General features: G+C 32.2%; 3 protein-coding genes across 5 annotated transcripts; 2 read left to right on the forward strand and 1 right to left on the reverse strand.

The window, feature by feature from the left end:
• Window positions 1-16,510: 16,510 nt before the first annotated feature.
• Window positions 16,511-22,426, reverse strand: LOC114328640 (copper chaperone for superoxide dismutase). Its single transcript, XM_028277552.2, has 2 exons — window positions 21,910-22,426; window positions 16,511-17,843 (listed from the first exon to the last, which is right to left on the reverse strand). The coding sequence occupies exons 1-2, from the start codon at window positions 22,289-22,291 to the stop codon at window positions 17,533-17,535; spliced, it is 693 nt and encodes a 230-aa protein (XP_028133353.1). The 5' UTR covers window positions 22,292-22,426; the 3' UTR covers window positions 16,511-17,532.
• A 295-nt stretch (window positions 22,427-22,721) lies between these two features.
• On the forward strand, window positions 22,722-49,706 carry LOC114328639 (phosphorylated adapter RNA export protein). Of its 3 annotated transcripts, none has more exons than XM_050643339.1 (7): window positions 22,722-22,752; window positions 28,600-28,718; window positions 39,276-39,727; window positions 40,706-40,851; window positions 41,691-41,782; window positions 41,915-42,083; window positions 44,667-49,706. In XM_050643339.1, exons 2-7 carry the CDS (start codon window positions 28,683-28,685, stop codon window positions 44,951-44,953), a joined length of 1,182 nt encoding a protein of 393 aa, XP_050499296.1. In that variant the 5' UTR covers window positions 22,722-22,752; window positions 28,600-28,682; the 3' UTR covers window positions 44,954-49,706. The 3 variants fall into 3 exon arrangements, with proteins under 3 accessions (XP_050499296.1, XP_050499295.1, XP_050499294.1); XM_050643338.1 differs by lacking the exon at window positions 22,722-22,752 and adding an exon at window positions 22,756-22,832 and having other exon boundaries at window positions 28,499-28,718; XM_050643337.1 differs by lacking the exon at window positions 22,722-22,752 and adding an exon at window positions 22,794-22,832 and having other exon boundaries at window positions 28,354-28,718.
• On the forward strand, window positions 36,670-38,155 carry LOC126879949 (uncharacterized). Its single transcript, XM_050643340.1, has 2 exons — window positions 36,670-37,396; window positions 37,590-38,155. Exon 2 carries the CDS (start codon window positions 37,596-37,598, stop codon window positions 38,091-38,093), a length of 498 nt encoding a protein of 165 aa, XP_050499297.1. The 5' UTR covers window positions 36,670-37,396; window positions 37,590-37,595; the 3' UTR covers window positions 38,094-38,155.
• Window positions 49,707-67,613: the final 17,907 nt, after the last annotated feature.

Genomic DNA, 67,613 nt, shown 5'->3' on the forward strand with positions numbered 1-67,613 from the left:
ATGGAAAACATACTACATTGTGAAACAAAAAGAAATGAAACTAGTGGAGGTGGAAATTATCGTTATAAACGTATTAAATTAACATTACATTACATAGTTTCCCACCTTTAGACGTGTGAAAGGAGTATTTTATAAAATTCTACTGTCACAGTGACAGTTGTCATACTCCTCTGATACATCTAGAAATGAAATGTTAATTAATACGTTTATAACGATAATTTCCACCTCCATTAGTTTCATCTCTTTTTGTTTCGCAATGTATTATGTTTTCCATCTTTTGAGCTATTTTGCCGGTTAATAGCACGCTCATCACTGTATATGCCAGGGTAATAAGACAAAAATATACCCTGTTCGTGACACTTCAGCAACCAGGGTACTGAAGCGTTTTTTCGACAGGTAATACCTGTCATTCAATAAGCAACAAATTATAATTATTTCCTGCGTAGGATCTGGGGGTCATTTTTATTTATAAACAATTAACTGTTAAAATATGGGTTTTCCCCTTTTTTTTCAAATCAACGGAAAACAGTGAAGCTTCTGATTTTTTTAGTACAAATATCTTCGAGATTATGGAAAAAGCTTTAAAATGACGTATTACAAAGTTTGATATACTCATTTATTGTTAATATAATTGCGAAAAAAGGTCGGAATTGCAAAAAAATATTTTCTCAATAACTTCTAAAAATCAGTGTACAGCTTTGAAATTTTTGTCAAATCAGGGTTCTTTGGTGCTAAATATGTGATAAAAATTTTAAAGCGATTCATTCAATTGTTTAAATTTTATTCAAATTTTTTATCCCAGAGAGCATTTTTTTGCAATAACATAAGTCAGAAAAAAATGACCTTAGAACCATTCCACAGATGTCAAGTGAAAGAGCATGAGCTACATTTTCAACATGGTTTAAAAAAGTGAATAAAAAATGCATTTATTAGTAATAAATAATTATGCAAAAGTATCGTCAATTTTTCTTTATAAACTGTTTGAATAACTTTTTCCAAAAAAAAAAATAACTTTTTACTATCTATATCATAATTGATAAAAAATTGTAATAAATATGTATAATTTCTTATATAAAAAAATAAAAAGTTTATAAGGAAAGTTTTACGATACTTTTGCATAATTATTTATTACTAATAAATGCATTTTTATTCACTTTTTTTAAACCAAGTTGAATATATTATATTTGAATATATTTTATATATAGCTCATGCTCTTTCATTTGACACCTGTGGAATGGTTTTAACGTCATTTTCTTTCGACTTATGTTATTGCAAAAAGATGCTCTCTGGGATAAAAAATTTGAATAAATTTTAAACAATTGAATGAATCCATTTGAAATTTTTATCACATATTAAGCACCAAAGAACCCTTATTTGACAAAAATTTCAAAGCTGTACACTAATTTTTACAACAGTTATTGCGAAAATATTTTTTTTTGGAATTCCGACCTTTTTTCGCAATTATATTAACAATAAATGAGTATATCAAACTTTGTAATACATACGTCATTTTAAAGCTTTTTCCATAATCTCGAAGATATTTGTACTAACAAAACCATAAGTTTCCCTGTTTTCCATTGATTTGAAAAAAAAGTGAAAAATGCCATTTTTTGAAACTTAATTGTTTATAAATAAAAATGGCCGCCAGATCCTACGCAGGAAATAGTTACAATTTGCTCTTATAGGTATTACCTGTCGAAAAAACGCTTCAGTACCCTGGCTGCTCGAGTGTCATGGAAAAAACCTTATTACGCTGGACTAGTACATATATATATATATATATATATATATATATATATATATATATATATATATATATATATATATATATATATATATATATATATATATATATATATATATATATATAAGTAAGTGCTTCATTTCCTAGTCTAAAAATAAAAACTTAATTTTGGCAATAAATCACAACATCACATAAATTTGAGCACAATGTTGTAATATACACAATGTGCTACACATGTAAACATGTAATGTTCTTTTTCGGTACTGTTTATTTTGGCGACCTCGATACATATGTAATAAATATATAGGTAGGTACTGTTTTTATGAACAAACTTTATTTCATCGTATAAAATCAAGAAAATTTACGATGCCGTAAAGTGTCAAGTATATTTAATATTTTTATCCATTATAATAAAATATCTTCTGGTTTATATCCAGATCGTAGACCGCACACCAAACATTAAACTCCTACACTCGGTAGTATTATTTAATATTTAAATGGATAATGCCCATATGGTCAACTTAAGATGTACAAGCTCTTTATGGCTGAGTCTTTCAAGTAGAATAACGATAGGTGATCGATGCCATATGATAATCTCGTGTCGGGCTGCTTTTGAAAGTAATTGAGATACCTTGTTAACAGTTAAAATGTAAAAGGCAGACGATTTTTTCTTCTTACCGTAAACACATGGCATTTTTTCAGACTCTTTCGATAGAGACATGAAAGTTAGGTCCCGAGTCAAATGCCATGCAAATGTGGTCCCGTCTTTAATAACTTTTGTCTTGCTTGATGGTTCATGAATAAAATCATGCTGAGCGGTCCCTTCGAGAAACAAATCAAAACAGCCAATAAATTTTTTTTAATATTAAAATGAAAATATTTTTTTAATCTTAAAGTCATATTCAATTCAATTATAATATCAAACTTAATTTTTTCTATTATATATTTCGAAGGCATTCGACCGAATGCAACATTAGACACTTTTCGATTACCTGCCGACAACAGGACTTGACCACTACAGACTGCTGAAATACTTTTATTACAATCAAATAGCCTTTATCCAAATTGGAGACAGTCATACTGAAAAACTATCCATAAAACGTGGATAAAGTGGATGGCAGTTGGAAAGATTAATATAGATCAAGGTCTGCTTTCTCTTAATGGAGAGGAAATAGAACGTAGTCCATTCTTTAACGGTAAAATATTGCAAAACCTCTAAATTTTAAAGAACCGTTTGGACTGACATGAAATTTGGCATAAACATAGCTAATAAGTCAAAGAAAAAAAGTGATATTGTGCCGATATGTGCTTTTGCCCTGGGGGTGGTTTTCACCCCCTCTTGGAGGTGGAAAAATATTCGTCCAAAAAAAGTCAGGAAATGTATAAACTGGCTAATTTTAAGTAACTTTTGTTCTCTAGAGTTTTTTCACTAAGTCAATACTTTTCGAGTTATTTGGCAGTGAATATGTTCATTTTTTCAACAAAATAACCACGCTTTCAGACGGTTTTTCGCAAATAACTCAAATAGTAAGTATTTTGTCGAAAAAACATTTTTAGCAAAAATATAGCCTGTAAAAAATTTAAAAAAATGGTGTATATATCACGTCTCTACACCTAGTAGAAGCAGAGTTATAGCTAATGAAAAATAGGTTCATATTCGTCAAATTCCAAATGGAATACTTTAACGTGAAATAACCAAAAATGAAGCACATTTCGGGGAAAACTCATTACAACTTATTTACAGCGTTTAAAAAAAAGCTTCATTTTTGTTTTATAAAAAAAATCTAGCATGAAAATCAAACAAGTTACGCTCAAAATAAAGTTAGTCCCTTTTGGTTTTGGTAAAAAAATCGAGAAAATCACCCCCTAATTAGTCTCTTAAATGAACTTAATCGTTACGACTTCACAAGTTTCTTGACTCGTGTATATATTGTTTATATGATCTGTAAGTTTCATCTGTTCAAAGTCCTTATTATTGAAAGGGCTGTAGTTAAAATGGGTTGAACGAGTCACTGATCACGAATGTATGCAAATTTAGAAACACCAAATCTTAATCAATTTTTGTCTAACAGAAAAACAAAAAAATACATGATATTCAGAAAAGCAAATCTGACTTTTTTTGTTTTCCGAGATTTTTGGTATCCCTAACAATTTTTAAGATATTTTGAAAAAAAGCATATTTTTCAAAATTTAAATTTTTAAAAATTTCATTTTGAAACCAAATTTTTTCAAAAATGAGCACTTTGAATCGATGAAACTTACAGATCATATAAACACAACATAAGTAAAATAATTTGTGGAGCAGTAACGATTAATTACATTTAAGTTGCTAATTAGGGGGTGGTCTTCCCGATTTTTTTTTTGCAAAAACAAAAGGGACCAACTTTATTTTGAGCGTAACTTACTTAAATTTAATGCTAGAAACTTTTTGTAAAAACAGAAATAAAGCTTTTTTAAACACTTTAAAAAAGTTATAATGGGTTTTCCCCAAAAAGTGCTTAATTTTTTGGATATTTCACGTCGAAATATTCTATTTGAAATTTGGTGAATATGAATCTATTTTTCATTGGCTATAACTCTGGTTCTACGAGATCCAGAGACCTTACGCTTACACATTTTTTTTACTTTTTTATAGGCTATATTTTTGCTAAGAACGTTTTTTTTCGACAAAATACTTACTTTTTGAGTTATTTGCGAAAAACCGTCTAAAAATGTGGTTATTTTGTTGAAAAATGAACATATTCACTCGCAAATAACTCGAAAAGTGTTAACTTGGCGAAAAAGCTCTATAGAACAAAAGTTACTTAAAATTAGTCCGTTTACCCATTTCCGGACTTATTTTGGACATATATTTTTTCACCCCCAAGAGGGGGTGAAAGTCACCCCCAGGGCAAAAGCACACATCGGCACAATATCACTTTTTTTCTTTGACATGTAATGACTATACGTATGCCAAATTTCATGTCAATCCAAGCGGTTCTTTAAAATTTAGAGCAAAACCCGTGAAAGAATGGACTAAACGGATAAATCATTTCAAATACCTTGGCAGCTGGTTAAATGTAAATTGTGACTCTAATGAAGAGATAATATCCAGGATCGAAATATGCAAATCCAGCAAAAATATCACTTTGCATCCAACCTGAATGATGAGGAACTATACTTTCAGGTGGTAGACTCCTTGAGAAGTTAGGATTATTTTTTACACGAGGGAATATCAGCAGAGGTGGTATATATTGACACTCTGATAAGACACCTGAAGACTACTGAAGAGACATCTGGAATCTTATCGACTTATTTATCAACGTTTTCGTGTTATTAACAGATTTGCCAAAATTAAGCAATGAAGAAATTATTAAAGAAGCTGAAAATCTGATACAAAATAAAGACGACCAAGATACATCGTTCATACATGAATGCATTCACTTAAAGGGTCATTTGGATATCACAATAAAATCACCAATTGACAAAAGAAGAGTTAGTGCAGTCACTGAATGTGGATATTAGTGATGTAACGAATGTCATATTTGAACATTCGCGAATACGAATGCGAATGCGAATATCTGCTACCGACATTCGCGAATGCGGATGCCAATGCGAATATTCAGTTTTTTTTTAAATTTGTTTCTATTTTTGTAATGTTTCCTAAATTTATAATGAAAAGTTAATTGATATTTAGTATAAATCAATCTTAATCTTAAGCTTTATTACATAATACCAAATAATAAAAAAAGTGAAGGCTGATAATGTGATTATACAAGGTTAAGTTATATCTATCTATTGCCCTTCATTTGTCCAAAGTTCTCGGTTCAGTGCTAATTCTGTCGATCTGGTCCCTGCGCATCTTTTTAGGTCATTCGACCATCTCGGCTGTGGTCTGCCTCTTCCTCTTTTGTAGTCCCAAGGTCCTCAATGAGTTATCGCTTCATTCCATCTTCCGTCTCTTTGTCTGCTGTTGTGTCCTGCATATTTCCATTTGAGGGTAGCTGCATGTTTGAGGTTAAGTTTTCTTAATAAAAAAAGATGAGAAGTGAATAGATTTTGATTTTATTATCCTAATATTATCTTAAAATTATTTTTTTTCTGGTTTTTATATCCGCAAAACATTCGCACAAATTTCGCGAATGCGGATGCGAATGCGAATATGCAAAAACATGCGAATATTCGCGAATGCGAATGCGAATACGAATATTCGTTACATCATTAGTGGATATGAGCTATTACCCCCGATTTCGTTGCACCTCCATCGATTGGCATGAAAATTGGTGAGTGGTTAGAGAATATCTCAAGGAACAAAGGTGACATGGTGTCAACTTGCGATTTTACCCTGGGGGTGGATGCCACCCCTTCTCGGGGGTGAAAATTATTTTATTAAAAATATCCCCAAAATTAGATAGTGGGACAAATTCTAAGCAAAATTTGTTACATAAAGTTATTAAAATAAATCAAAACTTTTTGAGTTATTAAAGAACAAAGATTTTAATTTTTCGTAAGAAAAATGCATGTTTTTAACCGATTTTTCATAAATAACTCAAAAACTATAAGTTTTTACAAAAAAGATATTATTACCAAAATTGAAGCTAATAAAAAATAAAATAAACTCCTTATTGGAAAAATCTTTTAATGTTAACTAAATGTGAGTTATAATAGGTAATTGAATGTATATTTTTTTCGGCCAGTATCCAAATCTAAGTACCTATTCAAGCTTAAATAACGGGAAAATGATGCATTTTATAACATAACCTTATTAAACATTTGTCAAAGTACTTAGAAATATCTATAAAATGAGCCCCCGAACAAGTTGATAGTGTTAAAATTTATGCGACAAATATTTTTCAAAATCTATGTTTTAAAAACTTTTACAAAAAAGTTATTGTTTTTTTTTTAAATAACTCCGTTAATTTTTACGATATCAGGTTTGCCTGAAAACCATTTGAAAGTTAATTTTAATGGCTATTAAACCACGTTGACTTTGATCTTTTAAACCCCTTAGTTTTTTAAAAATAAAAGGTTGAATGGCCCGGTTACATGGTTCTCGCAGCAAAATTTAAGCTTTAAACATTTCTATCTCGGTTATTTTTTACCTTACAGAAATAGTAAAAAGGTAAAGTATTTAATACAGAAAAAACTAAAATTTGGTTATACATATATCACTTTTTACGTATATTGAGTATTTTTGGAGTTATTATCAAAATAAAATGAAAATTACGATATTTTAAAAATTCTGATTTCTTTAAATATATATCTTTTTTTCAAAAATATGAATTCTAAACCGGTCAAAATTGTTGAAATCATTATATTTTACAGCTATACATATTTTATAAAATGCACTGTTTTCCCGTTATTTAAGCTTGAATACTTAAAAAAATATACATTCAATTACCCCTAACTCACTTTGAATTAACATTAGTTTAATTCTTTAATTGAGGAGTGTATTGAGATTTTTATTATCTTTAATTTTGGTAATAATAACTTTTTTGTAAAAGCTTATAGTTTTTGAGTTATACGTGAAAAACAGCTTTAAGACATGCAATTTTTTACGAAAAAATAAAATCTTTGATTATTAATAACTCAAAAAGTACTGATTTATAATTTATATTAATAACTTTATATAACAAATTTTGCTTAGAATTTGTCTCTTTATCGATTTATGGTATTATCTAAAAAATAATAATTTTCACCCCTGAGAAGGGGTGGCATCCACCACCACGGTAAAAACGCAAGTTGGCATCATGTCACCTTTGTTCCTTGAGCTATCCTCTAACTACTCACCAATTTTCATGAAAATCGATAGAGGTTCAACCAAATCGGAGGTGAAAACTTTCATTGACTGCACTAACTGGATTGAAAGATATTTTCCCTAATTTTGACATTGCTTTGCACATTTATTTGTGCATCCCAGATGTCAGCGTGTCCGCTGAGAGGTCATTTTCGAAAATGTCAAGAATTAAAAATAATTTACCATCAAGTATGACGCCAGAACGTGTTAAAAATTTGTCGATTTTGTTCAGAATTTTTTTTTTTTGAAAAGTCTTTTTTTGAAAGGAATTCTCGGATGTGATCGAACTGGAGTGATGATTTTTTCTGTTGTATATAAACATCGTAGTTTAAATCCATTTTTAGTGTATTCTTATTTAAATAAAAATTTCTGCATTTTTTTTTCGCAAAAGTAGTAGGTACATGTTTGAAGAGCGGCTACTAGAGAATTTCCTAGGGCGTCAATTGATCTAAACGCGGCCCTGGTTGTTCTGTAGTTTTTCGTATATTTTCATGGCAGTACTTAATATTTTCTGTTAATGTTATTCCTCTGTAACTGTTGCAATCCGTTATATCGCCCTTTTTTCGGTAGGTACTATCTAAGCTTTCTACCAATCAAATTGTATCTGTTCTTATCTCAATATGGCATTGATATCTTCAGTAATACCTCTGTTGCATTCTGTCCCATTTTTTCATCATTTCACTTGTCAATAGCTTCTTGTAGCTAATTTATGATTATAGGATCTACATTATCATCTTCTACTCTTTGGTTCAACCGGTTTTTTCCTTCAACCGGTTTTAGCAGTGAGTTTGTAGCATCTTTTGGAAATATTCTCTCCATTCATCATCTCATTTTCTTCTGTGTGAATTTCGCAAGTCTTTATGTTTTTTATGTCTTGAATTTTTTCTTTTGTCATTGATTTTCAAACTTCATAGAACAGTTTCTAATTCTCTTTATTGCTTGTTTCCATATTTTCTCCAAATTCTGATTTATAATGGTTTTAACTAAACAATAAAGGAATCCTTTACCTATTAATGACAGGACAAACACGTCTATAAAACACACGTTAATCAGCCTTATCGATATGAAAAGTAAATCAAAATTTTAAGTACAAATCCATCCTCCTGGGTTGGGCGCCCGACGTCTTCCCACATATGGTCACTAAGTGACAATAAAATATACACTCGTAGCTGATATTGTACAAACATTTGCCCACGTGTTTGAATAAAACAACACCTTAACCATTATTACTATATTTGTACGACTTCTCCAATGGTACCTCAATCAGAAAAACAACTATAATTTGCCATGTGTACCGCACAATGTTAACGGAGAGAACCATCGGAATTGAATAAATTTCTATTTAATAGGAGGTTGTATTGTGGTTCTTTTAATACAATTCGCCTTTACATTTCTATATATACATAATGACTGGGCCACCCGTGCGATGTAATAAACACCACATTCACTTCAGATTCAGTCTTGATAGAAATATCATTGGCGGGTTAATCCATAATAATAATCCATAATAATGGAATTAACCGAATAATAACTATATTTAGCCATTTGTATTATTTTTGTAGAAAATACCTAAAAGGCAAACCGAGTTTAAACACGAATAAATGAGAACTAATCGAACCAACACCTTTATGCCTTTTTAATTTTATCATGGATTCAATTAAGAGAAAAATTGAGAATAGAGTCGAGCGAAATATAGAAGAAATAGAGGAATAAAATGGCTTCATATCGGCAAGAAACAAGTAGTAGAGAATAAACTATGATACTAGAGAACTAGACACTAGACAATAAGCGTATGATTAAATGTTACATTTAGTCAGTCCTCTTAGAGAAAAACAAATTATATCTGTTTCGTCACTAAAAAAAAATAATAGTACCTTACCAGAAACTGTCTCAATTCAATCGCAAATGGTTACTCTAATCCAAAGTACAAAATTTCTGGGGGTACATATTGATCAAAATTTAGATTTTGGAGTGCATATAGATGAGATCTGTAACAGGTTAGCATCTATCTGCTACTCTTTCAAAATAACAGCAAATTATTTTGACGAAAAATGTAAACGAGTTGCATATTCTTCAAATTTTCATTCTGTAATGCGATTTGGAATAATTTTATGAACAGGTTTTTATATTACAAAAAAGAGCAATCAGAACTCTACTTAACTTAAAATACAGGGATTCGTGTAGAGGTAATTTCAAAAAGCTCAACATACTAACAATGGCTGGAACATACGTATATGAATGCTTACTTTTTATTTTTAAATATAGACATACATTCTTGAAACACATAATAAACCATAATACTAATACACGAAACAATCTCATAAACTATAATATATCAATACATAGACTAACAGCATCTGAGAAAACCACAGAATATGCCTGTATTAAATTCTTTAATAAACTGCCTTACAGCATCAAAATAGAAACTGACATAAATAAATATAGAAAGTCTGTTTAACAGTTGCTCATACACCTTGAACCGTACAAAGTGGAAGAATACCTTCAAGCTGACCTGCAGGGAGACTGAGGGCTCTTATCTGAATCTAAATGTCACCAGATTTAGCCATACGGCTCACACTCCCTCTAAGGGGAAAATGGACTCATCCCAGATACCTACGGTATCAAAAGGATTGAGCTCTGGTGGGACTCTTTCCATGTTATCGAGCCCTAGGTGACTTGGTATGCAGGTGTATCTCCCAAAAATTTTCGTACACTTCTGGCCGTCGCGAGTAGTACAGCTTTCTGCATGGTCTTATAAAGATGTTCATTCAGACCCAGCTTTTTGATGCTTTCGAGGAGGGTCTTCGGAATGACTCCAGTAGTAGACATAATAATCGGTAATGCCTGGGTACTTTGCATTCTCCATTGTCTCCGTATTTGAATTTCCAGATCTCTGTACTTGGCGATCTTTTCAGTAAATTTACTACGTAGATTATTGTTGTTAGGTATCGCCACATCAATTAGTGTTGTTTGTCTTATTAATTTATTAACTAGTACGAGGTCTGTGAGCACAGTGCGGTCCCAGTATAGCTTGTAGTTGCCATCCTCAAGCATACTCTCAGGAACGTATTGATAATATGGGAGATGGTCTGTTTGGAGAAGTCCCAGTTTGATAGCTATCTCTTGATGAAGGATTTTTCCAACTGAGTCATGCCGTTCCTTGTATTCAGTTGCAGCAAATGCCTGGCAGCCCCCGGTAATATGTTGGAAGGTTTCTTGGGCTTGACATCAATATCGGCATCTGTCGTTTTGAACCTAAGGGTCTTTGACGATATATTTCAGGTAATTTCTGGTTGGTATAACCTGATCCTGAATGGCTAGTATTGATCCCTCCGTTTCAGGGAACATCCTTCCTGATGTCAACCAATAGTTCGACGCTGTATTGTCGACATAGTCTTGGCTGACCTCATTGAGATGTCGCCCGTGTAGAGGTTTACCCATCGCGGTGCGCATTTTTTCGTCTTTAGTGAGGTGGTTTATGCGCATTTCTGGTTCCCTCAGTTTGATCGGTGTTGTGTCATCTACTGCGCAGATAGCGCGATGTAGAGTAGATGTCTCAGCCTGCATCTGAAAATAAGTTCTTAAGTTAGCAATTTGTTTGTCTAATTGCTCACCTATATCCATAAGTCCTCTTCCTCCTAAATTCCGTGGTAATGTCGTTCTTTCCACTGCACTTTTGGGATGGTGTTTTTGTGCCTTTGTGAGGTGCGTTCTTACTTTTCGCTGAAGATTTTCTATGTCCGTTTTTGTCCACTTAACAATGCCAAATGAGTAGCTAAGCGCGGAACATGCGTAGGTGTTTAGTGCCTTAAACAAATGTCTACTGTTAAGGTGTGAGCGAAGCAGCTGTTTTAACCTTCGTAAAAACTCTGTAGTTATCTCTGTTTTCATTTGTTTATGGTCAATTTTCCGCGCTTGCTTTACTCCAAGATATTTATACATATCGTTTTCACCCATGGCCTCGATGTTCTGGCAATTTTGCATATCGAATCCTCCGGGCTGTACTTTTCCTCTGACTATATTTAAAATATGGCACTTGTCTAGTCTGAAGTGCATACTAATATCATTAGAAAAAGTTTCTACAGTTTTTAGCATCTCATCGAATTAGTTTCGAGTGGAAGCCATTAATTTCAAATTATCAATGTACAATAAATGATTAAGCTTCGCCACCACATTGTTGTTATTTTTGATGCTAAAACCTGCGTCTGTGGAGTTCAATAGCTGAGATAGTGGGTTCATAGCTAGACAGAACCACAGAGGACTCAACGAATCTCCTTGAAACAGGCCCCGGCTGATTGCGATATTTTCAGTTTCTAAATGTCACTATTATTATTATTATATTTAATATTACTTTTATGTTAAGGTGATACAGTAGCGATCAACAGGTAGCCAAAACGCGTTCCAAGATTGCGGCTGTAATTTTGAATATTTTTTCGAGATATTTGGCACACGTATTCGTAATATAATAAAGAATGGCGGTACAGAGCCCAATTTGAAAAATATATTAATATGTGGAAATTACTCTGTAATTAAATACAATATTAAAAAAACGAGACGTTCAAAATTACAGCCGCAATCTTGGAACGCGTTTTGGCTACCTGTTGATCACTACTGTTTCCTCTTAAGTGTAGGTTGTTACAGTAACCATGATAAATTGTAATTGACACCATTCTCTCTATTGACAATTTATATTTGTATGTAACTTGTGAATCCTGAGAATAAAGCTTTTTTCTATTCTATTTTATTCTATTCTTATACGGTGTTAAAACATGGACATTAAAAATTTCCACCATTAATCGTTTGGAGGCATTTGAAATGTGGCTGCACAGACGTACATTAAAAATAGCATGGACGGCTATGCTGATAAATGTGAGCAAATGCTACTCGTGAGCTGCTTGATAATATCAAATGTAGAAAGATGGCCTATTTTGGACACGTAGTAAGGGGAGACCGATATAACATTCTTCAACTTATTATGATGGATAAAATCGAAGGATGCAGAGTAATTGGTAGAAAACAGGCTTCTTGGTTGAAGAATATCAGGGAGTGGACAGGTATATAGAAAGCAGAGCAACAATTTAATAGCTCGAGACAGAGACAGTTTCGTCATGTTAATCGCCAACGTCAACGGGACTTGATGGGGCACGTTAAGAAGAAGAGAATAAACTGAAATTCGATCTTCAGACTCACTTGGTATTTGTTGACATTACTAAGGCTTTTGATCGCATATCACTTTCTAAACTATGAACCGATGTCTCAAGTCTAAGCCAGTTTCACACACTAAGAATTTGAACGTGCGGTCGCTAGAACACACGATGACATTTCAATGGTGGCTCGAGTAGTGTTGGAAAATTCTCGAGAATGAAAAATCGGAGAATATTCTCGATATGGAGAATTTTCTGAGAATGAACCCCATGACGCACTTAAGAATATTGTTGAGATGAAAAATAGGGATTTAAAAATCATGATCTTAGATACAAAATTATGAGACGAAACAACAGTGTTATTTGTATATAAAAAAATACAAAAACAACAGAAAACACAAAATTTCTTTCATGAAAAAATGAAATTTTCTTCTTAAGAGCAAATAATCGATGTGGTATGACTTAGTCTGACCAACTCCAATTTAGTCGAATTCGGGACAAGACTGAAGAAACTACCTAAAATCCGGGACTTTTCAATGAAAATCGGGCCATCTTTTTAAACTATAAAACTTTAATATCATCATTTTATTGATTATTTAACATTTTTATGTTGACAAACATGTTTTTGATGGAATGGGTTGTACCTAATGATACTAATATTTTTGTTAGTTTTTGACGTTTCGACTTCCAATCCTATAATCGTTCTCAAAAAAAAAAAAACGAAAAATTAGAAAATCTACCAATGTTGGATTTCCATGTAAATTTAACCTTGGGATAAAATATAATTATCATTTTTTTATATTCATGTTTTTAAATCGTCTTTTCGTAATTCGGGCCATATCCCGGATTTTTCGGGCTAGTTAGTCACACCAGGTATGATAAAAGATGAAAGCTCAGATTCAGAATCTATTTCTATCATTAGCTCATCCTAGTCATCTACAATTTGCATTTCAATGTACTGATGAGTTGTGGGATTTTGTTTTTCACGAGTGGCCAGCTCAGTCATGGATTGGTCTACGTCTAACAATTTTAAATTGTGAGCAATAAAAGTTACCTTACCAGCCCGTTCAGCAGTGAGCCGGTTTCTTTTAGAGGAGTGGAGTACTCCACTCCAAGTACTGAAACTTCTTTCAGTCACTGCACTGGATGAAGGCATGCTTAATATATATCATATATCAACTACTATTTTAGTTAATTTTGTTCCGAAACATGTACCTTTTCACCATATGATTAAGTCTAGTTTTACTATTGATTTTACAACGTATAGTTTTCCAAAAAATCCTTCCTTAGACCGATAAAGTGCCAAATCTGCCATTACTTCAGCCGACTCACCATATTTTAAAGCTGCTAAATTATCTACAAACTCAGTTTCCTCAACTTGTTCTTTTCTGCTTAAATGAACACCATTCTAAATATTTGCATGTTAATATTGCACCAAAACAATAAATATTGACACTGTAAACACCCTTGCTAGTGGTGCATGGGATTGGCAAAAACAATATACCTAGATATTTTTTAAATTATTATAATAATTTGACCCGTATCTAGTTTTTATTTTTGTTTCGGTTTTTGAAAATATAGAAAATTTTTGCCGAGAATATTCTCGAGAGAATTTTCTGGCCGAGAATATTCTCTTGAGAATATTCTTTTCTAACATCACTAGGCTCGAGAAATCCCATGGAAACTTTCACATTACACGGCGACTTCACCGAACGTTGTAAGGAGAAAGGTACGATAGATCCGTGTAATGAGAAAGGTACCATACATAGGATTACCCAAGCCACCATTGGAAGGTCATCGTGAGTTCTATGTGGCCGCACGCTCAAATTAATGTGAAACTGGGATTTAGGTCTAAAGCGACGCTGCTGCATATCTACTTTTAAAATTTATCTCAATTTAATGAAGCTTTAGCTACTTGGTCAAAAAATATTCTCTAATACTGGCTATAGTATGGGTATTCTCATTGAAAATCTGTGGCTATTTAAACTGCACCTTGCGAACGACCAATTAATTCTCGTAGATAATGAAGTAGACATGAATATAAGCTTTGAAAATTCAATGACCTGGGAGTAAAATGTACATCTGGTGGGGAAAGCAATAATAAAATAATATTCTACTTCGATAGACTATAATGGACTATACTAAAATCACAATAAGGTGCACTAGAAATAAACAAAGCAAGACACGTTGAATGTTCGGGGAGCACTCCCGAATCATGATTTAATGTATAAATTTTGTAAATCATGATTTGAGATTTACAATGCATATACATTGTAAATCATGATTCGGGAGTGCTGATAACATTCACCGTGTCTTGGTTTGTTTATTTCTAGTGTACCTTTATTGTGATTTTAGTATAGTCCAAGCAGAACTAGCAACTAGACAACTAAACAGCACACTAACACTAAAGCAAGAAAATAACTAAAGTAACAAAATAAAAATGTTTGAAAGCATTGGACTGCATGAAGCAAAATTATATGGAATATAAATGAAAAAAAAAATTAAAAAATTAAAGCTATGGAGATGAATTACTGGAGACGTTACTAGAAATCCTTACTAGAAGGGATAGAAGGAATGCGGATATCTTAGCAGGGTTGAAGATTGGTACCGATATTATTATTATGACAATAATTATTAAAGCTAAGCTACTAAATTGAGGAGAGAGGGAGATGATCAAAAAATGTTTTAAAACGAACGCCATCTAAATAGAGAAAAAGAGGAAGGTCGAAACACTCCTCAAGAAGAGATGTTGAAGCAATCGCAAGCAGAGATCTAACATAACAAGATTGATATATACCTACAGGCAATGTATTTAAACCTAAAGCTAAGATTAACATTATTACAAAAGTTAATATTCAACTCACCAGGTTTCCGGGCTGAGCCGCGTCGATTGTCACTGCGCCGAACTTTCGACACCCTCTCTGATGTCTTCCTTAGGGTTTCAGTCTCCCGAGTTCCCAGACACTACACTATTCACTACGCTGCTGGGGTCGGCGGATGGTTCATATATACCGTCGATGGCGGAGTTCACTGAAGTGGCGCTTTGGTACGGGTTGGCGCGAAGAGTTCTGACGGCAGGATTTTGAGTGGTAGATGGAGCACGCGATAATTTTTTTAGGAGAGGTCTCCATGTCGACGGTAACTGGGTGCCGTCATCTCTTTATTAAGACAATTCGGTCGTTCTCAAATCTCTATTGCTTCTCTAATAAATCTTGGTTTATAGAAGTGAACGTGGGCTATGTTTTTGAAATAAATTTTGTGACTTTTATGAAGATGGTGTTGGCTTAGAGCTTAAATTGAATCAGAATTGCGAACAGATATGGAATGTTCATAAATCCTATTTTTGATTCTAGGTACGATTCGTTTGCAAGACTGCCTATGTAAGATCTGGGACAGTCTGCACAGGGAATTTTATAAACTCCATTTTGTTAATTTGGAATGTTGTGTTTGATTGATTGGACCAGGGATAAGTTTTTGTTGGTGGATAAATATTGTCTTTATTTCAATTTATTTTAGGATTTTGTCAGTGACACTTTTTGTGAAAGAATAGCTTTCGTGATGAGGGTCTGGGTCTTTAGGTCAAGATTTAAACCTGTAGATGCTCCTTTTGATATGATTTTTGTGATAACCATCATTGAAAAGGTGTATTGATCTGGAGATAAGGGTATTAATGACTGAATTAATTTGTGAAGGTGGGTGATGAGAGTTGGCATGAGCTGTTGGCATGGGTGGGTTTTCGGTAAACAGTGATGAAAAATTTGGGATTGGTTTTTCTTTATGAGAACTTCGGAAAATGGTTCAGTTTCATACAATATGACTTCTTATATAGGTTACTAAGAAAAACAGTTTGTAAAAGCACTAACTTTATATTTACTTAAAAAATATATATTAGTTACAGTGTTTGTTCAGTATTAGCTTCAAAACCCTTATTATACTTAATTAATATCACAATTCTGTACCATGTTTAGATAACCTTAATGCCCCCTTAATTAATCAATATATTCTAAGTTATATTGTATTCTTACAGAAATCGGTGAGCATCTAAAGATTAATGATTATAAAATAAAATATAAGGGATATAGTTTCAAAGTGTACAATCTCCATATTTCACAAAAATTGAGGTAGATGTCGCATTACGTCGAGTTTCTAGCCCTGAATCGAAAAAATAGAAAATGTGTTTTCAAAATAATCATTATCAAATGAATTTTGAAGGGAGAAAATTAGACTTAAATTCAAAACGTACAATCTCCAATGACATTCAAATGTTCATATGAAAGAGGTTATTCATTTTTCTTGATTACTGAAAATTTAGGAAACATGGAGATTGTATACTTTGAAACTATATCCCTCATATAGTTATAAGACATTCTTCTGCTATATTTCCCAATGCAATATATCACATCCACTGAAGTAACTACTATAGTCCACTGGCTCAGCTCAGGAACATTTTGACAGATTCATGGTTAGAAACATACAACACAAAAATTCCTATCTCTCACTATTAATAGCTGACATGAACTTACTGTAGCAGACTTATTTTATTTAAAATAAACTGACTGTTAGTAAACTAACTCTTAATAAAATGAATGTAAAGATTTTCTGTTTAAATATGGCTATGAATATGTATGCTTGGTCATACTTATAGTAATTCAGTAATGTCAGTTAAAATTTAACAAATGTAGCAAGAAATAATTACTAATTTTACTAGTCAGTTGGCGCCAGGACCAGCGAACTGAGTCTAGTATGCACCATTTTTTATTAACAGATTGTTTAGAAGCTAATTAACCAAAAAAAACCTTTATATTGTAGACATGATATATCCTTTGGACCCTTTAACTCTTTACTTTCCATTTATTAAGTAACTCCATTCATAGAGCAGACTTTTTTCCAGCCTCATCCCATATTGTTGTTCCATCACAGGCACAAATAGTTTTTGGATTTTGAAATAACCCAGCTGACCTTGCAATAACACCACAAGCTACCCTTTTAGCCTCTTCACCGTCAGAACCTTTGGCCACAACGAAGGCTCTGCCAATTAAATCAGACACTTTGATAACTTTGTCCTCAAATCTAAACACTGCCCTACTACTGTCATCACTGTTGATAGTACCAATGTCACCATATAATCGACCATTGTGGGTTGCTGAAGGGTTGAAGACATTACCTACATTTTCACATCCTAAAATAAAAAAAAATCATTAATATAATTACAACTACTTAAATAGTCTTTATTAAATAGTCTTAAATAGCTTTGAATGTTGTGCTGTGACTATTTTAATCAGTAACTGTAAATTTCTAGTCATTAATGTGTACAGAACGCCTAACAGCAATCTAGATTCTTTTATAAATAATTGTTTTAATATTTTAGGTCATTTTCACAACCGTGTTGATAAAATTTATCTCTGTGGAGACTTTAATATCAACTACTTAATTCAGAGCAATGAAAAACTTCGATTAGATGATCTTTTTCAATCGTTTGGTTTGTCTCTTAATATCCCAAATATACCAACACGTATTTTCATGAATAACAATAAAGTAACAAAAACAAAAATTGACTACATTGCTACTAATAATATCACTATGAATCATACTTGTCAAGTCAATCAACCCAATATGGGTGACCATCTTGCCATTATTTTTGACATTGTTGTAGGTCGTAATCAGGATAGGATGGAATCTAATATAAAACAGCAGTGTTTTAGGTGTTTAAATGATAATAATTTAGACATCCTAAAACAAGACTTAATGAGGATTGGTTTTTGCGAGGTATACAATGAAAGTAATACTAATAACGCTTTTATCGAATTTATGGATACTTTAAACTTTGCTATTACTTCAAACTGTCCCCTTAAAAGTAAAATAGGTAAGGACGTGCATAAAAGTAAAGGTTGGGTTGATCATGACATATATGCTAGGAGTAAACAATTAAAAAACCTATTTAATGAAGCTAAAAACTCTAAAAATAGTAACATCTGGAATGAGTATAAAGCTACCAAGAAGGAATACAATAATCTTATTGCTGAAAAGAAAAGGGAATTCAATTATCTTCAAATTGTAAGTAGTAATAATAAACAAAAAACTATGTGGAGTATAGTAAATAAAACTATAGGGAGAAAGCAAAGTACTAATAAAATTAAACTCAAAATTGAAGACAAACTAATATCTGATGATAAAAATTTAGCTCAATATTTTGCATGCCATTTCAATGACAGAAATAATGCACTAAAAAATAGGCTTGACAATAACCCTCAAAACTGTACTTTATCACATAGGTGGACTATAGACAGTTTTGTTTATTTTCCAGTAACATCTGATGAGGTTCTTGATATTATTTGTGGTCTTAAAAATAAACATTCTTTTGGAAATGATGAATTAAACACAAGAATGATCAAACACATCAAGGATGTTATATCAGAACCGCTGGCATATTTAATTAACCTAGTATACAACACAGGTGAATTTCCTGAAAACCTAAAATTAAGTAAAATTGTTCCAGTATATAAAAAATCCGATCACACTTGTATTGATAATTATAGACCTATTTCTTTGTTAAATGTAATTTCAAAAATTTTTGAACGAGCTTACTACACTAGGATCATACAGTTTTTGGACAAAAATAATGCACTGTGTTCAGAACAGCATGGCTTTCGATCCGGAAGATCAACAGAGGGGGCTACTGAAGTATTTATGGAATCTGTCTATAGGCACCTTGATGATGGTCTTCTTGTAGTGGGTATCTTCTTTGATCTTTCCAGAGCATTCGACAGTCTTAAATTTGAATTTGTCCTTAACAAATTGTATGTCCACGGAATAAGAGGTAACATGTTAAATTTATTGAACTCATATCTTCTGGAGAGGAAATTCTATGTTGAATTAAACAAGGAAAGGTCAGACATCTTCAGTGTAGATGTAGGAGTGCCGCAGGGATCTGTGTTGGGACCACTGCTATTTCTTATTTTTGTCAATGACCTACCCGATCATATTACTCATGACCACATTGTAATGTACGCAGATGACTCATCTGTGATTGTATCAGCACATACATACGTAGAGCTTCAAAATAGAGTGTCAAGGGTTATCAGATTATTCCAAACATGGTGTACACAAAACTTGCTACAACTGAATATTGATAAAACATCGTATATACATTTTAGATGCAAACGAAATATGCCAGTTGTGTCTATTCCTGAAATTGTAAATATTCCAAACATAAAATTTTTAGGTGTATTCTTGGACCAGTTTATGAGTTGGGATGTTCACGTTGAATATGTTAATAAGAAACTAAATTGTTCATTCTATGCTTTAGTACAGTTGAAGAGAACACTCAGTATTAAAACTCTCATTAATGTATATTATTCTTTGGTTTATTGTCACCTTACTTATAATGTTACGTTATGGGGTAATTCCACAAAATCAGACACAGTGTTTATTAAACAGAAGAGAATTATTAGACTTATCTTCAATATTCCTTTTGGGCATACTTGTAAGCAAGTTTTCATTAATAACAATATCTTACCGTTGCCTTCCATATATATCTTGAAATCCATATTGTATATTAAGCATAATTTACATTCATTCAAGAGAAATTCTGATTTACATGCATACTCAACTAGGAATGCCAATCAGTTTGTTACTGTTGGTCACAAACTATCCAAATTTGAGAAGTCCACAGATTATGTGGGGGTCAGGCTATATAATCATCTTCCAAATGAAGTTAGATCTTTGCATCCGGTGAAATTCAAAAGAATTGTGAAAAGTATACTATGTAAACATGCATTCTACAGTGTAGAAGAATACTTAGCAACTAGATTGCTGTTATGAGTTCTGTCTAATATTAATAATTTTCATATTTATCAATGTACATTATGTTAAATCTAAAATTTAAGTGTATGTATAGGTATTTGATTATGTGTCTGTGACTATATTGTGTTGTATATCTGACGTGTATATCCATCTTTATGATGGCAGCTGTAAAGCTATACCAATAAAGTATTCTATTCTATTCTATTCTAGTCATTTAAAAATGTTAATTGCATGAATTTGTAAAACCTAAAGAAGAAGAAAACAAAGGACAATGCACAATTTTTGTATTAATTCAAAGAACAAGTAGTGGGAGGATATCAGTGCGGCCTCTGACTTAACAAATCAAAAACGGACAAAATCTTTACAGTGAGGTCTTTTCTAGAAAAACCTTCAAGTTCAGCATCAAAAACCAACACATATTTGTGGGTTTCAAAGCCGCATACTGCTGAGTTAAGACCTTAGCTGCGTTTAGACATATTATGAGACATATCGCTGTTGCCTACGAAAAGTATAACTTCGTAAAATGCTGTTAAGAGTAGAACTTTCAATGAATGCCGTGAAAAATATTATTTTCGATTACCTATATGATTGTGAAAATTATAATACCTAATAAAGTGTTAGAGAAAAAATTTATTTTTTGAGGAGTATCAGCAAAAACATCATTTATGTTAGTGGGTCGACGAAAATTATAATTAGTAAAAAGTTCTCAAAAATAATTGTTTTCGTCGGCAGAAACAGAAACAGAAAGGGAAATAATTGTGGCATCTATTATGAACTAAATCTTTTCACTATAAATATTTTGGGGGTTATAATCTTCGAGGACACGCATATAAAAAAAAAAAAAAATTGTAATCGCCAATACTTATCAAAGAGTTATTATTTTCACTGGAAATGTATTAGGAATCACATTAATCATAGGTACCAGCTATATATTATGTCTTGTAGTGAATCTTTGCCACAGTGCATTACGATACAGTCGACACAGCCAACTGTTAGTATAATACGAGGTCTATTTGTCTCGTAATGCAGCCAAGGTATTAATAAATATAAACTTCTCCTGACTATGGTAGAAACTGAACTTTCACATGTAGCATAAGTTAGATGGACAGGGCATGTAACCAGAAGAGAAGAAGGTGCAACAGTCAGAAGAGTTTTTGACTGAAGAAGGCCAATGAGGCAACCAGAGGTAGAGGAGACTTGAGTATTGAGACAACCTAGACAATGATTTGAAATCTATTGGAGTTAGAGAATGGAGAAGAGTTTCCAGAGTTGATTGGAGAATGGAAGGATCTCCATTAATTCCTTCGATATGGAGGGACAAATGGAGAATTTTGCTGAAGAAGGCTTTGGCTCAGAATGAGCTGTGATACCATTGCTGATTATGAGATTTTTTTGTAATACAATGTTATAATAAAATTAAAAAGAAAATATGCCTGTCTCACCTTGAGATATATCTCCACACTCATGTATAAACGCTCTGTATGAACCCTTTTCCAACCCATCAATAGTTCCATCGACTATACAAACGTCTGGTGTTGGCTGTATCAGCCTGACTACTCCCTGCAAGCCTACTTTACCAGCTTCCAAAATTGACACTGCAGCTTGTCCCCCAGCATAGCCCTTAACCGCTACTTTTTTCCCGGTTGATTCTAAAACTTTCAGCACTTGAAGCGTTGGTAAATTGCTTTGAACTACTACCCGCTGCTCATCCAAATAAACTTGTACATTCTGAACCCCATCAATGTTTGCTAAGCTTTTCTTTACTGCGTTAACACAAGACTCGCATGTCATTTGAACAGCGAATTCTACCGTGGTTGAAGCCATTTTGGTGAGTTTCACTATGCTAATAGAAACATTCCACACTTATCTTTGACCTTATAATACAAATTTCAAGTTTACCTATTATTTTTTTCAAAAATTAAATTTTGACACTTCACATAACCTCAATTCTCAATTAATTCTAATTCTTCTTTTTTAAAATTTGTTGGGCAATATTCAAATTGCACATCCTTCATTATATTTTTAATTTTTCTTGACATTATTTTACATTACGTCCTATCAGGAATATTTATAACGATTCTTCTAAGTTATTGAATTTTCTTTAGTAAGAGAATATGATATGATATCAATCTTATGATATTTTTTAGTTTATTTCACAAATAAATTTTGAGTGCTGCGAAATAATTCGCGATTATTAATTACGAAAAAGAAGATTTTGATTTTTGACATTCGGTATCATGACAAGGAGGGAAGAGGTAACAAAAATTGACAGTTCAAATTAAATTTGTTTTTTTGTTGGATTCTTTCGGTGGCAGTGAAAGGTGACGGATGTGATTCGCATCAGGAGGCAAATTTGAAACCTGTGGTGAGATCTACTAACCTTTCCTCTGTTAATAAACCTTTTCTTTTTTAATATTATTGGTATATTACATTTATATTCTTAAATTTCATTTGTATTTAACACGCTTAGATAAGAGTATAAAATATTTAAGGTAATTAATAATGACCGAGGATTCCGGGGGGAAAGTCCCTCCTGACCTTGAAGGTTTTGCTGGTTTTAATAGTCAAGATGTTGATATGAACCTAATGGATACGAATAAAAAAACCGAACAAAAAGATACAAATAATAAAACGGAGACTTTTTTAACTAATTTAAGTTATAATAATTCTGCTATAGGGCCATTTATTGTAATTATTGAAGGAATTGAAAAAGGGCATGCTGTAGGTCGCTATAATCATCTAAAAATTGCTAAAGATATTTTTCAATTAAAACTTAAAGATGTTTTAGAGGTTAAAGAAAAAGGTAAAAACAAATTAGGAATAATATTTCAATCTGCATCAGCAGCAAATAACTTTGTTAAAAATAATAAACTAAATGACAAATACAAAATATATATACCAAGAAACTCGGTAACTTGTAAAGCAATAGCTAGGAATATAAACCCAATATTTACAGAAGAAAACATCAAAAATATGGGCGAAAGCCCTTTTAAGATATTAGATGTAAAAAGATTTACCACGAAAAAAGCCAATGAAGACGGAACAATCGAGTACTCTCCAACGGGGACCATCTTAATAACATTTGAAGGGGTAATAATCCCTAGAAATATAAAATTATGTTACTTATCAATTCCGCTAATTCCCTACATACCACGAGTCACCCAATGTTTCAATTGCCTGGCTTTTGGACACACAAAAATGCAGTGTAAAAGCATAAAAAAATGTCACAACTGTGGCAACCCACATGAAACCGAAGAAAATGCACAACAGACATGTAGAATATCTTGTTACTTCTGCAAATCGACAGAACACCAGGCTACCAGCAGAAAATGTCCCGAGTATGAAAGGCAATGCAACATTAAAAAGACCATGGTATACGAAAATATAACACATTATGAGGCCAATTTTTTGCACCCTAAGTCATATGTACCTAATACATCCAATACAGCACAAACATTTAGATTCTTGCAAACAGAATTCCCCAGTCCACAAAACAAGGGGCAACAATCGGACAATCATATACAGATAAATCAAAGAAGATCTTATATCAATAGCAGTAACATTGTCAAGTCAAAAAGAACATACGCAAATGCATCAACGACAAACGCCTCTCCTCCAACAAAGAGAGTCAGTTTTGACAAAACAGCACATAACAGAGTATTATCATACCCCAATGGAAGACAGGAAAGGGCAGAACACAGGCCACAATTTCAAAATTTTCAATCTAGTCCATATAGAAACATAGATAGAGAAGAAGATCCTGCTGGGTCAGGTACACAGTCAATAGAGTCAAATAATCTGAACAGAGTTGAAGAATATTATAAAAAATTTTTAATTACACCAATAGAACATAAATGTCAAATTAGGGATCTAATTAATACATACTTTGAGTTGTCCAAATCTTCGGAAGATTCGGATAGGCCAGAAAAGTAATCAAAATAACAAGTTATATAATCAGATCAACAAAAAATGCAGTTCTCATCTGCAAGTAACTAACACATTAGTATAAAAATGGATAACACAAACCTTAACATTATTCAATGGAACATACGTAGTGTAAACTCTAATTTTAGTAATTTAATATCACTAATCAGAGATGAGGAACCAGATGTCATTTTACTCAATGAAACCTTTCTAAAACCGGTACATAAATTTAACATTAAAACCTATAATATAGTCAGAAATGATATGAATGAAGGTACTAGTATAGCAACACTAATTAAAAAAAATCTAAAGTACGAAATTTTAAAATGTGGAAATAACCTAGAAACCAACAAATTTAGAATAATAATAATTAAAATTCAAAATTATAATATAGTAAATATATACTCTCATCCCACCAATAAAATAACAAAAAACAAACTATCTAACCTAATTAAGGTGCTACAAGGACCGATCATCATTTTGGGAGATTTCAATGCCCATCATGTTGCTTGGGGATGTGAAATATCTGACACAAATGGTAACAATATAGAAGAATTTGTTGATGAATACAATTTTTTTATACATAACGATGGGACTCCAACAAGACTCACCAGACCAGGACAAAGGAGAAGTGCAGTAGACCTGACGATGACCTCCAGTAATCAAGCCCACAAATGTGATTGGACAGTAATAAACGACCTGGGCTTCAGTGACCACTACCCCACAAAACTAGTTATACAAAATTCCATAAACATTAATCCGGAAAACATCAATCGGGGAATGAAAAATTATAAAAGAGCCAACTGGGAAGAGTACCAGGACATATTAAACCGAACAGCAAATATAGAACAGCTGGAATATAGAGAGTTAATTCAAACAATGGAGAGAGCAGCCAATATGACTATTCCAATGAAAAATCGAACAAAGAGAAGAATAGGATGCATCTGGTGGGATCAGGAATGCTCACAAAAAATAAGAGACAGAAAAGAAGCAATTTTAAGGCTCAAGACACAATTCACAGTTGAAAACTATGTCCACGCCAAAAAAATGATAGCAGCAACAAAAAAGTTTCTAAGGGAGAAAAAAAGAGACAGTTTTAGAAAGTTCTGTGCAACGCTAAATAGAAACTCTGATATGAGCTACGTATGGAGTACAGTTAAAAAATTCTATAATTCACAACAGGGGTATAAAAAAAAACTACCCAACACACAAATCAGTGAAAGTATCTTAACAAATCTATCAGTATGCAACATAGATCCAGAATTTACGATAGTGGCAAACAACAGCATCCAGAATCCTTTCTCCATGAGTGAACTGAAACAAGGTATAAACAATAAAAAGGACACAGCAACGGGCATTGATGCAATCACTTATTCAATGATCAAATATTTACCAGAGGCAGCCTTAAAAAGCTTACTTCATATGTACAATAAGGCACTAGAGGGAAAAGAGATTCCTGAGAGCTGGAAAACACAAATAATACTCCCGTTTCTCAAACCTACCAGAAATCCGCAACTCGTAGATAGTTATAGAGCCATAGCCCTCTCATCATGTGTAGGCAAAATAATGGAACACTTTATTAAAAACAGACTGGAATGGATATTGGAAAATAACCATACATTCAACAGCTTCCAATCAGGGTTTAGAAAAGGTATGGGAATTCAGACTAATATTGCTTTTCTTACATCTTATATTCAGGCAGCATTTTCAGAGAATAAAAGTGTGTTGGGAATTTTCCTAGATATAAAAGCCGCCTATGATCATGTAAACATTTATATACTTTATAAAAAAATGTTAGATTTAAATCTCCCAATAGAACTAACTAACCTTACATTCAAGCTTCTTCATAACAGGAAAATATATGTCAAAGATGAGGAAGAAAATCTCATAGGTCCGACCTTTACAACACAAGGTTTAGCACAAGGATCACCACTCAGTCCGTTACTATTTAACATCTATATACATTCGATTTATGAAATAATACCAGAGGAATGCATTTTATTGTCATATGCAGATGATCTAGTACTGCTAAACAAACATCAAAACCCAATCCAAGCAGTAATAGGATCAAATTTAATTCTTGCAGACATAAGTGAATGGCTAGCGAAACACAGCTTCTCTATTTCAGTAAACAAGAGTGAAGTAGTATGGTTTGCAAAAACTAGTAATAGCTACATATATCCAGAAATCGTTATGGATCAGCAGATCATCCCTCGTAAAAAAGAAATTAAATATTTAGGAGTCACCCTCACAGAAAACCTTAACTGGAACCCCCACATAGAAAACATAAGAAGTAAGGCTATTAAAGGTATTAACGTAATGAGGGCAATAGGGAAAGTTTGGTGGGGTGGGGACCCTGCCACTTTACTACTGGTATATTATGGTCTGGTGAGATCCCATTTGGACTTCGGCAGCATATTCATAAAACCATCAAACAAAAACACCTTGCGTAAGCTAGATACAGTACAATTTCAAGCCCTAAGGGTTATCCTCGGATGCATGAAGTCAACTCCTACAACAGCATTGCTGGCAGAAACTGCAGAGATGGCACTAGAATTTCGAAGAAAATGGTTGGCAACGAAATTTATGACAAAAATGTACAGCATTCAAGATAATCCGATATTAAAGGTAATCAAAGATATTAAACAAGCGTGTACTTATAAGATAGGATATTGGAAACAAAGAGAGAGACCATACCTAGTGGAGGCACTTGACCAACTAGAACCATACAAAAGTATAATTCACACAGCAAATGTGATACCCTGCTTCTCGTTCAACATGGACATACAATACACACGACTTCCCACAGTGCAATTAAAAATCAGCAAGTCAGATCATCATCAAAATATGATATTCAAAGCAGCAACAGAGAAATTAAGTGAAAACTACCTATTTATCTATACTGATGCATCAAAAAGTGGGAATGCTAAGGAAGCAGAGACAGGCTACGGTGTATACATTCCCAATATCAACTATTCATACTCATCTAGATTACCATCAGCATTGAATATATGCACAGCAGAAATAGTGGCTATTGGCAAGGGGGTAAAGGAATGTCTGAATCGAGGTATTACTGATTGTATTGTCTTTACTGACTCCAGAAGTGCTATACAGAAACTAACAAAAGTTGGCATAAATGCAAATAATGATCATACCACATTAGAAACGAAACAGCTATTAGTAGAGGCAAACTCAGATAACAAAAAATATAAATTGTGCTGGATCCCCGGTCACTCAGGAATAGAGGGAAACGAATATGCTGATAAGTTGGCAAATATTGGGAGAGTACTTAATGTCCCACAAAGTATGAAAATAAACTACACAGATGTTTGGCCAATATTGAAAAGTAAAATAAGGAGGGAACATGACATATGCTGGAAATCACAGACACAGACTAAAGGGAGATGGTATTCTGGAATTCAACCCTCATTTCCAGATAAACCCTGGTTTAAAAAATTTCCCTATATAGACCGAAGACACCTGACTAATATAATAAGGATGAGGACAGGGCACTGTTGCACAGGATCACATCTATATCGACTAAAAATAAAAGATCATCCATTCTGTGAATGTGGAAGAGAGGAGAATATAGACCATATTCTTTTGCAATGTCCCATAAGAAAAGGTACACAGTTTGATCTTAGAGATGAACTAAAAAAACTAGGGGTCCCAGTTAGTTTTAATATACAAGATATTCTTTGCAATCTAACTTTTGATCAACTAAAATTAATTGTTACTCATTTAAATATTAACAAGGTCAATTTGTGAAATACAAACTCAATTGTCCCATATTTCTTTATCCTATCCTTTCCTGGGTTCTAGTCTAACCGAGGTAACATTTCGGGTTGTGAAAGCTCTGCCGTTACCCCGGAGCGAGAAGAGTTTTATCCCTATGTTGTTCTATTTGTCTAAACTAACATCTCTCATCACAGGGTATATTTCTATACGTATAAATTTGTTAGATATTATGAACGTCTAAAGAAATGATTTTAATATTTAAGAATAAAGAAACAGGAAATAAAATACTAAAATCCGTTAGCCGAAACATAACCTATCATATTAAGTAATTGTCAAAAAAAAGCGTAGAATCTTCTTGTTTGTCTTTAGAGTGCTGCAGTATTGCTAAGAGCAAGACAACTGCAACACGAAAGAAATGTGCTGGCAGATGCACTTGTATGCAAGCCAAAAAAAAGAAGTGGAAGTGGAAGTGTTTTTTTGTTTTTATGAGGTTATTTCGTTAAGAAAACGAAAATAATTTCTACTGTGATAAGCTGTTAACTTACTAACAATAATGGAACAGGATGAAATTGATCTTGAAGATGGAGAAGTAAGTAAAATACTACATCTTAGAAACTATCCTGATACTAAATATTATCCATATAAAGGGTTGTCCACAGCTACAAGTATAGTGCAGTTTCCCTTCTGTCAGCCAGGTATTTCATTTTTTACGGTCTTCCCAGTTTCGGCCTTTCAATCCTTTCTTTGACATAGCTTCATCGACTTCATTTTTCCATGACCTTCCTGGTCATCCTCTCCTTCTTGTTCCTCTTGGGCTCCATTGTACAACTTTGTTTATCCATGTATTTTCTGCTCTACATACGTGACTGTACCATTTTAGTCTTATCTCATCTCATCTATATCTCAAGTTTTTTACTTTAATTCTTCTCTTTGATATTCTCTCTTCTGGTCAGACCATAGCGTCTTCTCCAGTATTCCATATCCGTCGTTAGAATGGTCCTTTGTTTTTTTTTGTTTATGATCCAAACTTCTACTACATATGACATGAACAAAAACCTCCGTTAACCGAAATAATTGGGGGGAAGACTGTTTCGGATAACAAGAATTTTGGTTAAAAATAACATTGTTTTTGGATTTTTCTTGTATCAAATTACATAGTATTCTTGGTCAAAGCTGAGCTTAGGCAATTGTTAAATGAAAAAATAAAAGCTCATAAAATTTATAAAACCTTAAAGACTCCTGCAAGCTATGCTGCATTTTGTCATCTGAGAACAAATTGTAAAAATCTATCTAAATGTTGTTATTCTTTTTCTCATGATCATCTTTCAGTGCGTCACAGTTTTTCGATTTCTCTCTAACGCATTAAATTGTATGTGACAGAAAAAAAGGCACGTCTGGGAATACTTCGGTAATTATTCTAGTTCGGTGATTATTCTAGTTGTCGATAGATGGCGCCATAATCAAAAAAGAATTATTTATTAAATAAAATAATAATATTATCAATATAATCTGTACAATTTATAAGACTATACAAATGAAAGAAAATACCATTTTATAAATGCAATAGACACAATTGATTTGGTTTTATTCCAAATTGAAAATAAAATTTGACAACTGTCAGATTTAACTAAAATGTCACGTTAGAATAAATGTCATAAATATGTATTATCACGGACTTACCTTTTTTTCTATAATTTGTGACGCACTGAAAAATGTTCATGAAAAGGAGAATATCACAATTACATGTACGTTTCACCAAATTTTCTATACAAAATAACGCAAGGCATTTTTGGAAATTTGTAGGTAGCAAGCGTGAAAACAATTGTATACCTGACTCAATGATCCTGAATGACTCTGTAGCTTCATGTGGCAATGATATTGCCAACTTATTTGCAGATCACTTTTCATCAATTTATAGTGATATTACTTTAAATTGCAATGTTGACCATATTCAGTCTAAGCTCAATATCTCATCATACCGTATCTAGATTTCCAAAATTTACGAAAAGCTTTCATCATTAAGTGTCAACAAGTGTCCTGGCCTGATGGTATACCATCTAATTATCTTAGGGAATTCAGTTTTATACTATCGCGACCTTTGTTTCATATATTTAATAAATCCTTGGATGAAGGTCAGTTTCCAGATTTTTGGAAACTTTCTTATGTCACACCAATATACAGGGTGTTTCATTAATAATTGTCCATATAGTAACTGGAGAAACATTAGCACAAAATACGAAGATTTAACCTAAAACACTTAAATAAAATGTGGTTCCTTACTGAGTTACAGGGTGTCTTATCTTAAAATTTAAAAACTATTTTTGCTCAGCATTTTAAAACTATTCGACGTATCCTTTTCATACTTGGCAGAAAGTATAGGTACTGTACAAACTACTAAATTATGTCAAACAAACGTTTATGGCTATTACCAGAGGCGTACGATGGGGGAAAGTGAATGGTTGACCCTTTCCAAATTCTACGCCACTGGCGAAATTGCTATTTTAGTTCAATTTTTGGATTCTCCAATACTTTTTATGAAAATAACATACTCTTCATTCGTAACGATAAAGTCATTAGTTTTCGAAATATTTGAAGTTAAAAATGAAACAACATAGTTATTTTGATTAATGTATTAATCATTTTATCGTTACAAATGAAGAGTATATTATTTACATAAAAAGTATTGCAAAATCAAAAAATTACACTAAAATAGAAATTTCGTCAGTGGCGTAGAATTTGGGAAGGGTCAACCAGACACTATCCCCTGTCGTACGCCTCTGGTAGTAGCTAGAAACGTTTATTTATCTTAATTTAGTAGGGTGTACAGTACCTACACTTTCTGCCAAGTATGAAAGGATACGCCAAATAGTTTTAAAGTACTGGGTACAAATAATTTTTAAATTTTAATCATATGAATAATATCATAAATTAATCAAAATAACTGTGCCGTTTCATATTTAACTTCAAATATCTCGAAAACTAATGACTTTATCGTTACCAATGAAGAGTATATTATTTACGTAGAAAGTATTGGAGAATCTAAAAGTGGCACTATAATAGTAATTCATCTAGTGGTGTAGAATTTGAGAAGGGTCAACCATCCACCATCTCCTGTCGTACGCCTGTGGTAGTAGCTAGAAACTTTCTTTTATCATAATTTCGCAGGGTGTCTAGTAGTCACACTTTCTGCCAAGTATGAAAAGGATACGTCGAATAGTTTTAAAATGCTGAGCCAAAATAATTTTTAAAATTTTAGATAAAACACCCTGTAACTCAGTAAGGAACCACATTTTATTTAAGTGTTTTAGGTTAAATCTTCGTATTTTGTGCTAAGGTTTCTTCAGTTACTATATGGACAATTATTAATGAAACACCCTGTATAAATCTGGTAATAAATCTAATATTAGCAATTACTGCCCTATATGTATTATTAGTGCTATACTAAAGGTTTTTGAGAGTATTATTACTGATTTCCTCACCTTCGATAGCTTTGGGATCCTAAACTCTCAGCAATTTGGTTTTACTACAGGTAAGTCTGCTGAACTGAGTTTGTTGACCTATGTTGATTTTCTGGCTGAAGCCTTGGAAGAGGGAGTTCAAGTTGATTCAGTTTATACTGACTTTTCCAGGGCCTTTGACAGAGTTAACCATGAACTCCTGATTCGAAAGTTTAGCTCCTATGGCATAAGTGGACCTTTGTTGCAGTGGTTACAGAGTTATTTAACTGAAAGATTTCAACAGGTCCGAGTGAACCACTTTTACTCGCAAACTTTTTCAGTTAAGTCAGGTGTACCACAGGGGTCCCATTTGGGTCCATTACTCTAATATATTTATTAATGATATTACCAACTGTTTTCACGATTGTAATGCCTTGCTGTTTGCTGATGACTTGAAGTGCTTTAAAGTTATAAAAATGATCATCATTATGATGCTGCCATATTGCAATTAGAACTGACTAACCTCTCTGTATGGTGTTCACTTAACGGTATGAACCTTAATTCCAGCAAATGTCATGTAATTAACTTTAACCGTACTCACCCGCCAATATTATCAAACTATTACATTGATGGCCAATTGCTCAACACCATAAATAAAATCAAGGACTTGGGGATTACACTGGAAAATTATCTTTGTTTCAATACTGACATCATTAATGTCATTCAAACATCTATGAAAATGCTGGGTTTTGTAAAAAGAACAACTTGTGATTTTACAAACGTATCCAGTATTAGAGTTCTTTACTTCTCCTTGGTCAGGTCTCACCTCGAGTATTGTTCTTCAGTGTGGTCCCCACACTACTTGGTCTACATTAGCAAACTTGAACAAGTCCAAAATAGTTTCTTCCGTTACATTGCTTTTAAGCTTCATACCTATCAAGATTACACTGTATGGCAGCATCAACTGCAGGTCCCCTCTCTTGCAAGCTGGAGAAAACAAAGGGACCTTTTGCTATTATTCAAGATCTTGTTGTTCTCACCTACTTAATAAGATTGCACTGTTTGTACCTCCTCGCACAACTAGACAAGTGCAAACATTTTATGTACCATTCCATAGGTTTAATTATTCACTTTTTTCGTTCGTACCCAGAGTCTTGAATTTAGCAAACTCCCTTTACAATTTACAACTGTTTGACAACTCCATCAATCGTTTTAAAAGAAATTTACATGGGATCAATATTTGAGTGAAACGTCTGTAATTTGTTAACTTGTTTTTATGTTATTACTTGCTATTACATATTTACTTCTATATTATATTTATATTTATGTATGTCTGTTTTTTATATCATATTATGTTATTGTTTTTATGTGTACACTATGTATTTATGAACACTTTATGTTCAATTAAAAAATGTAATGTATTTTTATAGAATTGGGGTTGCCCGTAAAATAAATAAATAAAATAGTGAAACTTGGTACTAAAAGATACTATGAGGTGATTTCGTAATGTGTTGTATATTTAATTGCGTTCTTTAGTTATATGAAAGCAATGTTGACGATGTTGACAAATTAACATCGAATTGTTTCTGTTTTGCGATAAAAATATACTTTTTATTGACGAAATCAGCCGTTTCGGTTAAACGATGTTTCAGTCAGAAAAGTTTCGGTTAGCAGAGGTTTTACTGTACCTACCTATAATTTTTTTCTTTGAAATTTTATTGTACAGTTACGATCATTGAATAGTTTACAGGCTTACGTATCTAGGAGCCGATTTTTTTAAAGTTTACCTTGTTTAAACGCCTTTTACGTCAAAGTGACGTTACCAGTGGTGTATCTAGAATAGGTTGATTAAAATTAAAAAATCAAAACAATATAAATATATTTTACAAAATTTAACAAAAATGCCAAGGACCATTAGTTGCCGAGGCATTAAGCTAAATAAAAAAATGAACAAAATGGGAAGTATACGCTGTGAGCTTCGCTGGTGGCGCTCCTAGCGGATTACTGGAATTATCTTTCACCGGTAATTTTTAAATTTATTATTTAATTGTTATCGCTTAACATTTACAACGCAAAAAATAAATTAAATTGTAATCGATTTTTTTAAGATTTTGCTAATCATTTTGACGTTCTATTGATATAAATATGAATTTCTTACTTCGGATACTTTCACAATTATCGTGTAGATGGCGCTAAGATTTTTAGATTAAATTATAATTACATATTACGGAACATTAAAAAAACTTAAATTCAGTATTTAAAACGTAAGTATATTTAAGGTAAAAATATATACCACAGCTTTGACCAACTAATATTTTTTATAATTAATGTTTTTAATTTTAATTTTACATTAATCACTTTGACATTTATGTCAAATTTCCGGTAAACGTTTACAGACTTGCCACTACTGGCGCTCGAGAATTTGTAAATATCCCCTCTACGTACGAGCTCACAGCGGATACAAAGAAGTTTTTTTGGAGGAGTTTGATATCGTTTTATTTTATTTTTCAACTCGCGAAATTTTTGACAAGTATTGACTTTTTGAAATTTTTTGATCTTGATATTTATCAGATCTGTACTGCAATTTCCATTTCCGTTACTACAGATACTGCAATTTTACAGTATTACAATATAAAAATTGAGGTGTAAACTATTCAGTGATCGTAACTGTACATTACACTATGGAGTTGTCTTATTCAAGATCTTGTTTGTCCCAATCTATTTTTTATCTCATCTTCTGTTGTTGCATTTTTCGACATTTAAAACCCAAATAAGTATGTAAAATTTTTTATTCCTTGTATATCTCCATGTTCTTTTATTTCCAAATTCTTCTTCTGATATTGCTAAGTATTCCGTTTTCTTCATATTTATTTCCAGGCAAACCTTTCTGTATTCCTCTTTTAGTTTTCATACTATGTAAGATATCTTCCTCATTTTGAGCCATCACCATCTCGTCATCTGCTAAACACAATTTGTAGAGATAATTATCCTTAATCAGTACTCTCATACCCGTACGTTTTGACTTCCAAGCTGTTAGTGTATGTTCTAAAAGTATTTTAAATGGAGTTGGTGACGTTCGGCATCCCTGCAGTAGTTAGTCCTTTTGTTGTTTTTAAGTTGGTAATTATGTTGTTGCCGATTTATATATATATATATATATATATATATATATATATATATATATATATATATATATATATATATATATATATATAGTAAAACCTCAGTTAACCGAAACCTTTTTAACCGAAACATTATTTAATTGAAATTGCTGACAATTTCGATAATTTCGTCAATAAATAGTGGATTAAAAAAACGCAATACAATTAAGGAAAACGAAGTAATTTAGAGTGTTTTTTAAAGAAATCTTCTATTCTCTTTTGTGTTTTCTTTTGAATACAATGTTTTGCAACTATATCTCTCCAATAATGTAATTTGATACAAAAAGAATACAAAAAACAATGTTATTTTTAACTGAGATTCTTGTTATCCGAAACTGCCTCGTATGCCTTCCTAAGGTCTACAAAGGCCATGTCTACATCCCTGTTCTTAGCTCTTTTCTTCTCTATTTTCTGTTGTATTGTATAGATATGATCTAGACATGATTTCCTTGCTGTGAATCCTGCTTGCCCTTCACCAGTTTTACCTTATACTTTTCTCTGTTTTGTTGCTCAGGATCCTGCCATACAGTCTTCCCATTGTAGCGATGATGCTTATTCCCCTGTAGTTTTCACATATTGCTTAATTTCTCTGTTCCGTATTTGATTAGCTCTGCCACAATTCCTCCTGGTCCTCCAGCTTTATTGTTCTTCATGGAATTTATTACTTGTTTCACCTCTTTGTCTGTTGTGACCAATTTTTCTTCCTCTATGGTCATTGTTTTTTGGTCGTTTCCATCAATGCTGCATTCTGGTCTTTGTATTATTAGTAGATTGTTATTGTGGTTCTCTCACTTGTAGGGGAGTGCATATAGATTTTCACTTCGAAAAAAATCAAACAAGATAGAACTTTTTGTAATTTCATTAAGAAATGTTTAATAAACAACATATCAAAAAGTTCTACTCGAGAAGTGGGTGCTTCATTTTTTATTGAACAAATGAACTACGAAATTAGATGTTTTTTTTAAATAACTCCGAAAATATAAATTTTAGAAAGAAACTGACTTGACCATTGAAAAATTCAGAAAATTTTACAAAAAAAAACCTTATATAAATAATTTTCTAAAATGAAATCTATATCTTCTATAATTTTTTATTTATAACGCTAAAGTCACCCTTCTCACAAACATTGGCGCGCTGTAAACTAACGTACGGCGAAGTGCACGGTTGAGTTATTTTAATGTAATTCTTTAAGTAATTGATCAAATAAAATTTTGCAAATTGAACATGAAAGAAGAATAATTAAGCTATCTTATGGTTATAATAGAAAGAAATAAAATGTATGGGCATAAGTACGGTGTGGGCGGAAAGTGAGCCTTACATGAATTTTGTTTAAAAACGATTTAAAAATGTGTAACTAATACAATTTTTCTTATAAAACTCTCAATTTTGCACAACTTACCTTTCAAGCATCTTACTAAATGATGTTTCATTCAAAAAAAATCTCAAAAATTTAATTCAAATGATATGACGTCTCAAAAATTGTAATTTTTGAAATCTTCGTAGTTTTATAGAATTACCACCACTTTAAGACGGTATTACTCAAGTTTGAACAGATTTATTACAGTTTTATAAGTGCTTTTTTAAAGCTTAGGATGTAATCTTTAAAATGCACTAAATTAATTTACTTTATAAATGAAATAGACTATTTCTTTTTAAGAAAATTAAAAAAGATAACAAAAATGTAATACAAAAACCGAAAATTACCTGCTAAAAAAATGTTTATACAAAGCGATCAAAACTATTTTCTGTAAAACTTACCTAAAATATATTTAATAATAAGCTTCAACAATAATAAATGATCAGCAAAAAAAATTTTTTTAGCTCTTATACAGTATGTCTGCGTAACTTGGAACCTATTGATAACTTTTTTATTATCAGTTTTACGAAAAAAAGTTATAAAAAATTTGTTTTAGTGTTCAATTACATCCTTCTAATTAAAATATCATTATATATAATAAAACTAAGTTGATAAAATGTGTGTGCCGATAAAACTTAAAAAGGATTCCCGATACGATAAAGGGACTTATATAGTGCAATAGCCCTTTATCCCCGCTCGAACAAGTAAGTTCCCGTTTTAACTTAAAGGGCGTATTTTTAAAGATATAAGGGCTTTTCCTAGCAAGCTTGGCTAGCACTAGACCTGGCTCCTCCACCAAATTTTTAAATATTCCCAATTTTGCCCCTTCGCCAAACTTTTAAATATTCCGGTATTAACATCATTATCATCATTATATATAATAAATATATATATTTTGGAGTTGAAGCGAGATAAGTTTAGTTATTCAAATTATTAATTATTAATTCTGAAAATATTTAAAAATTTAAGTTTTCAAATTTCGCGCCTTTACTACTTATGCTATAGCTGCAGAACTTATTGTTACGGCGGACGATAATGTCGAGTACATTCTAGAATGTGTAAAAGAAAATACTCTCGAACTTTTCCGAATATGCTAGAGCCTAGCTCTCTGAATATATAAGGGCCCGGTATCACCCGCCAGAGTTAGTTCGATTTGAAAAGCGATTGCGAAAGGAACTGAAAGAAGTTATCTGTGAGCATTTATTTTGAAGTATCACGTGTCACTATTTTTAATAGTGTGTTTAATTAATTCTCGATTTTGAAGGCGAGAAGAAAAAAGTCGTCTGTGAGCCTTTATTGTGAAATATCAAATGTAAGTATTTTTAACCGACTTCAGAAAAAGGAAGTTCTCAGTTTGATTATTAATTATTTATATTAATTATTTTTGAAAAAATAATTATTTTTGAAAAGATAATTAATAGTGTCTTTAATTAATTCTAATGGTTGTTTTTCTTTTTCTTTTAATTGTTTGTCTATAAAATGTTTATTTAATTTATATTTTACAGAATACAATGCCTAGACGTAAAAAAGGAGGAGATCTTGCCAGTTCTGCAGCGAAACGGCGGAAACAAAAAGAACATAGAAGAAATGAAACGGAAGAAGAGCGCGAAGCACGTTTACAAAATCAACGAACTAGGATGAGAACTCTGAGAAGCACAAAAAATGAAGAAAGAAAAGAGAACGAAAGTATAGAAGAATCGAGAATTTTAAAAGATAATTTAACAAAGGAAGCATTCCACTACGAACTGACGAAAAAATATTACAATCATAAACATGTTGTGATCGGAAAAATGGATAACATTTGCCAATTTTGCCACGCGAAAAAATTCAGTAAAGAAACAGCAGGTCTCTGTTGCATGAATGGAAAAATTCGACTACCACCACTGGAAGCACCTCCACAGGAATTTCTACATTACATGACCGGGGAAACACAAGAATCAAAACACTTTCTTCAAAATATAAGATTAACCTCAAAGAACCCTGCTTCTCTCACGGTCAGCTATATGTAGCTTGCTCAAGGGTAGGAAATCCGAAAAATCTATATATATATATATATATATATATATATATATATATATATATATATATATAGATATATATATATATATATATATATATATATATATATATATATATATATATATATATATATATATATATATATATATACTCCAGACAATAAAATGAAAAACGTTGTTTATAAGCAAATAGTGTGAGCGAATGTTTTCAATAAATTTTTTTACTATTACGTCATAGTTTATTTTTTTATTGCAACTACCGCGTAATCTCATATCAACTCCCGGGCGAAGCCGGGTATTATAGCTAGTTGTGAATAATAAAGGCACTTAACTCTTAAGGAAAATTCATATGTTTTACATACCTCTTATAAAATTAAAAAAGTTTGATATATGATGATTGTATCTTAGATTTTAGACCAGGGAGAGCATTTTATGAAGAATAACTTTTTTTCGTAAAAGTGATAATAAAATAGTTATCATAATTGTAACAAAATGATGATGAGTATCGGTAATTTGAGAAAAAATTGACATTTTTTTTCGATTAGAATGATGTAATTGTATATTTAGGCATAGTTTCTAATTTCAAACAACTTTTCATAATAGCATTTTTTGATATTCTGGAATATAAAGCTACTTTACTCTTTTATCGAAATTCATATTTTTGACATAACTCGTATAAAATTGGTAAAATTTGATATCTGGTTGAGTTTTAGATTTTTGACTATCCAGAGCATTTTATTAAGAATACATTTTTTTCGTAAAATTGATAATAAAATAGTTTTCCATGTGGTTCCTAGCGACGCAGACACACTGTATAAGAGCTTCTGTATAAGAATTTTCAAATTGCAATGCCATATTCGGATTCAGCATAATCAAAAACAAAATAGAAACATATTTGATCAAAGTAAAATAATGAACTTATCGATATTTTTAAAATTATTTATACAAAACAATTATTATTGTTTAAACAATTAGCGGCCAAATCTGAGAGTAGAACTTTTTACTTTAACATGTATATAAACTAACAAAAAAAGTTTTAGAAAAATATAAGCATGTTTGAATTTTTCCGAAACAATGCATGTTTTCGTTCTAATTGCACTCCTCTATTGTAGTCCTGTATGTATTGTAAAATTTTATATAGTATTACTAATAATTGAATTCATATAATCTTAGATTTCCAATGACTCAGATTCGTATACTCCCCTGGAACGACCCAGTGACTATTCAAAAACTCAACCTTTACCAAGACTTCCACCACATCTAGGCGTAGAATCAGAAAGTGAAGAGGAAATTATTATATCCAATGATAGTGATAGTGACTCTGACCCGAATATGAAAACCAAGAAAAAGCCTAAAGTATCTCTAAGACCAATACAACAGTTACGAACTAGAAAACCTAAGAAGTATGATATATGGAGCAGCAGGCTACAAGAAGAAACTTTAGCAGCTACTCTAGTTAACTGTGATGTCGACAAAAGAGATAGATCGAGAGATGTAGAATCATATGATTATACTATAGCTCAAAGATACTACGATGATGAAGAAGATGTAAATAGGTTTAGTCAAATCAAAGAAAGAACAAATAATAAAAGGACCAGAAGTGATAGAGATAACATTAATTTAAGGTAGGTATTTAAATTATTTCTTTTGTTTTGGTGTATTATTTTCCAATATTTGATATTAACGAACTTATCTATACAAGGTGATTCGTTGAGAATATCCAATCTCTGAGTTGTAGATTCTTAGGCTCAAAATATTAAGATTTAACCCAAATCACTTAAATAAAATGTGGCTCCTTACTGAGTTATAGGGTGTTTTATTTAAAAATTTAAAAACTATTTGTACCCAGTACTTTAAAACTATTTGACATATCCTTATCATATTTGACAGAGAGTGCAGGTACTGTACACCCTTCTACGTTAAATAAACGTTTTTGGCCTCTACCAGAGGAGTACTACGAAAAATCAAATTCCCAAAGACCCTTTTCAAATTCTGCTCCACTGACGGAATTGCTATTTTAGCGCAATTTTTAGATTCTCCAATACTTTCTATGTCAATAATATACTCTTCATTCATAACAGTAATTATTAGTTTTCGAGAAATTGAAAGTTAAACATGAAGCGAACAATACATTAATCAAAATAACTGTGCTGTTCAACAAATCCTAATATTTTGAGGTCTAGAATCTACAACTCAGAGATTGTACATTCTTAATGAGTCACCCTGTATATGGATTCATCCTTTTGATACTAGTAGATATGATCAACTTTCTTGTACCAGTACCATGATACTGTTATACTATTTCTTTTGAGGCTTAATTTATACGCTATATGATTACAATATACGATTTTGAGTTTCTGTTGTAGTGGTTATTTAAAATTTATTGTAATAATCATAATCATCACAGAAAATACAAGTAAATTCTTGTTTTTTAAATATTTTCACATGTCTAATTTCAGTATTTTGTTTATATGGGATTGAGCCACAATTATTGGTGTAATGAAAATTACTTTAATGTTTGATGTTTCGATTTCCATTCCAGATATCATTCTCACAGGAGTGCTACATCCTGTTTTTAAATTTTTTTAAATCTTAAATTTCAGACATATACAGAGATCACCTAGTGATGATACAAGTAGAGGGGAGGCCAGAATTATACCTGACTTAACAGTTACATTAAATAATGCAGCAGAAGAGATTGCCAGTGAAATTGCCTCTAAATTGAATGAAGAAAAACAGGAGTTAATTTGTAAGTAATTAAACTGTATTTAATTTTACAGTTCATCACAAGAATTTTTTTATTGCAAGTAGTATATCGTCTCTGAATTGCAAAAAGAAGCCAAGTGACATTTTATTCAAAAGAGATGTTATGTGCAAAAATTATAATTACGAAGGTTCTACCTATTCTGTAAAAAGGGGTCAAGTGTAATACTTACTGTTGTTGTGATGGTTTCATAATTTTTTGGTGCCAAGAACATTTTTTTAAACTGGTTGTGTAAAAAGGAACTTAGTTCCACTTAGTAAAAATATAAAAATGTTACTTGGCTCCTTTTTGCAAATCAGCAACGATATGAAAGCCATCTTGTTGGTGTGTACAGGTACAGTTTAGAAGTTTGTTAAAGGACTCTTTAACTCCACTGCTTGAGAAAATCATGTTTAAAGTTTTGACAACTTTTATTTTCAATTTCTTTTTTGTTTGTCAAATCTTGTCAAATTTTGTCTGTGTAAAGTGATGCACGCCAGAATGTGTTTTTGAATTGAGCAGTAATTTACAAAAAAAAAAAGGGGAACAGCTGTTGAATGTTTCTCACGACGCTTAAGCGCGCTGGCGTGAAGCTGCTGTAAGGCGAGTCGAAGGTAGGGATATTCACCATGCTGTATTTCCAATAATTATGTTCCGATCAATGTGAAATTTTCAGAGAGCATTCTTGAAGTTATGTACTTTTAACATAACTTTTATATGAATTTAAAAAAAATCGAAAATTTCAATATTATTTCGGCTCTTGTTGCTCTTAGCTCTTATAAACGTAGGCTCATAAACTTATAAAATTATCTGTAAAGCAACTAAATTATTTATTTGCTTTTCAGTAAGTGTCATAAATGTTATGGGAAAACAAAAAGCCATAGAATTTTACGAGGAAACCCAAAAAGTTGAGGAAGAAGGTGGAATGTTAATTATGGTAAGTCAAATATTGTTCGAAAGTATTTACAAGGAGTTTTTTTTAAGTTTTGATACTAAAAAACACGAGTACAATTTTTAGTAACAATTTTAGTTTAATATAAGACTGTTATATCTCTTTTATTTATTGCAGAATAAAACCCGTCGAAGAACACCAGGTGGTGTTTTCTTGTTCTTGGTAAGACATGATTACCATATTACGTTAGATCAAAAAAATAGAATATTTGGAGAAGAGCGACAACGGTTTAAGCAGTACACGAAGAAAAAACAAAAACAGAAAAATTTGGATCGGAAAAAAGCAAGTAAGTGTTTTACCTATTTTTATCATTATTTGTTTTCTGACAATTAATATTTTTGCCATTCATAAATATGTATATGTGGAAACAAATGTCAGAGAGTCAAGTAACCCCTGGTCGTCTCCAGTGGTATTGGTAGTGAAGAAATTGGCTCCACATGATTCTGTGTGGACTACAGAAGATTGAATAGCATAACCAAGATAGTCAGCTTACAAGACAGCTACAGAATTGATGATACCCTTAGAGTCTTGACTGTCTGGAAATGGTTTACCATAGTGAATCTTAAAAGTGGCAAGTTGCAGTTCACACTGAAGACAGCATTTTCTGCTGGAAATTGGCTCTCCAATTCAAAGTGATGCTAAGTCTAGGAGGGAGTGTCTCCATGTCATAGGATACATACTACTGGGAAAAGCAGAGGAAAGCAACTGTGTCACCAGAAAGAAGTTATTGGCGATCGCCAAAGCAGTAGAATACTACCATACCTTCCTCTTTGGCAGAAGAGTCCTGATAACAACTGACCATTTTGCCTTGCAAGTGCTCCTCAATATCTAGAGATGTAAAAGACAGATAGCTCGATAGCTGAAGAAGCTACTGACCTATGATTTTAACATTCGCCACCGAGCAGAAAGAAGACATGAAAATGCGGACAGTCTCTCAAAGAGCAAGACCATACAAAGAGAGGAACTGCCGATTCTACAGTTGAAAACCATATAGGACAGAAGTGAGAAAGAAGCCCTAATAAAAAACCTCCAGGCTGAGAAGAAGAAAGATCCAGATCTAAAGTCACTCCTTGTGTTGGCGAGATGATGATATCATTCGTAAATGGGAGGATCCAGATCGAACAAGAACACTGTCCCAAGTTGTTCTCCCAAGGACATATGTAAAGGATATCCTTGTAGAACTCCATGATAGCCGCTGCGGGCATTTTGAGATCAATAGGGCCCTGGTGCGAGGCCGTGAGAGGTATCGCTGGGTTCATTGTTGGCAAGATGTGGAAGAATGGTGGGTAAGAAGGGCCCTAACACAAGACTTTGGAAAACTCAACAATACATCATCGCACTCCAAGGGAATGAGTTGTTATTGACATTCTGGGACAATTTTCAGTAACACCATCTGGAAATAAGTATTTGGTGTCTGTTATGTACTTTATTTCCAAATGACCCGAAGTACAGTTGAGTCCGGGAATCTTTACCCGTGCGTCATCATTTAAAGCATAAGAAATAAGTCGATGATAAGTCGGAAATTGAAATTTACTAAACGCAACAGCAAGTCACTTACTGTCACTTGCTGTTGCGTTTAGTAAATTTCAATTTCCGACTTATCATCGACTTATTTCTTATGCTTTAAATGATGACGCACGGGTAAAGATTCCCGCACTCAACTGTAGTAGCACCCCAACCAAGAAGCATTCACAGTTGATGAGGACCTGTTTGAGAATGTTGTTTTATGACATGGGGCTCCACTTCTACTCCATTCCGACCAGGGGCGTAACTTTGAATCGGAAGTTTGAAAGACCATGATGGTTTTACTGGGTATTAAGAAGACGATCCTCAGTTCGATGGCATGATAGAAAGATATAACCGTACCATCAACAACTACCTGTTCATTGATTTTGCAGTTGTCGACAGCATCTTGGTATACGAAGGAGTTGCACTTGAGAGTATTTGGGACACTTACTTTCGATATTTAAGATGATTCTTCCTCAATTCCACTCTTAGATCTGTATTGATGAGACAGTCCCTATGACATTCCAAACTGGTTTTTTGCTTTTTTCACCAATCTCTCTGACCTGTGCAGTACATGCACATGGTCTTTCACTTTTTGGGATATTCAGACAAAGGCAACTGGATATTATATTTTGTTTTTGTTAAAATTAAAGCCAATGAGTTGTGCCAAAATTTTTAAGGGCTGAGCCTTGTACTAAAAATATTCACTGAAAGACTCACCCTTAACAAAGTTGACTTATCTTTCCGATTTTTTATATTATTGAAGTTTTACTTCTTTAGGCGCGACTGGGAAAAATGTTCAGAGTGAAATTTTATAAAAGCGACAGGCGACAGTATGAAGTACGCTCATACCGACAGTATGAAGTTAGTTGCTAAATCTTTCAAGTTACATATGTATCAGTGCAAATAAAGTTTGAAAAAAATATGTTGGTGTTTTTAGTAAATATATTTTTTATAATTTTTGTGTCTTTGGATTTGTCTTCGTTGGGAATAGGATAATTAGTATTAATATTTTATATGATGACAAGAAAATTGAAAATATGAGTAGAAAATCTAACGTTTGTAGATATTCGACGATTCATCAAGGGAAAAGTAATTGCGGGGAGGCTACAGTTCATATAAAATGACGTATTGACGTTATTTTTAACTTTAGGAATTATTTGAAGTATTAAAATTAGTTTAATATTTAAATAAAAATACAATTGTACTGTTTAAAAAATATATATTTCGTTGAAATCATAATAATAGAAGTATAACTTCTTACGTGCATACAAAGTACACACACATTCTTGTTTGTATTGTATTTCAATTTGTATGTAAAGTGTATCTTTACAAAATATCTACAAATCTTATTGTTTTTTAGTTCAAGCTCAAAATCCAAGAATATTACCGGAGCTTTTGACACGAGCAGAAGCGTTCTCGACTGCGAATTCAACAAAGAAGAATAAAGAAAGCTGTGATCAAGACTTCGTCAATCCCCCTCCTACTCCAGAGACTGATCACTGCGACAACAGTAGAGACGGAATGGAAGGCTCTACATCACCCGTTATTAACTCCAACGATGCACTGGACACCGAAAGAGGAGGACTCAATAGTTATGACGATGATTTTCTAGATCTTGGCTGTGCTGCAGATATGGAACTGTTTTAAAAAAACTGTGACGTGGGTATTCGTATTTAGCGTTTCGAATTGAGGGTTGTTGCTTTATTCTGATCTATGAATCACTAATTAAAATACTAATTTTTTCTAAATGATACTTCGTTTGGAATGTATTGAATATACCCGTTTAATAATACTATTCGCTGTGTGCAAGTACTTGGAGGGGATACAAGAAACTATCGTGCGCGAGTAGCGGAGAAATCTTGTAACTTTCTTAGCATATTTCTTAAACAATTGATATTGTCAATTGAAATTGTCATTTTGTCATATTTCATACCTACTGTCATCGAAGAAAGTGGGATTTCGCAAATGCTGTGTTATAAATTGTAAGAATTCAACAAAAATTGTCAATTTAAGTTCTATTCGTTTCCAACTTCTAAGCACAAATTAATACAAAGAGAAAAGTAGATTTCCATCATAATAAAGCAGAAGTAAGTAACTTTTTGTACTTTAGTCTTAAATGAATCCTAGTTAAAATGTACTTTAATTTGTCATTATGAAATCAAGCATTATTGAGTTGATATGCAATTATTAAAGTGAATTTAATTAATTGTAATCTCTTTGTCATAGGCACTTTTCAGTGCGTCACAGTTTTTGATTTCTTTCTAACGCATTAAGTTGGAAGTGGCAGAAAAAAACGTACTTCCGTGATTACAGTCATTTCTCATATTTATTCTAGCTGTTGATAGATGGCGCTATAATCGAACAAAAAATGATTTATGAATTATATATACGACTATAATCTGTACAATTTATAAGACTATACAAATCAAAGAAAATACCATTTTATAAATGCAATAAACACAATTGATTTGTTTTTATACCAAATTGCAAACAAAAGGGTTATACTGCAGTACCCTTTTCATATTTGGCTGATTGCGATTCTGAGAGCTGTCACTGTCAGATTTAACTAAAATGTCATGTTATAAATGTGTATTATCACAGTTACCTTTTTTCTCTCACTTGTGACGCACTGAAAAATGCCTGTGAAAGGGACCATATTTTACTTGTAATACTGCATTTAAAATTTTTTTATTTACTACATACAATGTTCATAGAGTTATATGTTAGCATAGAGAGAGTATCATTCAGAGCGAAGTGACGACACCATCTCTTTTATTTGGATTAGTGCTCTTTCACTCTTACGCATAGTAAAGCTGCGACAGTTGTCCTCCCCTTCCATACCTATACTCACACTTAATGTCATCTTAGTTTCTCGATACAATGTGTTAGAAAGAGATGCCGCAAACCAATCCATGAGATCTTGTAGGCAGGAAGCGCGGAAGGTAGGCTCACTCTATGTTAATATATACCTCTGACAATGTTTACCCATTGTTTACCTTTTAATAACATAACCTTAATCTTACTTTTTCTTCTTATTCTTTTTTGGGCTATGGTCTTGACAATTATGCAGTAACCAGGACTCATATAATTGGCCAATATAATTAAAAGTACTAAACATATTGCTGATTTATGACACTAGGTGTCGCTCTTCCGAACTTGCACGGTCCCAATAGGCGAACGGTTATAGTTATAGTTATAACGGAATAGGTCCCTTATAACCAGAGCATCAACCGAATATTTTTTTGTATTTCTAATGCACCAAATAAACTTCAAATACAACTGTTCTATAAATGGTTCTATAAACTGTCAACTCTCTTCTTCTTCTTCTTGTAGTTTCATGGCCTCCACCTCTTAGGTACTTGGCCAGTCCTCGTATTTAGACTAACTGGAAGGGAATCCTCTTTTCAAAGGGTCTGGATTTTTCCATATTCCCTTCTTTAAATTCATTGTGATATGATTTTCAAATAACTATTTTTATTTTATATTTTAATTTGAAATATTGTTAAAAATTGATTGATCTTCCTTAAGGTTTGGTCATTAATATTATGTAGGAGATTTTGTATTGAAATGGGGGTTGGACTTCCTATATTAACAAGTTCCTGATAGAGGTCAAATTGATTTGTTTTGTTAATTGGGCATTCAAGTAACATATGAGTTATACTTCCTATTTGTCCACATTCACAAAAAGGAGTATCACTACAATTAATTTTAAACAAATGGTCTGGTGTGTGACAATGGCCCGTTCGCATTCTAATAATTGATGTCAAGTGCCTTCGATCCACAAATGTGAATTTGTGGAACCAAGGGTTTATAGAAAAATCACTTTGGCATTGTTGATACCATTTCCCTTTAGTTTTAAACTGCTTTGTCCATTCAACTTTAAACTCATTTACAATTTTTTGTTTAATAAAAGGCAAAAAGTCAAATTTATCTATTTTAATGTCTGCAGGAACATTTAAAGTCTTCCCTATATTTGCCAATTTATCAGCCTCTGTATTCCACTTTACTCCAGTATGGCCTGGAATCCAAGCTAAGATTATATTAAATCCTGCTTCCATTGACTCAATAATGAGTCTTTTAGTTAGGTTTTCAATATGGTTGTTTGTCCCCCAGGTGGTGTTATGTAATTTTTGAATAGCACTTTTAGCATCTGAAAAAATTATTGCTTCTTTAATATTTTTTTCAATACAAACAGATACTGCCTTGTTAATTGCAATAATTTCTGCAGTGCATATTTGAGTGTGCTCATGTAATCTGGATGCATAGTTATAATTTATTGAAGGTATGTATACCCCAAAACCTACTGTCCTCGACTCGGGATCTAAAGAACCATCTGTAAATACCCATGTATATTTTCCATATGAAGCTGAAAATTCATTAAGAAATTCCTGATGAGTATAGGTTTCCATTTTTTTGTGGGTTGAGAAAATTGTCTGAAATGTTCCCGTAAGATAATTCAGTTAGATCTGAAAGCAGGATTTAATGTTCTCTTTATATAGATTAATGAGGTATTTGTCAAAATTATTTTTGATTTCAATCAGATATGGTGGCTCTTGTGATTTCCAAAATCCTATTTTATAATTTACTTTGGTTTCCAACTCTGACATGTTTATATTTATATTCCCAACTCTGTCAACTCTCTATGTTTATATACATTTTCTGACCTTTTAAACGTCATTAGAAATTTATAGGTTATTCAATGACATCTGAAATATTCTCCAATTTAATACTTCTTCTTTTACGTCAAGGGACTTTTTCTTTGTAGGTTCAATCTGTTTACTTCTCGGCATAAAAGTAAACAGTGCAAAAAGTGAAGGGTCCGGAACTACTACTGCTACCGGTACTACTACTACTCAATGTGGCCGTGTGTTTAGTAACATGGCGGTTACTGTATATTCATTACTGTGCTTAGAACATAATGGTTCCTACACGGGTAAAAATTTTCTGACGCCTAGTACATCTAATCTTGATTTATAAATCGGAAATAAAAATCATGAACACTCATTCTGAAAACCTAAGTTGATGCCTACATTGCGATGTTTATATTTATTATAACAATGTTAAATGTATTTTTACTGACGTTCAGTAGATGGAAAAATTAATTTATATTGAGTGCAAATCACTTTTTTATATCTAACAAAGTTATTAATATTTGGAAATATTTAAAAAAAAATGTGACAATTAAACATTCTTGTCCCAGAAGATACAGACTTCGGTCTTAACGACTACAGGGGATTTTACTTTCTAAATTGAAAAAAATACAATTTTTACATATTTTTAAAGAAAAAACTCTTATATTTATACAGTAGACTCTCTCTATAACGAACACGGTTATTACGAGATTTCGCTTATAACGAGGTACACTAGATGTCCCATGAAATTCCTATTGAACTGTAACACCTCTAAAACGAGGTATATTGGTTATAACGAGGAAAAATGCAATCATATAATATGTATCTTTACCTGTTTTTAGCGCTGTAATGGCTATAAATAAATACCCCAACTGACTGTGTCGACACATCTGTGTTATCGAGGATAGTGCTGTAATAAAATCCACCACCGAATAAACCTCTTCCTGTTCTGTTTATCTATGGACCGAATTGAATATTTTAAGAAAATTTACAATTTATTATGGCGAATTAACAATTTTTTATCTTATATTGCTCCGAATGGCTTCACTATAGGAAGTTAATGTTTTAGAAAACTATATATTCATATGTATGCACAATATTATTGTTGCCTGATATAACGAGATCCGCTTATAACGAGGTAATTAGTCCGCCATTTCAGTTCTCGTTATTGAGGGAGTCTACTGTAATAATTTTTTATACGGTGATAAGATAGTTTCGAGGTATCCAAAAAAATGTCATGATTTATCAATACCCATAAAAAACAGGTTACTACGATGTTATGCCTTTCCTATACTGTTGTACGGAATTGAGTCGTGGACTCTCACAGACGCCACCTGTGGCTCTCTCATTTTAAATAATATAGAACAAGTGATCCCTTTATAATTTTTATAACCAACTGCAACTACAAACGCTTTTTTTTAATTGAGAAAGTAAAAGTCTCCTTAAGTTTATTATGTATTTATAACATTATTTTAGATCATTGTGTTCCTTATTTTCTATTTTTCATATTTTATGAAAACTATACGTTTCATATTATATTACTTTTTGTTAATATTTTTGCACAAATATGATAAAATTTGATTCGATATTTGTAAAATATATAGACTCCAATTAATCTGGAGTTTTAGTTATCTGTTTTTTTTTTATTATGTTTGGGGCAAAGCTTTGTCATTTTTTTAAAAGAATATCGACATTACTTTTGGACTTTGTTTCGGGTTAACTCAGTTTTGTTACCATCTATAAATTGAAATAAAACATTTGTCAAATCAGCTTTAACTTTTCCTGATTTATTCCTGAATACTGAGTTTATATATGAAACGGACGGGTTTCTTAATTTTAAGACGAGAGCTAAATTGTAATACACTGAAATTAATCTGTAGTTCGTGGCATTACCAATAGATGGTGCCACTTACGTGTATTATGGGAGCCGTAATTTTGACGGGAATAAGGAAATAAAACAAAGAATAAACACAACATTGTATTTTTTATTAAATTCCACATTGTTACAATAAAAAGGTATATATTTACATTAAAACTGACAGTTCTTGTAACAAGTACGATAAATTTTGCACTATCAGACAGACAAAAGGTTTGTGTGTGATTTAGTATCGCATTCAAATTTTTACAAACAAAACCAGAGCTTACGTGCATTGAGGAAAGTAATCAAATGGTATTCTATAATTCATATCTTATTAAAGGATAATCATTTTCGCTTTAGTTACTTTTTCTCTTTAAATATACTGCGCGTCAAAGAAAACGGACCATCAACAAAATGCTTTTATTTTAATGTCTCAAATTTCTTAAACCTGTTGTCAGATTTAAGTGATTTTTTAATATACAGGGTGATCAACTTCTGTGACAAAGTCCAATATATCTATTATTATAGAATATACGAAAAAAAGTTGTTAATAAAAGTTATAGACACCTTTAATGTACACATTTTTAAATTAGTGAGAAATATACAGGGTCCTCCATAACACGGTGCCAAACCAAAGTTATGTTTTTTTAAATGGAACACCCTGTATTTTATTTAAAATCTGGTTTCTCTACATTATTTTGATTAAAAAGATATAACACTTGTCTAGGGTTATACTGAGTGTTTCAAAGTTATGAGCACTTTTATCAAAAAATCATACTGATTTGATCGCCCTGTATGATTCTAACAGTATAATATAAACTTATTTTTTTAATGCTTTTGACTGTCAATATTAAAGTAGTTTTGTAACAATGTATAATTTTTTTATAACTACACAAATTGTATACAGGGTAAGTCAAAATGTAAATACAAGATTTTCTTCATAATTTTAAATGGAACACCCTGTATTTTATATTATTATTGAAAAGGTCTATCACTATACTTACATATCTTTGAAATATTCCCTATACCTAAAGTTATTAGTTTTCGAGATATTTTAGTTTTATTGTTGATAACAACATGTATTGCTTAGTTATTAATAACAATACTTTAATTTAATAAAATTTATTAAAAAAAACTAAATTAAATAAAAACAAAATGTTCAACGTACTTCTTTTGTTATAAAAGGTGTTCTAAATGACCTTCCATAACGTCTACACAAGCCTGGAAACGAGTTTCGAAAGACCTAATGATGTTTGTAAGGATTTGTTGTGTGACACTTTGAAAGGCGTTTTGAATCCTTAATTTCATATCGTCAACTATTGTTAGAGGTGTCCTATACACTACGTCTTTAATATAACCCCAGAAAAAGAAGTCAACTTCGTTTAATTCTGGTGATCTGGGTGGCCAGTGAACTGGCCCATCTCTTCCTATCCATCTTTCAAGAAATAGTTCATCGAGTTCACCGTTGACAACTGCGTTGTGGAGAGCAGGGGCTCCGTCGTGAAGGTACCACATATTTTAACTATTTAGAATGGGAAATAAGCCACAATATTATTAAAAAATGATTTTTATTAACGTTTCGACGATTTTTGACAACGGCACCCAATTTGGGCGTCGAAACGTTAATAAAAATCATTTTTTAATAATATTGTGGCTTATTTCCCATTCTAAATAGTTAAAATTGTAAAAATGCCACAAGAAAATAGCTTCAGAACAACATTAAGGTACCACATATGTTGGCGGATGTTTACTGGTACATTTTCAAGTAGAATAGGTAATTGATTCACTAGAAAATTTAAATAAGCCTCACCATTTACCGATTCCTCAAAGAAAAAAGGACCTATAACGTAATTGCCTATGATTCCACCCCAAACATTAAGGGACCATCTCGTTTGACTATGTGTCTGAGCACAGTACGGATTGGTTGTGGAATAATAATGAAAATTGTGTCTGTTTACACTACCATTTTTGTGGAATGTTGTCTCGTCTCCAAAAAAAAAGAACAAACTCCAAAAAATCTCTCTGTATAACTATTTGTTGTTGTGAGTATTGACAAAATGGTACTCTTCGTTCGAAATCAATTCCAACAAGTTCCTGATGTAATTGTATATGATATGGGTGCATGTTGTTTTTCTTGAGTATGTTTTGGATAGATACAAACTAATATCTTGCTCTCTTGTAATATTTTGAATACTTGTATGAGGATTTTCTGTAACAGGCAGTAAAACATTTAATTCATTTTCATCCGCAATAATGATTTTTGTTTTTCCTTTGCTTCATAAACAGAATCAGTACGATTCAACCTGTCTAATAAGTTGTCAAATGCTTTCTTATTTGGTTGTTGACGCTATGGACACCGTTTCTTATAAATTATTGTGGCAATTAATGAGTTTTTGAAACACTCTCCTAAAATCCATATCATGTCTGTCATTTCTTCACGACTAAAATTCATTGTTAGGTAACATATAACAATATGACAAACAATTATAATCAATAACAAAAATAAAAACGTACAGATAATTAAAATCTTACATCTGACAGTTCTTGTGACAATTATTTCAAAGCCACCTTGAACAAGAACTTGCAGCAATTTATAGTTCCCATTTCTTCGCGGAAAATTAATTGATATCATTTTGTTAGTAAATATAAAATTGTCGTTATTGTATAGAATTTTCCATAAACTTGGAGAAAAAATTAAATGCAGTATAATTTTAATTATCATTAACAAACTCATTGGAGGTTTCTAATATTAATTTACTGTAATAAACGTATCTATAAGTTATCAACAATAAAACTAAAATATCTCGAAAACTAATAACTTTAGGTATAGGGAATATTTAAAAGATATGCAAGTATAATGAAAGAACTTTTCGATGGTATACAGGGTGTTCCATTTAAAAATATGAAGAGAATCTTTTATTTGCATTTTGACTTACCCTGTATACAATTTGTGTAGTGATAAAAAAGTGTAGGTAGTTTCAAAACTACTTTAATATTGACAGTCAACAGCAGTAAAAAAATTAGTTTATATTATAAACAAAGTGCTCATAACTTTGAAACACTTTGTATAACCCTAGACAAGTGTTATATCGTTTTAATCAAAAAAATGTAGAGAAACCAGATTTTAAATAAAATACAGGGTGTTCCGTTTAAAAAAACATAACTTTGGTTTGGCACCGTGTTATGGAGGACCCTGTATATTTCTCACTAATTTAAAAATGTGCACATTAAAGGTGTCTATAACTTTTATTAACAACTTTTTTCATATATTTTATAATAACAGATATATTGGACTTTGTCACAGAAGTTGATCACCCTGTATTATAGCCTTATTAGTCCTGTCGCCAGGGGGGGTACAACGGCCTTCTTAATTCAGATGGACTTACCCAAGTTTTTTTTATGTATTTTGGCCCGTAGAACACGAATTTTTTGGGTAACAGTTGATCCGGATGTCGATAAGATTGTTATAAACAAAGAAGTTGAGGAATTACATAACAGCGATTTCTCGCAAAAAAAAACATTTTTTTGTATTTTTTGGGTCATTCTAACCAAAAAATGTTCCTACAAGTTTTTTCGTAGGATGCATAGTTTTCGAGATCAACGCGGTTGAACTTTCAAAAAATCGAAAAATTGCAATTTTTGAACCCGAATAACCTTTGAATAAAAAATAAAATAGCAATTCTGCTTACCGGCTTTAAAAGTTTGAGTCAAATTTTATCTGTTTTGAATATTTGTATTGCTAAAAATTTATTTTTGATTGTTAAAAAAAGGTATAAACACATAGTGTTTCTCGTGCCTAATACATGCGTTTTAATGCATGCTACATAGAAATAGACCCGCTTGCACTTTTACCTATTCTACCTACTCGTTCGATTTTAAATGAGAAATCATTGAAAACATCACTCAAACACTAGGTGTTTGTAGCTTTTTTTACCAATAAAATAATAAATTTTTAGCAATACAAATAATTAAAACCGATATAATTTGACTTGAACTTTCAAATGCGGTAAGCAGAATTGCTATTTTATTTTTTAATCAAAAGTTATTCGGGTTCAAAAATTGCAATTTTTCGATTTTTTGAAAGTTCAACCGCGATTATCTCGAAAACTATGCATCCTACGAAAAAATTTGTAGGAACATTTTTTGGTTAGAATGGCCCAAAAAATACAAAAAAATGTTTTGTCTTGCGAGAAATCGCTGTTATGTGATTCCTCAACTTCTTGGTTTATAACAATCTTATCGACATCCGGATCAACTGTTACCCAAAAAATTCGTGTTCTACAGGTCAAAATACATAAAAAAAACTTGGGTAAGTCCATCTGAATACAGGAGGCCGTTGTACCCCCCCTGGCGACAGGACTATATTCTTTAACAATATCACTGGAATAATATTGTTACTTGACAGGTAAATAGTCATTTTATACCGAGTGTATCAATCAGACTGTGTTTTTTGTTTTTTTGTCAAAGTTCACCACACCCTGTGGAATATTCTAGCATTTATAAAATACTGAAATTAAAACCCAACTATAGCCACAGGTTTTCTTAATATTCTTTGTTTTTCATTTGCATATGTTGGACAATAAAAAAGTTAGGCACTTTAACAACTAGCCATGTTCTTAGTCAATACAGGGTGGTTCTAAATAAATGCGACAAACTTCAAGAGGTAATTCTGCATGAAAAAATAATGACCGTTTTCTTTATAAACATAAATATGTCTGCCAATGCTTCGTTTCCGAGGTAGGGAATGCTGAACTTTTTCTTACAAATTGACGATTTATTTATTGGTCTAAAACCGGTTAAGATATGCAAATGAAATTTGGTAGGAATTAAGAGGTAGTTATTGCGCATTTTTTGACATATAATTAAGAATTTTATATTCTCCATTGGCGCGTGTTCAATCTCAAATTAATCACTTAATTTGTAATCTCACATTTTTTCTTAACTTCCTAAACTTTTATAGTTTCACCGTGTATAATTGAAACATTGGGAAACATCGAGTAATATTTTAATAATAATTAGAGTCCATTCAACCTGCAAACTTAATAAATTGCCAAATAATATATTTTCCAATTGAACTTTATAAGTTTTGCAATAGCTTCCTTTAAACTGTAGTTGCAATCTTTCAACATGCAAAGTCCGTAGTTCGGTTGTCATGCAACGTATTGATGAATTGTATATTTTGACGAGATTATAAATTAACCAAAGGGACTATTTTGGGTTGCAGTCTAATTGAAATAGTTACCTCGATAACAAGTGCGTGAGTCGTTGTTAGAAGTTACGCCGAGTGTAATTATTATCAGTAGCTGTCATTAAAGGCAGTCTATCATAGAAAGTTACCTGAACATCATCTATAGTGTAATTATGTAGCTGTCAATAAAACCATATTTTTACTCCACACTCAAACATTTATTTACCATCGTCGATCGAGAAGAAGCGGACAAAGGGGCATTACAAAACAATTCGATCCTGAGATCTACGTCGAATTGTCCAGCGCGTATACTGGTTATATTACCCGTATGCATTCTAATGGTGAATATAAAATTCTTAATTACCTACCAAAACCTACCAAATTTCATTTGCATATCTCAACCGGTTTTAGAGCAATAAATAAATCGTCAGTTTTTAAGAAAATATTCAACATCCCGTATCTCGGAAACGAAGCATTTGCGGACATATGTTTATAAAGCAAACTGTCATTATTTTTTCATGCACCCCTTAAAGTTTGTCGCAGTTATTTAGAACCACCTTGTATTGATGAAAAATATGGCCCGTTGTTAAAGTGCCTAACTTTTTTATTGTCCAACATATGTAAATGAAAAAAAAAAGAATATTAAGAAAACCTGTGGCTATAGTTGGATTTTAATTTCACTATTTTATAAATGCTAGAATATTCCACAGGGTCACACGAAATTTGAGCCAAAATCACAGCTTGATTGATACACCTGGTATACAGTGACAATTTACCTGTCTAGCAAGAACATTATTACAGCGATATTGTTAAAGAATAAGGCTATAACATACTAAAAAATCACTTAAATCGGACAACAGGTTTAGGAAATTCGAGACATAAAAAATTACACATTTTGTGGGTTGCTCATATTCTCTGACACGCATTTAAAATATAATTTTTTCTTTTATCTCTTACAAAAAAATTAATAGGGATAGGTATATAATGACTGTAGGTTGTCCCAACAAATGTTATTTACTCTGCGATTTAAGAAATGATTTATATTATACAGAGTGTAACAAAAAGGCAGGTCATTTAAATGAACTAAATATATATTCTGGGACCAAAAATAGTTGGATTCAACCTAACTTACCTTAGTACAAAATTGCACATAAAAAAAGTTAGAGCCCTTTGAAGTTTCAAAATAAAAATCGATTTTCCAATAAATCGAAAACTGTTTTTATATTGAAAATGACTGAGAATAGCGTTTTTATATTGCACCAACATTTTATAAAATAACAGTGAATTTTGTACTCTCCATAAAAATTTTATGGAGGTTTGGTTCCCTTAACACATCCCAAATGTTTGTGTACGTGAACCTCTTTATTTGTGACGAAAAAACTCCAGTTTTTTCATTGATGCCGCATTCAAGCTCCCAGCTTCCATTCTATAAAACAAAGTCGAGAAAACTTAACCCTCTCCAATGGCACCTCGCCAACTTAACTTTTAGCTCCAGCAGTGGCGACGCGTGACTTTTTCTAAAGTGTTACCAAAACCAGATGTAAAAAAATCCTCTTTAAAAAAAATATTTTGAACCTCCCAAATATCAAGTTTTTGTTTTCAATCCTGTGGGTTAAAATTAAACAAATCACTATTCCCAAATTAAATGTATGTAATTATGTATATGTAACTGGTATAACAATAAATAATAAACAAACTAAACATATTATTCTACCATAAAATTAACATAAAAAATAAACAAGTAGGAAAAAGAACAGATTTTGAAAACTATTGTTTATATTTTAATTCTTCCATTTTCAATATCATTTTTTTTTCTTTAAAATAATATATAAAAAAAAATATACAAGTAGAATGACTTTTCAAGTAGTTGATCAATTACGCAATACGTAGCGACACTCTTCCATGTTTAAATGCACGCACACTGTAATCTGTAATAGATACTAAACCAGCTAAACCAACGTTACCAATCTTCAAAATGGTTACAATACTGATATGCACAGCGTGCCCGCGCGCGGTCTCTAGACCCGTCGCTCCTTAAAAATTTTCAGAGCTAGTCCCGAGCGATAGCGAAGTTTCTCCTGCGTACCGTTATTTTACCAGTGCCAGTATTGGTAACAGCATATGATAACGTGCCATGGACTCACATATCTCGCCAATATTTTCGTGCGTCTAGTTGGCTATTTACTGAATTAGGTACTATTAACAAGTATTTCTGTTGGTAAAAAATATAAATGGAATTATTTCGTAGTAGTCATAAAATATTTATTTGCAAAATTTGTAACTGTTACCAATGGTAACAGTGGTTACATGGACGCTTCGCCACTGAGCTCCAGCCTAAAATCTCTTGCACAGAGCACTTTTCTCATTTCGTTAAAATTTGCTCTACCCTTTTCCATTCTGATTTTAATTTCCTGGAAGTAATCATTTGTGAAATTAATCATTGTTCCACGATATGCATATTGGCCGTTCCGTGTATGAGAAGATTCTCGATATTTCTTTGAGTTTATGGTATTCTTAGAAATTTTGTGTTCTTGACGTTCACTGTTCGATATTGTTATAATCGGTTCGCTAAACTAATACACAACTGGCTAGTGATTTTAGTAGGTAATTTTTTTGTTTATTGCCAATTTTGCCAAAATTGGCAAAATTACTAACTACTTGGTGATTATTAACTATTTAGTAATTTGTTGCCTGCCACCTCTTATAACAGAATGACCTAGTTACCTTTTGACCCACTTACAACGTGTGGGAGTCATATGTTGCCATAGGGCTATATCCTTAGGAATTTTATCCATCCTTTGGATTTTGCGATGTTATCTTTTATATAAGACTTTTGCCTGTTTTTTGAAAGGCTTTGACCTTTGTATTTTTTGGTTGGCTCACCATGTTCTTGTAACACTGATGATGCTCTTGTTACAGAGCGAAAACGTTTTGTTCATATGTTTGTAGCCCTTTAGGGCTTTTTACTCACCATGTTCTTCTTGTAACACTGATGATGCTCTTGTTACAGAGCGAAAACGTTTTGTTCATATGTTTGTAGCCCTTTAGGGCTTTTTAAACTAATATACCTTTAAATAATTGATGGATTCGACCGTTACTTGATGGAAGTTCATTTTATCTCAAAATAAAACACTGAAAACTTTTGTTTTCTATACTTCCACAAAATTTATTATTTACAACTATGTGACTACAGCAGTTTCGGCAGAGTGCCTTTCTCAAGTGATATAATTTACAATGTGTTTGCCTTTTTAAGTCTCTAACTGAAGAGGTTGAGGAGTGGGGAGCTGTTTGTCTCGAGTTGGTCATTCAGAATTATATCTGTATTTTTCAGTTTATTAATTTCCATAGATTCTAAAAAAGATAGCTTAAGGCTTTTATTTTGGATACGCAAAATTTGAAACTCTTCATTGAAAGAATGATTATTATCTAGAAGGTGAAGTGCGTATGTAGAAGTGTCTGTTTTTCTATTGTTGAAAGCCCTTTTGTGTTCTGCTATCCGTTTGTCAAAAGTTCTGCCAGTTTGGCCGATGTACGTTTTCGGACAGTCACCACAAGTTAGTTTGTACACACCACTCTGTAGTTGCTTTTTCTTTCGGCTTTTATTGTTCTTAATATATTTGCTTAAGTTGTTGTTAGTTCTGAAAGCTGGTATTATTCCTTTCTTTTTTATGTATCTGGCTATTTTTGTTGTTATCTTGCCAGTATATGTGTAATATACCTTTTACCAAGAAGAAAATTTTTTATTAAATTTCACTTGTAATTAATGATATACAGCCAACTACAGGAAGTTTTTCCTTGTGGATATTTAGTAATTTGTTTTTTGCCAATTTTACCAAATTGGTAAAATTACTGACTAAAATCACTAGCCACTTGTGTCTCAGTTTAGCGAACCGACATACTCGTTCCTGTGACAATAGAATACATTACATAAATTACCTAACATTAATGAAAACTCGGTATCGTCTGCCAGCGAACTCTTTTGATAAGATATAATGAATTTCACAAGAAACAATTTCCTGTATACCATTAATTACAAGTAATATTAATGAAAATTTTTCTTTGTAAAAGGTATATTTATTTAAAAACCCTTAAAAGGGCTACAAATATCACAGAACGTTTTCGCTCTCTAATAAGAGCATCATCCGTATTACAGGCTTGACATGCTGAGCTACCCAAAAATACAGATGTTAAAACCTTTTAAATGTTGTAAGTATTGTAAGTGTTGTTTAACAACTGGGTTGCTGGAGTGAATGGAGCAACTGAGTTGACATTCACCGCTCTCAATGTGAAGACATAATTTTTCCACTCGGCAACCCACCTGCCCCGTGGGAGTCATATAGTGCCCCAGGGCCTTATCCTTAGGGATAATATCCATCCTTTGGATTTCATAATTAATTTTACAATGTAAGACATTTAGTCAACATTTAAAATGGTTTAACCTCTGTATTTTTGGGTGGCTCAGCATGTCAAGCTTGTAATACTGATGGTGTTCTTTGTAGAGAGCGAAAACGTTCTGTGATATTTGCAGCCCTTTTAAGGGTTTTTAAATAAGTATACTTTTTAAATAGAAAAATTTTTCATTAAATTTACATTTACATATGAATTAACATATATTACATTGATTCCTCATGTTCTTATTCAACACACGTAAGCTCAAAAATGATAAAGTGTGTGTACCAGAGCCATCTTTCCATAAAATTATATAACAATCTATAAAATCTATAACACGCACTGACCCTATACACCTTTATTATTTATAATTATTTTCTTCTATTTTCTTATGTTTGGCACACGCATATGGAAGTTAAGGGAAAAACAACTAACTTTATAATTCCCTTTAAAGGCACCGGTTGTGCTTTCATACTGAATAATGCCCAAAAAGTAATTAAATTTCTTTAACTATGCAATGCAATGCTAGCCGATCAAATTTGGTCATATAATGACAGCTATTGAGTGAGTCTATATTATGTTTTCTTAATAACTTCCATTTTTATATTGATTATAAATCAGTTAAAGTTTGTTTAGCAGTAAATGGTTGACTTCAATTAAAACATCCTGGGTTAACGGATAATAGCATAAAAGGCTCGGTGTCAGGTAAAATTTAAATATTTATTTAAAATTTAAACAAATTTTACTTACTACGTAAAAAATAATACAGAAGAAACAAACAAAATTTTCATTCAAAGAGGTGTCAGTCAGGTTGTGTGATCCCCAACTTTGTTTAACGTGTACTCAGAAATAATATTGAAGCCTTGGAAGGACAATGGAGTTCTAATTGATGAAGAAAGTATTATCAACATTAGATGTGCAGTCACTAGAGAATGCTCCTATAACGGACTTGGTGTAAATACATCAAATACAAAATTACTTGTAGTTAGTGAACAAGACGTTGGCCCTATGCAACTAATTGTGAACAATGAGCCGATTACACAAGTTATACATTTTAAATGCCTAGGATATTGGATAAACCAGAGACTAAGTCATGACGAAGAAATTAAAATTCGTATATAAATTTATGAAACTTAGATCTGTACTGTGCAATTCTTAGCTCAGCTTACGACTAAGAATAAAGTTCCTACAATGTTATGTGTATCCTGTATAACTATGTGGATATGAAACCTGGATTATGAAGGTTATAATAATTTATATAATGTTCTAATGTTTATTAATATGATAAACAAATTAAAAGTCTTCCAGACGTGATCCTATCGAATAATGCTTAAAATATCATGGGTTCAACGCATTTCAAACATAGAAACTGAATGGTCTTAAACAGAATAGTTCAAGGCAAAGGTGACTTGACGAAAATGATAAAAAAAAAACTTAAAAATTTGGGCCATATAATGAGAAGTAGCAGATACTGGATACTGTAGTTAATACTCAACGGAAAGATCGAGAGAAAAAGAAGAATTGCTAGAAATCAATATTCATGGCTCCGAAACCTTCGTCAATGGACTGGCTTATCAGCAAATGAATTGAAGAGGTGGATTCCAAAAGGGCTTAAGTCATTTTTTTCACATTTTAAGGTTTTAGTTGGATCTGATTTTAGAGCATCATTTCTAACATTAGAAAAACAATTCATGGCATAACAGCTTAAGTCAAGTATACTATATAGATTATAAATCAGTAATGTTTTCCAAAAGTGCTTTAGTCATGCCTTGTTCTATGCAGTTGTCTCCCACATGAATTTTCCAAAAGTGCTTAAGTCTCTGACTTAAGGTTGTTTTGAAAAAAAAACAAATGTTTAACTTCTTAATTAAAAGTCATGATTTTGTGTTCAAATATTATTTTAAATTGTCTTGAAACAAGAATTTGAACCTGCAAATTACATGACTGATTCTATTCCAAAGTAACATTTAATTATATTCTTAAACATAGAAAAAATTCGTTCCTGAAAAATTTACTTTTTTGACTTAAGACCTTTTGGAATCCACCTCTTCAATTGTTACATGCTGCGCATGATCATTTGGGTACGGTACTCACAGAATACGTAGTTCTAAACGTCGATGGGATATCTTTTTCTTGTGAAAATTGTGCGAATCATGCAACCCATGCAATTCTTCAGCTTCCTCGCACTTATCAGCTACCTATTTCTTTTTGGCTTGTATTTTCTGGCAAATGCTGTTGTGTAATAGTTTATATTTTTGTTGGCTATTCTCGACTTCTCCCAACGAAGGAAAGAAAAATGAGGATACTACTAGAAAATAGGTTTTACCTCGGGTTACGTAAACATCTCATGAACCGAAGCTTAGTCAAAATACCAAATTAACAATATTTATATTCGTCCTTCCAGTACTAACATATAGGTCAGAAACATGAACATATACAAGGTCCATTTTTACGACTCATAATGGAAGGGAAAGTCGAAGGAAGAAGTGGTCCAAGAAGAAGAAAATGCTCCTGGCTGAAGAACGTAAGAGACTGGGCAGGTATGGACACGCATTCAATATTACGAACCGCTTATGATAGAGAGCAATTTGCTGTAGTTATAGCCAACCTTCTGTAATGGAGAAGGCACCTTAAGAAGAAGATAGAATCTCCTCCCCCTCCCTCTCTCTCTCTCACCCCCTCTCACTCACGCTCTCTCTTTCTCCCCCTCTCACTCCCCCTCTCCCTTCTCACTCTCGCTCTCTCTCTCTCTGTCTCTCTGTAGCTTCACAACCCTTCGTACTGCTTCGTTTCCGTCAGGATTTGCCTTAATCTGCTTCGGTCCAGCATATCTTTTCTCCAATTTTGTATTCCTGTGATATTTTAATGTTTTAAGATAGTATCCCTTCATCTGAAGATTGAATCTGAATCTGGTTCTTCGTAAGAGTCTTTTGCTTATGCATATTAGAATATGTACCATGAATAGATGACCGTATAAGTTTTCCAATTATTCCAGTTATGCTTTCAACTATAGAACTTGATATTTTTCTCAATATTTTTTATTAAAAACGTCTTAGTAGTAGTTCGTTAGCATCTTTGATTTCAGTATATATCTTGTAGTACACAGAAACTTTTGTTACCTTTATGAATTCAAATCCGTATTTGCTTCTCTTACAGTAAAACGCATTTATCTGCAACCACGAGGAGAAGACACGACAGACCTTCGTTTATGCGGTGCAAGCGACCTTGAGGGTTTCAGTTAAATCTGTTATACTATACACAAGCTCTGCTCAAATCATTGACGAAACAGGAATGTTTTCAGTGACATAAAAACAATGTGATGCAAAGATATAAAAGTCGATGGTTAATGGGACTATAAGTATTTGAAAATAAAAAATGTACCTATAATTTGATGTGGATGAATTTACCATTTAAACTTAAATTTTTAAGTTTCCATTAAAACAGTTTACATTTTAAACATTATTCAGTGTAGAACACACATAATAAGCGCAATAGCAGACGAAGCACTCTGCAGCGCTACTCTGCGCATCCACAAAGTGGCTTAATCAGGCGATTTTGTAACCCAATATTTTTTGTAATAGACGCCACAGTGGCTGGCCACTATGGAGTCCATTACAAAATCATTGGGGCCACAAAATCACCCGTTTGAGTCACATTGTGGATTCACAGAGTAGCGCTGCAGAGTGATTCGTCTGCTATTGCGCTAAGTGACGATGAATCTATTATATAAAAAATCTGTTGTGTGTGCTTTATAGCTTAAAACATTTGTTATTAACTAAATTTTTATACAATGTTAATTTTGCAGAAACATTGTTCTTCAGTGCTTTCGTTCTAACATTATAAATTTTTAAAACAAATGATAGTTTCACAGACCAAGACACAGAAAACTATGTAATTATAAAAATTTTAAAGCAAACAAAGGACTACACTAAAATATTGATGATGAAACAATACCTACGATTTACATAAAATATATTAGATTGTCTAACAATTCAAATTTTTCATTTTTACAAGATTTTCGTAAAGAACTAACGTATATTTCTTCTCTATATTTCTAACGTATATAACTTTCGTATATTTCTTCTTCTTTTAGTGCCTATCCGTTTCGAATATTGACGATCATTCTGGCTATAATTATTTTATTAACTGATGCTTTAAATATATTAGTTGTTGTTGTGGAGAACCATTTCCTCAGATTCTTTAACCATGATATTCTTCTTCTCCCAATTCCTCGCTTTCCGAATACTTTACCTTGAAAGATTATTTTTAGTATGTAATAGTAATCTATATTTAGTGCCGTTTCTCATTATGTGTCCGAGGTATTCTAACTTTCTCTTTTTAATCATATACATCACTTCTCTTTCTTTGCCCACTCTTCGTAATACGGTCTCGTTGGTTATCTTGTCCGTCCATGATATATACAGGGTGTAACAAAAATACAGGTCATAAATTTAATCGCATATTCTGGGACCAAAAATAGTTCGATTGAACCTAACTTACGTTAGTACAAATGTGCACGGAAAAAAAGTTACAGCCCTTTGAAGTTGCAAAATGAAAATCGATTTTTTCCAATATATCGAAAACTATTAGATATTTTTTATTGAAAATGGACACGTGGTATTCTTATGGCAGTAGTATTTTAAGAAAAAATTATAATGAAATTTGGACGCCCCATAAAAATTTTATGGGGGTTTGGTTCCTTTAAACCCCTCCAAACTTTTGTGTACGTTCCAATTTAATTATCATTGTAGAGCCATTAGTTAAACACAAGTTTTTAAAAACTTTTTTGTCTCTTAGTACTTTTTTCAAAAGTCAGTTTTTATCGAGATATTTGAATATTTGTCAAATCCACCACACATTTGTATATGGTAAAGTACGGTTATGGAGACTTGGCAATAATATGAAAATTTATTTATGATTTACATTTTTAAGCATATTTTCAACCATATTAAAAAAGAAGCCACATCTCGATAAAAGATGCTTTATCAAAAAAATACAAAGAGGCAAAAAAGTTTTAAAAACACTGTGTTTAACTAATAGTACCGCAGTAATAGTTTAATTGGAACGTACACAAACATTTGGGGGGTTTAAAGGAACAAAACCCTCATAAAATTTTTATGTAAACATATTAAAAAAGAAGCCGCAACTCAATAAGAACTGCCTTATCGAAAAAATACTAAGAGGCAAAAAAGTTTTAATAATATTGAATTTAACTAATGGCACCACAATAATAATTTATTTGGAACGGACACAAAAGTTTGGGGGGTTTAAGGGAACAAAACCCCCATAAAATTTTTATGGGGTGCACAAATTTCACTATACTTTTTCTTTAAGATGTTCTTTCCATAAGAATGCTACATGTCCATTTTCAACAAAAAACCTCTAATAGTTTTCGATATATTAAAAACAATCGATTTTCATTTTGTAACTTCAAAGGGCTGTAACTTCTTTTATGTGCATATTTGTACTAAGGTTCATTCGAACTATTTTTGGTCCCGGAATATGTGGTTTAATTTATGACCTGTATTTTTGTTACACCCTGTATGTTTGAGTGCTGTATTTTAGTCCTGTAGTCTCTCTTTGAAACCGGGGAAATACATGCTAATAACTATTGTTGGAGATTATGAAACTTATAATAAAACATATTCACCAGTATTGAAGTTTTTATTAGTCTTCTTCTTCTTCTTCTTTCTGCTTCCTTAATAGACTCGCGCCTTTTCCATCTTCGGATACCTACTCAAAAGATATCCAGGTTGTCACTCCATCTCTTCCTTGGCCTTCCTATACTCCTTCGGCCGTTTGGTGATTTATCTCATAATCTCATGCTATCTTTACCAGTGCTATCCTTCTCCCATTCTTTTTATATGGCTATGCCATTCTTTTTTTTCTTTTCAGTGTCCAGTCATTTATGTTCTCTATATTACAGCTTTGCCTGAGGTCTGTGCTACATTGTATGTCCCATAATGATTTACCTGTGATATCTCTGACTATTTTCATTTCACACGTTTCCATCAGTCTTTTTGTTCTTGTGGTGCCAGGTCTTGTTTCCGCAGTGTAAGCCATAATTATTGGCCTAGGTAGAAGATACTTCTTTCTTGCTGGATTATTTTGCTGTCCATTTCCAGCTGAAATGCCTTTTCTTTAGAACAGGTATTTTGGGCTCTGTCGTATAATGATTTGGTGATTCGTTTTTTGATGTTTACATTGTGGTTTGAGTGAAAATTTAAATACCTGTTGGTGTGGGTTGGCTTTCTGTATAGGGGAGAGTTGGACAAAACGGGATACCATTCTTGTTTACTTTTACTACGGAAAATGTGTTAAAGAAATTATCATATTATTTTTTATAGCTATAACATTTATTGCAGCACACAAAACACATATCTTTAGCTATTTTTAATAACTGGAAAATAGTAAAAAAATATATTTATTAAAGTCCTACACATCCCGTTTTACCCAACCACGGTTGGATAAAACGGGATAGGTTTATAATATTTAATTTTTTGTATAAAGTTATCTAAAACTTAATTTATGTCTAAATTAAGTAGACATTAAACTGTATAGTAAAATTTACTCTTGATAGAATAATATCTTCAGTAATCAGAAACTTAAAAATAGGCGTTTTTTATGTTTTATGGCAAAATGGGAAATAAGACCTATTATTTAGGACTAGGTACGTATATCAGAACAAAGGTCACATACAAATATGTTGTTCTTCTCTGCGGTATGATTAAACGCTTCATATCTCTATTTGAAAATTAAAAGACCAACAAATAAATAGGTAGATAAAACGGGACATAAGAAACTATCCCATTTTATCCAACTTATAAGTGTCCCGTTTTGTCCAACTCAGATATTTTTCAAAACAAAAGTGGCTGCTGCCTAAATGTGAAAGTAAAATTAGGTAGACTACACATGAGAATATTCGTTAATGATTACTTAATTAAATGTAATAGTCACCGGAATTATATTTTTATATATGTAGGCAGTATAATGTAGAAAACAGCGCACTTAAAAGTACGAAGTATCAAACAAATAGAGTCAAACAATTCTAAGTTCAAAACAACTTTTCATCAAATAGTGGCATCGAGGTAAAACGAACTGAGAATGTTAAAATGACGACTGATAACAAGTTTCCGTCGTTGTCCGATTGATAGCACAACTAGTTGGGTCTCTAGGCTAGGTATCCCGTTTTATCCGACTATCCCGTTTTATCCAACTCTCCCCTACTTTGGTTAAATATACTGTATCTTCCCTACTTGGTGATCAGCACATCCAGGAAAGGAAGTGAATCGTTTTCCTCTTTTTCCATGGTGATTTTATTGATTCTTCTTGATTGTTGATTTCAGTCAACCTTCAGTTATTTCAACAATTTCAGCCCAACTTTTTTTGGCATCTCCTATAATAACCGATATAACGGACTTGTCACAAGAGTAGACCACCTTCTATTTCATATATTAAAAATATATAATCAATTAGTTCTTTTTTATATTCAAAATTTAAGTTAAAGAAAAGTACCGCACTAATGCTTGTCAAAAAACTAAAATTAAAGTTAAGTAAGATAAATTCTTACTAAAATTCACAAAGTTTAAACATTTTTGCAACCCCAAACTTAGGTCTTGGTCTGTGAAAACACAATTAAAATATTTGTTATCTAACAAGCTCTTCTATAAAAGTATCCTTAATCGAAAAAGTATTTTCAATAGTGATTTTTTTACACCAAAAATTGTGGTAATTTTCGTTAGTTCTAGAAAAAAATCAGAAAATATTAGGTACATTGATCTCAATAAAAATTGTCTTTAACCCTAGTTCGTTTTTTCTCTGAATGTCGTCAATAAACAGATATGTTTCTGATACAATTCTTAAAAACAGTTCGTGATTCTATGGTGGGGTGAAATATAATCATCTGGGTTATGTAAAATTTAAATTTAATTACTAAGTGTACAACAAAGACACACAAATTTTTGTAAGTTTACCACAAGTAGTATGTGAGCAGCAATTATTTTCAAATAAAATAAATATTACTAGATTATATTCAAAATATTTTTTTTAACCAAACAAAAAAGTTACGCCTTGATACAACGCCAAAAATTTAATACACGGAAGTCCGGCATAACAGAAAAGCAGCATAATAAAATAATTGTCTTGTTTTCTTTTTCCGTAGATTTGTAGCATTTTTTGTTCCGATCTGTGTAAAGTTTCAATTCACGTGTTTCAAGTCCCATCCTGTACAAGGCTTTAATT

Source organism: Diabrotica virgifera, chromosome 2, assembly GCF_917563875.1.
Source record: "Diabrotica virgifera virgifera chromosome 2, PGI_DIABVI_V3a".
NCBI classification, from domain to species: Eukaryota; Metazoa; Arthropoda; class Insecta; order Coleoptera; family Chrysomelidae; genus Diabrotica; species Diabrotica virgifera.

What these genes read in the sequence shown, in the direction of transcription:
- LOC114328639 (XM_050643339.1), top strand. Translation starts at nt 28,683, where the DNA reads ATGGAACAGGATGAAATTGATCTTGAAGATGGAGAA. An exon ending in AGAGATAACATTAATTTAAG is followed by an intron (nt 39,728 to 40,705) that starts GTAGGTATTTAA and finishes CTTAAATTTCAG; the next exon opens with ACATATACAGAGATCACCTA. An exon ending in AGAAAAACAGGAGTTAATTT is followed by an intron (nt 40,852 to 41,690) that starts GTAAGTAATTAA and finishes TTTGCTTTTCAG; the next exon opens with TAAGTGTCATAAATGTTATG.
- LOC114328640 (XM_028277552.2), bottom strand. Translation starts at nt 22,291, where the DNA reads ATGGCTTCAACCACGGTAGAATTCGCTGTTCAAATGACATGCGAGTCT. An exon ending in GTGTGGAGATATATCTCAAG is followed by an intron (nt 17,844 to 21,909) that starts GTGAGACAGGCA and finishes TTTTTATTTTAG; the next exon opens with GATGTGAAAATGTAGGTAAT.
- LOC126879949 (XM_050643340.1), top strand. Translation starts at nt 37,596, where the DNA reads ATGCCTAGACGTAAAAAAGGAGGAGATCTTGCCAGTTCTGCAGCGAAA.